General features: G+C 59.4%; 5 protein-coding genes across 7 annotated transcripts; all 5 read left to right on the top strand.

Annotated features, from left to right (window-relative positions):
- Window positions 1–8,306: 8,306 nt before the first annotated feature.
- On the top strand, window positions 8,307–19,275 carry GTF3C5 (general transcription factor IIIC subunit 5). 2 transcript variants are annotated; one of them, XM_084898657.1, is made up of 11 exons: window positions 8,307–8,746; window positions 9,625–9,844; window positions 11,024–11,222; window positions 13,929–14,124; window positions 15,127–15,231; window positions 16,300–16,414; window positions 16,794–16,874; window positions 17,034–17,134; window positions 17,391–17,473; window positions 18,059–18,201; window positions 18,770–19,275. In XM_084898657.1, the coding sequence occupies exons 1-11, from the start codon at window positions 8,594–8,596 to the stop codon at window positions 18,931–18,933; spliced, it is 1,560 nt and encodes a 519-aa protein (XP_084754783.1). In that variant the 5' UTR covers window positions 8,307–8,593; the 3' UTR covers window positions 18,934–19,275. The 2 variants fall into 2 exon arrangements, with proteins under 2 accessions (XP_084754783.1, XP_084754784.1); XM_084898658.1 differs by having other exon boundaries at window positions 8,308–8,746; window positions 17,037–17,134.
- A 3,963-nt stretch (window positions 19,276–23,238) lies between these two features.
- On the top strand, window positions 23,239–31,428 carry LOC311629935 (bile salt-activated lipase-like). 2 transcript variants are annotated; one of them, XM_084898528.1, is made up of 12 exons: window positions 23,239–23,385; window positions 25,716–25,875; window positions 26,654–26,776; window positions 26,951–27,148; window positions 27,655–27,785; window positions 28,087–28,194; window positions 28,316–28,433; window positions 28,952–29,138; window positions 29,316–29,519; window positions 30,240–30,437; window positions 30,955–31,270; window positions 31,304–31,428. In XM_084898528.1, exons 1-12 carry the CDS (start codon window positions 23,320–23,322, stop codon window positions 31,334–31,336), a joined length of 1,842 nt encoding a protein of 613 aa, XP_084754654.1. In that variant the 5' UTR covers window positions 23,239–23,319; the 3' UTR covers window positions 31,337–31,428. The 2 variants fall into 2 exon arrangements, with proteins under 2 accessions (XP_084754654.1, XP_084754653.1); XM_084898527.1 differs by having other exon boundaries at window positions 30,955–31,428.
- Window positions 31,429–36,678: 5,250 nt separating this feature from the next.
- Window positions 36,679–43,334, top strand: LOC311629936 (bile salt-activated lipase-like). Its single transcript, XM_084898529.1, has 11 exons — window positions 36,679–36,878; window positions 37,639–37,798; window positions 37,890–38,012; window positions 38,198–38,395; window positions 38,882–39,012; window positions 40,054–40,161; window positions 40,270–40,387; window positions 40,908–41,094; window positions 41,260–41,463; window positions 42,496–42,693; window positions 42,943–43,334. Exons 1-11 carry the CDS (start codon window positions 36,813–36,815, stop codon window positions 43,202–43,204), a joined length of 1,755 nt encoding a protein of 584 aa, XP_084754655.1. The 5' UTR covers window positions 36,679–36,812; the 3' UTR covers window positions 43,205–43,334.
- A 4,864-nt stretch (window positions 43,335–48,198) lies between these two features.
- LOC311629938 (bile salt-activated lipase-like) lies at window positions 48,199–54,392 on the top strand. The gene is made up of 11 exons (XM_084898531.1): window positions 48,199–48,297; window positions 49,026–49,185; window positions 49,277–49,399; window positions 49,575–49,772; window positions 50,282–50,412; window positions 50,769–50,876; window positions 50,998–51,115; window positions 51,633–51,819; window positions 51,985–52,188; window positions 53,560–53,757; window positions 54,007–54,392. The coding sequence occupies exons 1-11, from the start codon at window positions 48,232–48,234 to the stop codon at window positions 54,233–54,235; spliced, it is 1,722 nt and encodes a 573-aa protein (XP_084754657.1). The 5' UTR covers window positions 48,199–48,231; the 3' UTR covers window positions 54,236–54,392.
- Window positions 54,393–60,320: 5,928 nt separating this feature from the next.
- Window positions 60,321–66,189, top strand: LOC311630257 (bile salt-activated lipase-like; the record flags this gene model as incomplete). The annotated part of the gene is made up of 11 exons (XM_084899126.1): window positions 60,321–60,386; window positions 61,136–61,295; window positions 61,387–61,509; window positions 61,693–61,890; window positions 62,397–62,527; window positions 62,772–62,879; window positions 63,003–63,120; window positions 63,666–63,852; window positions 64,018–64,221; window positions 65,514–65,711; window positions 65,961–66,189. 11 exons carry the CDS (start codon window positions 60,321–60,323, stop codon window positions 66,187–66,189), a joined length of 1,722 nt encoding a protein of 573 aa, XP_084755252.1.
- Window positions 66,190–67,178: the final 989 nt, after the last annotated feature.

Genomic DNA, 67,178 nt, shown 5'->3' with positions numbered 1-67,178 from the left:
AGTGAACTCCCTGGTTATTCCCATTTTCCTGATGAGAAAACTGAGGCCAGACAGGTTAAAGCACTTGGTAGGGCCACAGGTGGCTCCCTGTTGCCAGCGCCTGTCCACACCTCTTGACTCTGACCCCTGCTCTGTGTTCACGTCACACACAAACACATGCAGCTGTTGTTCTCTTCATTGCCAATGGCTCTGACCTCGTGCATGGGCCCGAGCTGGGCCCCCTGGGCCAGCGTCCTCCGTGCCGTCACGGGGTGAGCAGAGCTGGGCCACACGCGGGGGCCGCGCCCGCTGACAGCGGGAGCCACAGGCGCCAGGCGGAGGCTCGGAGCTATTTCTGCAAAGCGTGACTGGGACTTCCTCCCGGATCTCTCAAAAATAACAGGGTTATCGGGGCGCTCAGGCTCCTTCCTCCGCACAAGGGACCCTGACATGATTTCTGGGGAAGGCCGGAGCCCCCGGCCGCGCTCGCCCGGCGAGCACTTATCTCTGAGCTCAGCTGGGCAGGAAGGCCGCGAAGCGACCACCGTGGGCAGCTCTTCCTGCCCAGAGCCCCTTTTGGGAGCAGCAGGGGATGTGGCCACTGACTCAGGGGTGTCAATCACCCCTGGCCCCAGGGCTGTGGTTGCCCATCGCACTCTGAGGGGAATCAGAAATCAGGGGGCAGAACCTCTGCAGGGGCGGCCTGAGTATGCTCCCGTCCCCCCCCCTTGCCCCCCCCCCCCCCCCCCCGCACTCAGCGTGACCCTGTCTCTGTGCATGGCCCACAGAGGGGGCTGCAGAGGGGCGCCCTGGGCAGCCGCCCACCTGCTCTGGGGATGTCTCCCTCCTTCAGGCCCCAGAGACGTTCAGGCCGGACGCAGGTGCCTCCCCTCAGGGTTGTGAGGACCTCAGCACCCTGTTCAATAAGCATTTGCTGGGTGTCCCCCGGGGCCGGGCCACCCAGGGAACACTGGGAAGCTGGGGGTCACCAGCCCAGCCCAGGCTCAGGGAAGTTGACTGGAGGAAGCAGACTCTGGAAGGTGAAACGAGCCGGGCCTGTCAGAAGTGGGGAGAGCCGCCCCACACCAAAGAAGCCAGCAGGTGCAAAGGCCCTGGGCAAGCTGAGGCCCCAGCTGCTGCTCTGCTCCATCCGCTGGGGGAGCCTGGGGGCTGCAGCAGGCCACTGTGGAAGGCAGGGGGACCCACAGGGGTCCATATTCACCCCAGTCACTGCTGCCTCTGTCCACCCCTGCTGCTAGTCCCTGGTGGCTGAGAACACACCACCTGCGGCCCAACCGAACTCCACTGGGGCAGGCGGAGGCCCCGAGCCGAGCCCTCGGCAGCTCAGCAGAACAATCTTAGCTGGAAACCATCAAGGCAGGTTTCCTCCCGGCGCCCCTCGGGCCTCAGACTTATCTCCGCCCCCAGCTGCCTAGCCCCCGGCCCCTCCAACCACCTCCCCCGGGTGATTCAGCAAATCTTCCCTCCCTGGGGGGAAGCGAGGGGAAAAATCACAATGTCAGATTACAGAGCCAACTGTAGGGCAGGCCCCGGGCTGGAGATAAGGGGCCGCTCCCCCAGCCCCTCTGGTGGTAAACCTGGAGGTGGGCGGCTGCAGGTGCGGGCGCCAGGCCTGGCCTCCAGGAAGTCCAGCGGCAGGCGGGCCGTTAGGTGGCCCGGCCACCAGGCCACCGTGCAGCAAGCCGGGCAAAGAGGAAGCACCCCTGGCGGGCACTGGTGTGGCCATCCCACCCCCGCCCGAGAGAGAAAGAGAAGGGTGGGGGCTTCTCAGAAACTCTCCACCCCGCCCTCCGCAGCTGGGCCTGCAAAGCCTGGCAGGGGCGAGGGCTGAGGGTGCCATCCTCTAGGAAGAGGGGGTAGGAATGCGGGGGCAGGGAGGGGGGATCCTGGCCTCCAGGCTAGAGTCCGGCCAGGCCTGCAGGCCTCTCCTCAGTCAGCTGGGCATGGAGGCAGGAGGACAGAATGATGGGTTTGAAGTTAGCCTTGTGCAGAGCTCAGAGCTCATCCTAGACAGTTGTTTCTCTACTCTGCACCCCCCTTTGTCTGTATATGAGTGACACACACACACACACACACACACACACACACACCCCCAGGGCTGCCCTGCGGGGTAAGGCGCCCAGTCTCTGGTCTCCGGCTCCAGGGCTGGGGTCAGGGTCAGGGTCAGGTTGGAATGGGGTGGCTTGGGGCTGTGCTTGGCCCTGGGGCTAGTGGGGAGCCTCTCCTGCTTTATGGGAAGTCTCAGAGGCCCTGAGGGCGTGGGGCAGGGATGGGAGCGTGTCCGTGGCTGGGAGCCCCTTCTTCCACGGGGCCTCAGATGCAAAAGGAAGGTGGCTCCTCCGACAGGTCCGCAGTCCTGGACCCTGCAGCTCGGCCAAGCACCGCCTGCCTGTTGGCCGCGCGCCTGGTGCTGAGCCGGAGACAAGGAAAACCAGCCGCATCCCTCTCGCAGCCGATGGGAAAGCAACTCCAGTGCCCACCCTCGACAGAAGGCCACCGCCCAACGGAACCCCATTCCCCTCGGAAAGGAAGGAGCTTCCGACGATGCGGCTGAACGCGATGCTCAGGGACAGGACTGATGCTGCCAGTCCTCCCCGTGATGCCCCAGAGCAGCACGTTTACTGACAGAAATCGGAAGGGCGGCTGCGGGAGGGGCAAGGAGAGTTACTGTTTAACCGGGAGGTTTCAGCTCGGAGATGGAGAGCTGGGTGAGTGGATGGGGGTGGCTGCACCGCGGTGTGCGTGTACTTTTAATGCCGCTGCATCGGAGCTTAGGAATGGTGAAAGCGGCCTGGCCGGGCTCAGGGGAGAGAGGGTCAGCCTCCATGCCTGGTCCGTGCATCTGGGTTGCAATTCCATCCCCTGCCCCAGGTGGGGCGCATTCGGGAGGCAACCAATCAATGTGTCTCACATCTATGTTTTTTTTCTCCCTCCCTCCCTTTCACTCTCTCTTTAAAAATAAAATAAAACAAAACTGGAAAAATATCCTCTGGTGAGAATTAACAACAAAAGGTTAAAGTAGCCGTTTTTATATTTAACGCCATAAAAAAAAAACCACCCAAAAAACAAAAAACAAAGACAGCTGGTGGCTCCGTGTGACCTGGACGTTCCCTGAACGAAGGCCTGAGAGCCAGAGCCCAGCGCAGCCCAGCCCCGCCCAGCCAGCCCCTGGCCCGGGAGAGGGCGGGAAATGCCCCCCACCGAGGCCCACATGCAGAGCGCATGAGGGGCTGGCGCAGGAGGGAGCCCCAGGGCTGCGTGGGCACCCAGGACTGAGCACCCACAGGCAGCCCACCGGGCCCCCGCCCCCTCCTTTCCTCCCAGACGGGCCCTGCCTGCCCCGCCTCCTGATGCTGCTCCCTCCCAGCACCGGGCCCTCGCTCTTCCTCCTCTTCCAGCCCACAGGCCCGCCAGGAGGCTCCCCGTGCTGCAGACCCTGCAGCCACAGGATCGCGATGGGGACCATAATTGTCCTTGGCAGCTGCTGCACTGTCACACTGCCTTCCCCGGCACCCAGCAAACACACTGCGCAGTGGGTGGGGGATGGAGTGATGGATGGATGGACAGATGGACAGCAGACCAATGGATGGGCCTGCCCGCTGCCCACCCCAAGGGGCAGGTGCCTGGGGAGGGCAGGTGCCTGGGGAGGGCAGTGCCTGGGGAGGGCCGGGCCTGGCCGGGCCTTCCTAACCCTCCGGCCAGGATGTGCATGGAAGCAGTTTGAGAACTACTTCCCCAGGGAGCCCACTCACAGCTGCGCCTGCGGGGCAGCGCCGGCTCCCGGAGGCCCGGCTGCAGCCGCCCTGAGCAGCGGGGAGGCCCGGCCCACGCAGCCCCTCCACCCGCCCCCTTCCCCATTGACAGCCGGACGCGCCTGGGCCGGGCCGGACTGCGCTTTGGGGAGCCTCCCCCCGCTGGTGAATCCACAGGTGAGCCCGCCCCGGGGCTCAAGCCGAGCAGCCTGCGAGAGGCGCGGGCCGTGTCCAGGATGGCAGCCCCCTTCTGTCCCTATTCCCCGCCCCTCGCTCTTTACCTGCCCCAATGCCCCTCCCGCCTCCTCCCCGCCTTCCTTCCTCCTCCTCCTCCCCGCCTTCCTTCCTCCTGGTCACCCACCCCACGTGCCGCGGAGACCCCGCAGGGGCCCAGGGCCGCTCGGCCGGAGGCGGACAGCGCCCCCTGGTGGCTGGCAGCAGGAGGCTGCGGGGGGCGGGCTAGGTTCACTCGTTAGCCATCACCCATCAGGCTCTGCCTGTGAAAAGTGCCTAAAACGGGCCAAAGAGACCCCGCCACCACCAGCAATCGGGGGGGGGGGGTCCCGGAGAGGGGCCTCTTCACAGGGGGACAGAGTGCGACACCCTTTCTCAGAGGGGATCCCGAGAGGAAGAGGATGGGGACAAAGGCATTGAGGCGGGAGGGGGGCTGCGGAACCCCAAGGTCAGGAATTTGGAATTAGGGGGGTAGGGAACAGGACCCCCAGAATCTGTTAAAGGGTTTGGGGTTACCCTCCTGCAATGGGGAGCCACCGAGAGTCTGAGGGGAGGGATCCGCTTTGCATTTGAGGGAGAGAAGCGCCCTCTGGCTTCTGGGGAGGGGGAGGCATCACGGGCCCTGCACCAGGTGGTGAAGCTCCATCCCCGGGACAGGGGAGGGTGTGGGGGGCTGCCCAGCGGGTTGGGAAGAAACAGCTCCGGGTTTTGGGCTAGAGCCGCAGGACGCGGCCCGGCCTCCGGGCACACATTATAAATGGGGGAACAGTTAGTGTCAGTCACACAAGATCAGACACACCTGCCCCAACAGTGCCTTCCGGATACTGGACCGGCTGGGAAAGGGGCTGGGAAAGGGCACGCCACAGGGCTCATCGCCGCCCTGTCCGCAGAAGGCTGGAGACAGCCCGAGTGCCCCTCGCAGAGGCTGGCCAGCAAGGCCCCGCCCGGCCAGCAGTGGGACAGGGAGCGTCTGTCCCAAAGAATGAGGAAGCCACGTGTGAATGGTCGCGGAGCAATCACCATGATAGATGGCCGAGGGAAAAGGGAAGGCACAGAGGGGAGTGTCTCTCAGCTACCACCTGCGGACTCCTAGTATAATCCAGAGGGAACCAGTGAGAGGAACATAAAGCAATAAAATGTAATTGGTACAAAAGAGGAAGAGGAAGGGGAGAAAAGGGAAATAGGAGAGATGGGACGAACAGAAGATGAAGAGTCACACGAAAGGTATAGACTTAAGTCCAGGGGCAAAAGTAGGTTCATAGTTGTGAGTCCATGAAACAGTTTTATTCTTGTCTTGTTGTCATTATTATTATTGTATTATTTTCCATAGGATCAACTGTAAGCCTACTTTTGCCCCACCCTGAACATCGGCCTTACACTAAATGTTAAACCATTAAATGCTCCAGTTCAAAGGCAGAGGATATTAGACAGGAGGTTAGAAAACACACAACTACATCCTGCTTACAAGAGACAGGCTTCAAATACAAGCACCCAGAAAGACTGAAAGGGAAAAGGTGGAAAAAGACGTATGTGGTGAAAGGATTAACCAAAACAAATCTCTTGTGGCAATATGAAAAATCACACAGGTTTAGACTTTGCTCGAAATAAAGAGGAACCCTTCTGTGAGGTTTAAAGGGCCATTTCCCAGGAATATGTAGCATTTCTAAGTTGGTATGTACGGAACACGGACCTCAATTACAAGCAAAGCAAAACTGACAAAACTAAGAGAAATAGGCAAGTTGCAACACATTTCCCATAGAGGGAGCCAGACACACACACACACACACACACACACACACACACAAACACCTGTACACCCGGGAAAGGATAAAGGGCATTGCACCTGACACCTGCGGAATCCACAATTTCCTGATGTATTTGGAACCCTTAACAAGAAAGCTTTAAGGCAGGGGTCCTCAAACTTTTTAAAGTGGGGGCCAGATCACGGTCCCTCAGAGAGCTGGAGGGCCGGACTATATGAACTACTAATTCCTACTGTAACACCTCGGCTGCGCTCACTGCCCAAAAAACCTGGCGGGCCGGATCAGACTCCTCTGCGGGCCGCATGTGGCCCGCGGGCCATAGTTTGAAGACCCCTGCTTTAAGGGAAGGACTGAATCCTTCCCGTAAAGAATCTGTTCTCTGACTGTGGGTGGAATTAAGCTAGAAGTCCACAACAGGAAGATAATTTTAAAATCCCCCGTTTGGACATTAACCAAGAGATTTCTAAATAAGACAAAATAAATTGAAAAAGTAATCACAATGGCTGTTGGAAACATTTTCACCTGAGGGGGATGGAGAGGGAGGAAGGGAGGGGAAATGAGAGAGGCCCCGTTCTGGGTGGTACAGACATGAGAGAGAGAGACTCTTTCAGCTAGGACTGAGGAACACGTGTAAAACTGATCCCACCATAACAATGAAAAGACAGGACGAACTGAAACGATGAAGCTCCTAGGAGAACAGATGTTCATGAACTTGAGCTAGACTTCTTCCACCCTGTAAAAGGAGCAGGCTTCTGGGTACCGGCAACGCAGGTCCCATGGCTTCATCTGGGCTGCAGGTGCACAGGTCCGCGACTCATCTCCCCCCATTCTGCTCCCTATAGTTTTTTTCTGACACTTGCTCATTGTAAGCAAGTTTTACAAAAATATATATTTTGTATTGACTTCAGAGAGGGATAGATAGAAACATCAATGATGAGAATCATTGACCGGCTGCCTCCTGCATGCCCCCCACTGGGGATTGAGCCCACAATCTGGGCATGTGCCCTGACCCTTCCCCACTGAAGATGGAGTTCACAACCTGGGCAAGTGCTCTGACCAGGAATCTAACTGTGACCTCCTGGTTCACAGGTCGATGCTTAACCACTGAGCCACGCCAGCTGGGCTGTAAGAGTTTTTATAAAATTTGAGCCAAACTGACAATTGCTAGGAAACAAGATCTCAAATGCTCTGGAGGGTAACAGTTTTGCAGTTTCTTTTCCCCCTCGCTTCCCATCACCAATATGCAGTTCCTTTTATGCATTTGGAATTAAGGGATGAAGGTGGGACAAAGTAAGTGGGATTGAATTCCAGGATAAGTAACAAGGCAATGTGCTGTATGAAGGTGCTTACATCCGTTTTTCAAAGGTGTTATTAACCTAGATGCCCCAAAACCACGGAAAGGACTTAAGGCGAAGATAAACCTCTTACTAAAGAAGTTATACGCTTGGGGAGTGAATACCACCATGACCTGCCCATTTAGACCTTTATGATCAGATCAACCCATGTGGTTCCTTTCCATTGAACCCCTTTCTCACCCACAACATCTTTGAATGGTCTTAGGGCCCCCCAACACAGCTTACTGCTTCCGTTAGGGTCTGATCAGTACCCCAATACATAGGCGCTTAAGAACTAAGAGAGGAAGGACTGACGGCGGCATCCGCCAAACAAGCAAAGTGCAACTCCCTCTAAAAAAAAAAAAAAAGAAGAAAAAAAAAAAGTGGTGGGGGGGAACCAAACCAAAAAAAGTAAACAAACAAAAAGGCTGCCTCTCAGACATGGCTGGAAACTTTTGCGGGAACTTGAGGGTCTGCTGAATCAAGTGATGAAGGCTTAGATCTGGATATGTTGAGTTAGTATAGCGCTGGGGTGTTGATCTGTGAGTGCCTTGTACAGGGCCTGGATGAAGTTGGTTGACCTATTTGGAAATGTCTTTTGTGTGAAGTGTATCTTTGGGCATGTGGAGGTACTGTATTATTGATATGAGAAAATGCTAAGTAACTGATTTACTATCTGAAAAGGGATTTACTATCGGGAAAGGGAGGGAGGAAGAGACTGAACATAAACTGTGCACCTATGCATGAGGACAATGGGGGGGGAGAGGAGGGGGCGGAGGGTGGGGTGGGAACCTGGTGGAGGGGGGAAGAAATGAGGAACCTTTGTAATAATATGAACAATAAAGATTGATTTAAAAAAAAAAACAACAAAAAAACAAAACAAAGCCCAGTCCCCCCCCCCCCCCCCCCCGCTCGCCATTTCCAGGCCGACCCCACATCCCACCCACTTCCCGGGCTCCTCGCTCAGCTGGAAGCCAGTCGGGGAACTGCGGGGGCAGGAGCCGGATCCCAGGCCCCAGAACACCGCTCCGCCGGAAGAAGGTATCGGCTGGCGGCTGGCCCCGAGCTGTCATAGGGTGGCGCCGAGGAAGGGGCGGGACTTGGCCTAGTCCTGCTTCCTTAGTGGCTAAAACGAGGGAACTGGCTGCTCATTGGCTAAGAGCGCGGCTCGGTCTCTGGGTTCTGATTGGCTAACGTCGAGAGCGAGCTGGGCGGTGACCTATCAGCCCGTGGGTCCGCCGTGGGTGAGTGGAAGAGACAGGCCCTTGCCCCGCCCCTCGGGCAAACCCCTTACTTTTTAAAAACACAATGGCTGGGACCGAGGGGTAGTTGGCCGCGAAACCGCGGGGCCTTCCCTCGGAGCTTTGTCTCCGAGGCCCTGGAGCCCAGGGACTGAGAGAGACGCGAGCGGCGAGGGGGGCCGGAACGAATCCTTCGCGGAACCATCGAGGCAGGGCCTCTGGGCGCACGTGGAGGCACGGACCGCGCGGGCCGGGCCCGACCCGCCGGGATGGCAGCCGGGGAGACCGACGCGGGGCCGGGGGTCGCCATCCCCGTGGAGCTGCGGCGCGAGCAGCGCATGGTGTGCGTGGAGTACCCTGGCGTGGTGCGCGACGTGTCCAAGATGCTGTCCACCCTGGGCGGCGAGGAAGGCGTTTCTCGGGTGCGGAAGCGGGAGGCCCTGGGACCGCGCGGGAGGGACGGAGCTGTGGGAGCGCGGCCGGAGGGGCGGGGTCCCGGGGGAACCTGTGCGGTTTCCTTGGCAACGGAGCTTTAGGCGGGCGCTGGTGCCGGCGCTGGTGCGGGCGCTGGGCGGGCTTTGCTAGGGAGGCCGCCAGGAGCAGCCCGTTGTTCCCTGGAAGCAGAGGGAAAGGACTGTCGGGAGACCCAGAGAGGGAAGGGGGTGTCCTTTGCACCCCCTATTCGGATGAGCCGCAGCCTCGGCGCCCCGGCCCGGAACGCAGCTCGCCCGCCGCCCCGCAGGGTGTGCTGGGCCCTGCCGCGTCCTCGTTGCACAGGAGTGGGAAACGGAGGCTCCGGACATTAAGAGCCGCTGATCTCCCTGGGGGCGCGGGTGGGGGGAGAGTGTTGAGCTGTAGGAGTTAAAGTAGTAACAGTTCACACCGTCTTAGGAGCTTGACGTGCATCCTGTCCACATTGGAACCCTGGGGGGGCGGGAACTGTCACTGTCCGCATTTTACAAGGAGAGCCAGGTAGTTCAAGGCCACCAGGGGAGCCGGGATGAGTGCTTCCTTGTGCCAGGCTCTGTGCAAGTGTTTTACACGCACCAGACCCTGGACTGCCTCTCGCCTTCCCGAACCCCAGCTCAGCTGGCAGTCATTCTCTGCAGCTTCCCAGCCGCTGAGCAGCAAGAGGCGCCCTCGTTTCCTCTGCGGTGCTTGGGTCTGACAAATGAGCCTTTGGGGGACTAAGCGCTCTGAATGCAACGCGAGCTCCCGGCCCTTCTCCCGCCACCGGGGTCACCCCTGCCGGCCGCTTAGCTGGCCACGGCCTCATCTGTCTCCCTTGGCCTCTGCACAGATCTATGGAGACCCCACCAAGAGGCTGGAGCTCTACTTCCGGCCCAAGGACCCCTACTGCCACCCTGTGTGTGCCAACCGCTTCAGTACCAGCAGCCTGCTGCTCCGGGTCAGGAGGAAGACGAAGCGGCAGGAGGGGCTGCCGGGGCCCGAGGCCCGCCCCCAGGTCACGTTTGACGTGGAGATCCTTGGCACCGTCCCCACCATTTACAGATTCCAAGGTAACTACCGGTGCATTCTTACCGAACTCGGTGACCTCAGGGCCTGTGTCCCCACTGCCTGCAGGAGCCTGGTAGGTCAGCCACACAGGGACATGAGCCAGGACTGCACAGGCCTGCGGAGCTGGAGGTGAGGGCTTCTTCCCTCCAGCCAGCAGCTCCCTGCAGGCCTTGCCAGGCTCTTAGAGAATCTGGAGGTCCATGAGGGGTGCCCTAACTCAGTTATTGTGGGGGCCACATAGACAGGCCCACAGGCCTCCAGTTCTCAACCTCCCCCTCTCCCCCCAGTGTTGTGGAACCTGCGCCGTCCACACTGCTGCTGCCCCCGCCGCCTCCCCTCGGAAGCCTTCCAGATCACCTCAGCCCCTTAGAACCTCATGTTTCTTGTATTCTTAGCCAACTGGTGGGGAGGCAGGAAGGCGGGCGTGGGGGGTGAGAATGGACTAGGATTTGGGCATTGTGCCTTCCTGAGCTCTGCGGGGGTTTTCATACAGGCCGCTGGGCTTCCCTCGGCCAAGGCCTCGGTCTCCTTGTCTGGACCATGGGGCCCTGAGTCCCTGAGGCCCTTGTGAAGATCCGGGGAGATGGTGCCTGTTAACCGCCTGGGGGCACTGTGGAGCCTCTAGTGCAGCTGCGGGTCTCAGACTCTGAAGACAGGAATGATTGAGGAAGTTGGAGGGGGAGAAAGAAAAAGAGGAAGGAAACGGAAGCAGGAGCTGGACCTGGGACCCCAGGGGTTGGCATTGTGACTGTGAGCCGCTCTGGTGCGTTGTCTGGTCACCGAGGGCTGTCCTTGCGAGGACTAGGCGTCCAGTGACTTCATTCCCATCTCACTGAGCCAGCACCTCGCCAGCCACTGCGCCCTGCCTCACCGGGAGCTCGTTAGCAACGCGCCGCCTCAGATTCCGCATTTCGCCAGCTCCCAGGCGAGTCAGGGCACCTTGCTTCGTGGGAAGCGCTGACCCAGACCTCATTCTCACCCACGTACACCCCACCCCAAACGCCGTTTATCCAAGCAACAGGGGTGGCGGAGCCGAGTGCATGGAGGCAGCGTGGCAGCGTGCGGCTTCCGCTCCTGCCACCCAGGCCCGGCAGCCTCCACCACTCGCTGGCTTGGCATCTCCCCAAGAGTGCGGGGCCCCCTGGCTGCGGTGCCGGCTACCTGCCTGCCTCTCTCTCCAGGAATGTCCGACTTCCAGTACTTGGCTGTGCACACGGACGCGGGTGGCGCGCACAAGTCCATGTACGACAAGGTGCTCATGGTCAGGCCCGAGAGGGAGGACTTCTTCCACCAGGAGCTGCCACTCTACATCCCCCCGCCCATCTTCTCCCGGCTGGACACCCCGGCGGACTACTTCTACCGCCCGGAGACACAGCACCGGTGAGCCCGCCCCGGCGGCAGGGGCCGAGCGGAGGCGGGGAGCGTCCGCACAGGGCAGGGCAGAGAGGGCCCTGGGTGAGCAGCAGCCGGTGCTGTGAGCTGGAGGCCCTGACAGGACAGAGACCTGGCTCCGGCTTGGTTCCAGCCGAGAAGTGGCCGTTGGGTTTAGCTCCCGAGCACAGGGACGGCATCTCTGCCTCAGGTGGCTCTTCAGGTGCCAGACGTTAGAAACACCAGGTGACGCGCATCCTAGGCCATTACAGGCCCCGGCCCGCCGTGCGTGCCCCCGAGGCCCGTGAGAGTGCTGCTCCGTGTAAAGTAGGGGTGTCGAACTCAATCAGAGAAGGGGCCAAAATCTAAAATCCAGCCTAAATCGCGGGCCGAATGGTTTACTGAACAGTCATAAACTGACAATGTCATAAACTGACAGCGGAGTGCAGTGATGACAGCGCGGTGTGGGCCACATTGCAAGGCCTGGCGGGCTGGATTTGGCCCGCGGGCCTTGTGTTTGACATATGTGGTGTAAAGGAAACAAACGCTTCCAATGACAACCGGCAAGAAGGAGAGACCCCAGGGCTGTGGCAAGGCAGGTCTGGGGGTGCCATGGCTCTATTGAGACCAGCAGCCCCAGTGACGGGAAGGAGTGGGGTTCCTTCGTGTAGCAGCCAAGGCAGAATGGCATTAGGGAGAAAGGAAACCCATGGGTTTGCAAACGCCCAATTGGAGAAGAATGGCGTGGCCGCCGCAAGCCACTGCTGCAGCCTCTCTCAGAAGCCTGTGCATGTTTCTGCCAACGGGCTGGTCCAGGCCACATGGCAGCCCCGGGCCCCACTCTGACCCCCAGGCCTTGCTCATTGCACACTGTGTGTTTGTATGCTTTCCTTTTTCTAATCACACACAGAAGGGCACAGTTTTTTAAGAGGCTCGATTTCGGTGTGAGCTCCACGGAGGTAGCGATTTGGCCTCCTAGTAACCCCAGTGGTTAGGGCAGCCTGGGAAAAACAAACAAATGGAGAAGGACGGCTGGAAACATGGCCCCAGGTGGAGATGCTCGTTAAAGGGCTGTCCATAGCATGTTAGCTTCCCAAGTTGGAGGACTTTAGTGCCTGCTGACTTGGTAGCCGAGGGTCACCTTCCCTGCTGGCCGCGCTGTCAGCTGTGCTCAAGCCCATGGACCAGTGCCTCCAGGCAGAACAGCTGTGCTGGGCCCTGTCAAAGAGCCAGCCCTGGCCCTGCCGCCCCCCCCCCCCCCCCCGGAGGAGGTGCTCAGAGCTGCCCCCACACCACGGAGAGTGAACTGGGATGTCACCTTTGAGTTGGAAACCCATCCCCAGAAGTGTGCACCTTCAGATGCAAAAATACACACCCCCCTCCTAAGGGGTCACTCCAAAATGAGGTTAGCATTTTGGTGAGCAGCAGGTCAAATCCGTTTTGATTCCAGATGTTCTTTTCCTGTTTACCAAGCAGTCCCACCCGCAGGATTTCCCCGGTGCCTCTCCCCTAAGAGCTCAAAAGACGCGGCTATGAGAGCATTTCCAGGTTAACTGTTGGCCACAGCCGGCCCAGCCAGTCCTCTGAGGCCGGTGTCCTCACAGCGTCCCCGGGAGGAGGGCAGCTGCCCTTGGACCCACAGGCTCTCCGCCCTCGCCACAGGGTCATGGGTTTCCGGCACCTGGAAAGCACCTGCCTTTCCTCCCAGCGCCGCCCCCGATTGTTCGCTGCCGGGAACACGATGGGGGCTGGCCTGGCGGGTCCCTCCTCCCGCGGGCTGAGTGAGTGCGGGAGCCCCGTCCCTGCAGCGGGCCACTTCCTCGTGGGGGGCCGTGGTCTCGGGGGCCTTTGAGTGTGCGGGAGGAAGGACACTTGCTCTGGCAGGAAGGTTTTACTGGAGTCACGGTCTTTGAAAAAGGCCCAGACTTGATCCTGTGGTCAGTTTTGTTTCCCAGAGTGAGGTCAGTGTTCATACATGAGCAGTGGCAGGTGCTCACAGAGCGCCAAGGTGAAAAGGAAGCCGGTGGGAAAGGCAATAGTCACGGGATGAAGTGTGCCGGCCGGCCAGGCGCACTCGGACGTGATCCAGTGCGATGGGGTGGTGCCTGGGAAAGGAAGCCCCGGGTGACGGTGGCTGTTGGAGCTGGGTGGGCTCGTGGGCGCCCCTCACACTGTCCCTGCTTTAGTGCAGGTCACACGCTCAGCACAGGTGCGGCCTCTGGGCGGCTCCTCACCGGCTCCGTTACTTCACGGAAAGGGCTGGCCTCCCCGCAGGCTGTCAGGGGCTGAGTGAGTGAACTGGAAAAGCCAGTGAGCAGCGCTGAGGCCTGACAGCAGGCCCCGGGGGGCTGCGTGGCAACTGTCACCATCCCCGCCTGAGGGGCCTTTGGGTGGTTCCTAGTCTAGCCTGGCGGGTGGGTGCTGGCCTGAGTCTGAAGCCCCCACCTGGGGACAGGAGCCTCCCGCACACTCAGCCTTGCCCAGCTCGGAGCTGCGGGCCCAGCCTCTCTGAGCGGCCGCTGGTCGCTGCCCTCTCCCCGGTGCTCAGCCTGAGGACAGACGGGTCTCGGGCGCTAAGAACCTCTCCCTGGCCCGGACGGACCCCAGGGAAAAGCGCACAGACACAGGCCGCCGGCGTCACGGGCCTGGCGGGCCGGCTCCCCGCCCGGGCGGGCCGCGCCTGTGCCTGGTTCTCATGGGCGCCTCTGCCCCCAGGGAAGGCTACAGCAACCCCCCCATCTCGGGCGAGAACCTGATCGGCCTGAGCAGGGCCCGGCGCCTCCACAACGCCGTCTTTGTCAGCTTCGAGGGGGACGACGTGCCTGAGCAGCCGATGGAGGCGGCCGCGCAGACCTGGAGGAGGATCTGCACCAACCCCGTGGACCGCAAGGTGGAGGAGGAGCTGAGGAAGGTGAGCCCGCTCCGCCCCTGCGCGGCCGCCGGAGACCCAGCCGGGCTCGCCGCACTCTGGGCAGCTGGCGGTGCCCACCTCTTTAACTGGTTCGTTAGCACACGGCACGTTCTCATCTCTCGACGTCAGTCTGAAAGCCTTGCCAAGTGTCAGCCTGACTGGCACGGTGGAAGCATTTAGGATTCTCTGATGGGTCCCTTTGGACGGCGAACAGTCGTGCATTGTTCAGATAGACTTCTGTGGAGGTCCGGTTCCTGGAAATTCTCCTCCTTTCGTGTGTTTGCAGCGTGCCAGGTGGCACAGCCTACCTGTGCCAGTTGGTGGCCGGGCCTCCCTGGGCGGAAGCCTTCGCCTTGCTCTCTGGCTGCGGTGCTGAGAGGACTCGGGCTGGGGTCTGCCCCTGGTGTCCTGCAGGCGCGGAGAGCAGGGCCTCGGGGAAGCCACCTCCCTGCCGGTGGGGGCGCGCCCCCGGTGGCAGTTCACTGTCCTCGGGGGACGGAGTGCTTCTTAAAGGGACTGGACACCTTGCTGAGCTGCTAGCAATTACGGGGGGAGCGGTGGAGGTTGGGAGGGAGGGGTACTGTCCCAGGTTCCCATTCTCCTCTGGACACGGCCCAGTCCTAACTGGCTCAGGGCCCTTCCTGCTTGGGCCGCCACACTGAGCCACACTGGCCTTTAGTCCTCCTGGCCCAGGCCATCTCTTCGGCCTTCATGCTGTGCCAACTCGGAGTCCAGAGCTCCGGCTCCTTTGGCCATCTGCTGCCCGGTGAGCTGCACAAGGACAGGCTGTGTCCCTCGTCCTTTCAGGACGTGTGCAGCCCTGCTTCTGAGCGGAGGGATGAGCGAGGTGTGCCCCGGCCCTGGAGCCTGGTCCTCGTGGCTCAGCCCGCCCTCCGCCGGCTCCCTTCGGGAAGGGTCCTCCAGGCCCAGCCCCCCTTGAGTCGGCCGGCGGGCGGGTGGACAGCCGTGCTCACCTCAGCCTCTGCCTTGCCCCTTCCCCAGCTGTTTGACATCCGTCCCATCTGGTCACGCAACGCCGTCAGAGCCAAGATCAGCGTTCACCCTGACAAGCTCAAGGTCCTGCTGCCCTTCATGGCCTATTACATGGTGAGTGCCCAGCCATCTTGGTTCCCAGCAGGGCCGTGCTGGTCCCAGAGGTGACCTCTCAGAGCCTGAGCAGGCCGCCCTGACCCGCCCCCTCCCCCAAGAGCACACTCGACCACTTGGGGTGATTTCAGGATTAAAGAGTCATTTCATAACTTTACGCAAAGGGATTCTACACCTTTAAGTGATCTGGTCGAGTGCTGTGTGGGCACCTCAGCCTTCCCCGGGTGGCAGCTCCCGCTGAGGAGGAGCCTGGTGCAGGTGTCGCGGTTTCACAGCAGCCAGTGGCAGAGCCACCAGGCCCGGCCTGTCTGTCTGCAGAGCCCGGCTCCTGACCCAGCGCCTCTGGCCCCGCTCCTCCCTGGGTTGAGTGGGGTTCAGTGTGTTCCTAGCAGTCGCGGGGGGAGTGGGGGGGGGGAGGGATGGGCACTGTCCCAGGCTCCTCATTCTCCTCTGGACACGCCCAGTCCTAACTGGCTCAGGCCCTTCCTGCCCGGTACTCTCCCCCTTGGACTCAGTCCAGGCGGATGGAGATGGGATGTCATTACTGCGGCTCCCAGAGGTGCTGGGGGAAGGGACCCTGCGTGCTGAGGGCCCCACGCAGGGTGGTGACAGGGGTGGGTACCTGGGCTCGGACCCAGATTTAGAGTCGCCGTCTGTCTTCCGCATGGGCTTTTTGGACACGCGGCCTCAGGAGGACAGTGATGCGTTCACCAAGCACTTCCTGTGGCCGGCACCGTGGCCCAGGCCCCAGGCCTCATCTCGTTTATCCTCACAGCATCTCTGGGGGCTCATGTCATCCCACCTGACAGGAAGGCTGAGGCTTGGGGAGACCAAGTGACCTGTCCGAGGGGACAGCACGTGGCAGAGCTGGGGGGCTGCAGAGAATGTCTGCCTCGCCTCCACTGCCCACGTGTGGGCTCTTGATGTGGCTCCCAGTCCTTCACATCTTGAGGTGTTGCACTGCCCCCCTCAGAGCCCCCGCTCCGCCCCAGGCAGGCACCTGGCCTGTGCATCTGCGGAGCCGGGCTTGGCCTTGGCCCCTCCCACTCCCCCCTTCTCTGCCTCCAGATAACGGGTCCCTGGAGAAGCCTGTGGATCCGATTCGGCTACGACCCCCGAAAGCACCCGGAAGCCAAGATCTACCAAGTCCTTGATTTCCGGATCCGCTGTGGAATGAAGTCTGGTAAGAATGACCACAGCTCCCTCTCCTGGGGTCTTCCTGTTCCTGTGCGCGCTGGTTCCACGTGCGGGGAGCAGGCCGCCCCGGGGAGGGCTGAACGAGGTGGACGTGAGGGTGCGAGTTCGGGCTTGGCTCCACGCTGACCCTCGTTACTGAGCCACAGCCACTCCGCGTGGGCTTTCTGTGGCTCCGGGCGGAGGGGGAGAGCAGGCCGGGCGTCCAGTGGTGTCTGCAGCGAGCCCCGCGCCCAGAGCCCCAGCTCCGGCCCTCACTGGAACATCTCGGGAGCTGCCCCAGTGAGCCCTGTGGGCCGTCGCGCCAGGCCAGCGCCGTGTGCCAGAGGGGCTCTGCCCACCCGCACCTGACAGCCCCTCGCCTGCAGGGTACGCCTCCAACGAGATGCCCGTGAAGGCCAAGCGCAGCACCTACAACTACAGCCTCCCCATCACCGTCAAGAAGTCGTGTGAGTGCTTCGCGCGCTCTGCACGTTGGGGCGGTGGCCTCACACCGGTGCTGAGGACGGGGCCTCTGGACGGCGGGGGGCAGGAGGGTGCTTCCAGCAATCCCTGGGGAGGGGGCAGGGTAGCACCCCTACATTCCAAAGCACCGCTGTTGTCCCTAGCAGCCAACCAGCCTGTCACCATGCAAGACCTGAAGCAGGGCCTGGACCCATCCGGGGCAGTTGGCATGCAGAAATTGGCCTCCAACAAGTACAAGCTCAAGGTGGGTGCCCAGAGCCCGGGGTGGGCAGACTGCAGCCAGCCTCGGGCCCGCCGGCCTGGCAGGAGGCTCTCAGCTCTGGTCCGAACCTCCCAGGACCTCCCAGGGTTCGGAGCGGCTTTTCTGCACACCTGCTCTGGCTCAGGCCTGTCGCCCCACTGGGTGCAGGGACCAGTGACTCCTGTGGCCCAGGGGTGTCTCCAACACTGCCCGCCCAGGGGCAGGCTCCCCTGACGTGCCCGTCTCCCCTCTTGTGCAGGACTCGGTTTACATCTTCCGGGAGGGCGCCTTGCCGCCGTACCGACAGATGTTCTACCAGCTGTGCGACCTCAATGTGGAAGAGTACGTAGCTGAGGGCGCGAAGCCCGCGGGAGGCGGAGGGCAGGGTCGGGGCTGCGAGGCTGGCAGCAGAGCTCCCTGCGAGGTCCACTCCCCTCAGCCTCCCTCCCGGGCTCAGGTGCTGCCCGGAGAGCCCTGTGTCTGGGTCGCCAGGGGCCACCCCTCGGGTCCAGGCAGGGGGTGGGGCTGGCCGCGGACGTGGTGCCTGTGGTGTCTGCCTCACCTCCACTGCCCACGTGTGGGCTCGTGATGGGGCCCCCAGCCCTTCAGAACCGACCAGAACCCGAGACCTTCAATCCGGTTGTTCCTAGAACTGCCTTGAAACCAGGGAGGGGCTCCGGGGGCAGCTGCGGCCCATTAGACCCAGCGGGAAGGCGTGTGGAAGCTAACTCACCACGCCCGTGGGGGGCACCCCGCTCCGTGCCTCAGGGTCGGGGAGCACAGCCCAGGGCCCAGCGGTCCTGCAAGCTCATCCCGCTTCGCCCTCGGCACTCAGCGCTGCTTTCCAAGCACAGCCCCTCGCCTGGCCGCTCACTGGCCCGTTAGCGGGAGCCGCCCTGGAACTCCGTGCCCACCCCCCCCCCCCAGGTTGCAGAAGATCATTCACCGCAACGACGGGGCCGAGGAGAGCTGCACCGAGCGGGACGGGTGGTGCCTGCCCAAGACCAGCGACGACCTGCGCAACGCCATGTCCCTCATGATCCGGCAGATCATCCGCGCCCGGAGGCCTGGTGAGCCCGGGGGAGGGGCGGGGTCCCTCTGCCGGTCTCCTCTCCGCGGTGGCACCAGCCCAGGGGCCAGCACCCACACTGCCCGCGGCCGTCACATTACCGCTTCACCTGCCTCCCCCTCACACCTTCCCGCCGTGTCCGCCCTGGGAGACGGGCAGTGGGCCAGGTCCTGTCACCCTGTGGAGCCTGCCGGGGCGGACGGTGGGGAGGGGGCAGGTAGCCCTGGCAGCTGGGCCCCTGAGGAGGGGCGTGAGCACCTGCTGAGTTGGGCTGACGGAGCAGAGGTGCTTAGCCTTGTGTGGGACCCAGCCCCTCGGCAGCCTGTTCCTGGGCCCTCTCCCCATAAACACTCCCCATAAACACAAAGTGTGCCACTTGGCGTCACGGGCACCTCGGGAAGTGGTGTGCAAAGCATGCAGCTCCACGGTCCGACATGCCAGAGTGCCAGGTCCCGGCACCCACGCTCCGCAGCAGCTCCTGCTGGAGCCCAGGAGCCGGTTCTGGGGGCCAGGGGTCCAGCCTGGGGCCGGGGCAGGAGCCTGCTTCAGGACATGCTGTCTCCTGCCAGCCCTCTTCTCCAGCCCGGCCAAGACTGACGGCGAGGGAAGGAAGGAGCAGCTGACGGGCGAGTCTGGGGAGGAGGAGGAGGAGGAGGAGGAAGAGGAGGAGGATTTCAAGCCGTCGGACGGGAGTGAGAACGAGATGGAGACCGAGATCCTGGACTATGTGTGACACAGGGTCACGTGTAACCTCAGGGGCAAGCCAGGGCTCCACAGCGGCCACGGTTGCCAGAGCAGCCCTGCAGGCGCCCGAGGAGCTGCGTGAGCTGCCGGGGCCGCGCGGGACAGTCCACCAGTTGGCACCAGCGAGAGCCGGAGGTGGAGATGGTGCCGCCAGGGTGGGGGTCAGCTTGGCTTGGGTCTCATGACTGATGGCAGGGACGGGGCCAGGAGGCTGGTGTGTGGTCACAGCTGGCGGGAGCCTGTCCTTGCGTTGGATCCTCCTCATTGGGGTTAGCCTGGCGAAGGCAGGCCCAGCTGGCATTGCCGGCATTAAACACCTTTCCCCAGGAGACTGGGCATTAGAGAGGCTCAGAGCCCCTGCTGGCGGGGGGTGTGGAGGACGAGGCTGCTGGACCATCGCTGTTCCTTGGTGGTCTTGGGGGTGGTGCTGGGACAGCTGAGCACAGCCTGATGCCCTCGCCAGGTGGGCCCACAGCCCAGAGGGCCCCACAGCCGGCGTTCACTCACCCCTCATTGCTCCAGGGCCTCTAGAAACAGGCCCTGGTCCCACGGCTGCCGGAGCGAAAGGGCAGGGTCCCGGGGAGCCTCCAGGACAGGCCAGGGGCCCAGGGCTCCGTCCCGGGACCTGCCTTTTAGAGAAGCTGGCCACCCGCCCGCCAACGGCCCCACCCCCTGCTGCCAGGGATGGCACAGCCAGCACTTCTGGGGCAGCTCCCCCAGAGGCAGGCTGGGCCCAGGCCCGCGCTCCCCACCCCACCCCATCCCGTCCCACGTGCTACCCTCAGGGCCTCTGCTCTCCACTGCAATCTCCGTGGGGTTCCCACTTCTGAGCTGGGCTACGAACCCCCTGATCCTCAGGGAGAGGGTCCAGGCTCTGGTCCCCACCTCCGGGAGTGGCTGGTCCCTATGCCAGCCTGAGGAAGGCAGCCGGGCAGGGGACCTCCCCAGAGTCACTGGCACCGGCCTCACCGACGGGCCCCCAGGTCCTGCGACACTTAGAAGTATCTGGTGACTCCTCACTCAGAACCTGACACATCCCACTTTGGAAAAGCTTTTTTGTTGTGGAAAATACCAAGTACCCACCGAAATAGACAACTGAGTGGAGTTCATGCTCCAAACTGCTCCCCTGGCAGCACGCCGTCCTGCTGGAGGCACCCACTGTGCGGCCCTCGGGTGAGGGAGCCTGACCCGCGGCTCGGCTGGGCTCCCTCGGCCGCCTCTCGGCCTTCTGCCGCGTGCTGGACAGCCACGTGGTTCCTGGGGGCAAGGCTTCCTGGGGGCTGCCAGCCCGTGGGCCCGGCGTGCCACTGCCCCGTGTCCGCTGGGCACGGACTCCCTCAGACACCGGGACGGGTGCCCCCCACTGTGGGGCTTAGGACGTGGCACCCCAGCAGTGGCCAGTGGGGACCAGGGGTGCAACAAACACCTGTCTCCTGGTGCCCAGAGTGGGGTCGCAGCATTGCCACCCCAAGGAAGGTGCAGCCTGTGTGGCCAGAAGGCAGGGAGGGCCAGAGGGCATGTCACAGGACACGGGGTGACCTGAGGCCACTCTGGGAGGCACGCAGACACCTTTGGTGAAGACACCTCTGGCCACACGCTGTCGGTGGCAGCGCCGGTGTGGCCCAGTGTCTGTCTGAGTGGCAGTGCCTACCTGCTGTGGGGCCAGCACAGGTGGGTCTGCCCGCACAGACTGCTCCTTCGGGGAAGTTTTCTAAGGATTTGCCTCAGTTCTGTGTGCCATGAAGTCAGTGGGTGAGTTTTACTCGGTCAGCTCTGTCAGTTCAGAACCCGATACCTCCAGCCCAGTTACCCAGGTTAGCATAGACTTCTGGGAACCCATAGACCCTCCACGCACCCAACAATAGTCATGCAATCTTCACACAGAAAAACATGCAAACCCGCCCATCCGTGCATACTCAGCAGGGGTTCGAGAAGGGTTTTCCACCAATGAGATGCTCCCATGTTAACACCTTTACACTAAAAAGCAGAGAACACCGGGGCCCACATGTGAACTAGCCTCTGCAGAGAGAAGCTTAAGACTCCAACCCAGCTTCTTCCATGGAAACCTGGGCCCTATCCCAGCCTCTGTTGTCCTGGGCCCTAAGCCAGCCTCTTGACCTGGGCCCTATCCCAGCCTCTGTTGAAAAGTGGCATTAGAAGGAGTTTAAGTTTAAAAAATTTGGCTCTTGAAAGAAATTTTAATCATTGTACTGTTGATATTTGGCTCTGTTGACTAATGAGTTTGCCGGCCACTGCCCTAGCCAGTTGGCTCAGTGGATAGAGCATAGGCCTGCAGACTGAAGGCTCCTGGGTTTGATTCTGGTCAAGGGCACACGCCCGGGTTATGGGCTCAATCCCCAGTGGGGAGTTTTTGGGGGCAGCCAATCAATGATTCTCATCATTGATGTTTCCCTCTTCTTCTCTGAAACCAATAAAAATACATTAAAAGAACAAACTGGTCAGCAATGTGTTAGGAACTGAGGTTGGTCCTTACCATGCTTCAGAGGACTGTCACCCAGAGCAGTGGCTCGGGAGTTGGCTCACCAATGGATCCCCGATGAGATGGGAGTGAGGACAGAGTCTTCAGGGGTGTACGCTGGGCTGTGGTGTGAGAGGTCCGAGAGTCCAGCCATGAATCCAACCTTAGCTGAGTCACGGCACCATCACTGTCCAAGCAAAATCAGAGCGGACAGAAGTTAAAGTGGCAAAACCAGACTTTATTCAGGACTATTGCAACAGGGAGGACCTGAGCTCCATCTTTGTGGCAGAGTGGTAGTCAATTTGCATATTCCCTCTTTATTAGATAGGATGTTTTCATTGACTTCAGACGGAGGAAGGGAGAGAGAGAAAAACATTGGTTGGCTGCCTTCTGCAAGCCCTCTACTGGGATCCAGCCCACATTCCCAGCATGATTGGGAGTCAAACCCGCAACCTATCAATGTGTGCAACCACCACACTCAGCTACTGAGCCACGCCAGCTGAACGATTTTATTTGTTTTTAACATATTTTTATTGATTTCAGAGAGAAAGAGTGGGAGACAGAAACATCAATGATAAGAGAGAGTCATGGATCAGCTGCCTCCTGTACACCCCCAAATGGGGATCAAGCCTGCAACCCGGCCATGTGCCCTGACAGGGAATTGAATTGTGACCTCCTGCTTCACAGATGGACACTCAACCTCTGAGCCATACCAGCCGAGTATATTTTTCTTCATTTTATCATTGAGAGTATTACAGATGTCCATTTCCCCCTTTCCCCTCTCCACCCAGCTCCCCCCCTGCCCGCCCCAGGCCTTCCCCTGTCTATTGCCTGTGTCCAAGGGCCCTGCATCGATGCACAGAAATTCTGGATTCATCTCTTCCCGACCTCCCTCCACCTTCACTCCCAGATCTGTCCTGCAAATCTTTAGTAATCCACGGTGCAAATGTACCACAGCTTTTATCCACTCATCTACCGATGGGCACTCGGGCTGTTTCCAGATCGTAGCTCTTGTACATAATCTGTTAGGAACACAGGGAGCACACACTCACTCTGATTGGTGCCTAAGGATTCTTAGGAGAGGCCCAGGAGGGGGATCACTGGTCAAATGGCAGTTCCTTTTTGGATTTTTGAGGCAGCTCAGTACCGTTCCCCCCATTGGCTGCACCAGCCCCCATCCCACCGGCAGGGCACGAGGGTTCCCTCTTCTCCTCACCCGCCAGCCCCTGTGGCCTGTGGTTTGCTGACCCTCCAGGCGGTGGAGCTGATTGACTCTGTGGGTGAAATTTGCTGATTGGTGGCCTCCATTGGCCATCAGTACACCCTCATGATTCTTCCTACAGAACAGGCTCCAGAACGGGACTAGCTGCCAGAGGCCTGTTAGCAAATGCACCCCTCAAACTCTTTGCTCCCCAGTCCTCAGCCACCCAGCCCAGCCTGCTCAGTCCTGCTGCCCACTGTCCTGCCGTCTCCCCTCCTCCATTCCAGGAGAGCTGGGCTCTGGATCAGCGGACAGACACTCTGGCCTGCGTCCATGTGGTGCTGGGACAGGGCCTGCCTTGTGCCATCTGTCTCTATTCCCAGTAACGGTCGCAGGAGCACTGAGGGCACCAGCTCCCCATGGCGGCTCCTGGGAAAGGCGGACCATCTCTGCACCGGTGCACGTGTGTGCGCACACGTGTGTGTGCACACGCGTGCACCTGCCTGACCTTGGCCCAGCCCGTGCCAGGCTGGAAATGACAGCTGTGCTGGTCCCACGCACACCACCTGCAAGTGTGGCCACCCTGCAGGGAGGGGCAGAGGTCAGAGGAGGGAAAGGGGACTCTCCATAGGCTGGCTCCTGCCCCATAAATACCCACGGGCTGGAGGCAGGGCCCCCCATCAGACACACGCACCATGGGGCACCCGGAGCTGGTTGTCTTAGGCCTTGCCTGCTGCTTGGCAGTAGTGAGCTCAGCAAAGGTAAGCGACAGCCCAGTGGACGTGGCAGGAGACTTTCCACACCCCTAACCCGGCCTGGGACCTGGGATGGCACTGTGGAGGGGGCAGGCAGGTGGGGCGCTGGCACAGAGAGCCCCCAGAGCCCACCCAGCCCAGCTTCCCCGGCCCTTCCTTTGCCTCCTGCCTTCCCGCGCACACGATGGCCCCGCAGCTGACAGCCAGGACGCCATGACCTCCAATGTCAGAGACCACGAGGAAGGGCTGGGCCAGGCACTCTCCAGGGCACTCAGGGCACTTCCGCCAACACAAGGGTCCCCCAGCCCCAGGTCCCTGTACCCTCAGGGCTGATCTGGGCATCTGCCTGGGCCTCCAGGGCCCTGGCTCTCCCTCTGCCCGGGGATGGCCCTGGCCCGGCTCAGAAGGCGCTGGGCCCTGAGCAGCCCCCAGTTTGCCCAGCACAGCCCCTGCATCAGACCAGGAGTGTGGACCTCGGTCTATTTCAACCCGGAGCCCCAAGCCCGGCTCCGAGAGGGGTGACACCTTCTGCTTGCCAGTGGCCGGGCCCCTCCAGGGGGAGTGGGGAGCCTGGGGCACCTACAGGACCCCTTCCCTCAGGCCCTGCCAGGGGTGAGGAGCGGGGCTTCCACAGGAACCCACAGCTGCAGGCAGGCCTGACTAGGGGCCCCACTCCCCACCATGCTGCTGTTCCTCCACCCTCTTCCTGCGCCCTCACCCTGCTCTCCGCACCCCTGCTGCCCCTGGGACCTGCCCTTGTCCCCGGAAGTTCAGAGACTGGCCCTGGCCCTGAAAGAACCGGGTTATTTCTTCTTTTTTTTTTTCTTTCCTTTTTTTCTCTTTTAAAAATATATTTTATTATGTAAAATTTATTTATTTTTAAAATATATTTTATTGATTTTTTACAGAGAGGAAGGGAGAGAGATAGAGAGTTAGAAACATTGATGAGAGAGTCATCCACCAGCTGCCTCCTGCACACCCTCTACTGGGGATGTGCTCACAATCAAGGTACATGCCCTTGACCGGAATCGAATCCGGACCCTTGAGTCCGTAGGCCGATGCTCTATCCACTGAGCCAAACCAGTTTTGGCAGGAACCGGGTTATTTCCATGCGGCTCCAGCAGCTCCACTACCTCGCTCCCCACTCCCACACACAGTCACATACACACACACACACACACACACACACACACACACTCACACACACACTGCCCATACACTGCCCACAGGGTCCCTACGCCCTTGCCCTTCCTGCTGGGGCCCTCAGGCTGACCTCAGTCACACAGAGACCCGTATGTGAGGTGACCCAGTTCCCCAGCAGACCTGGCCCTCTGCTCCTTCCCAGCAGCCTCAGAGGCTGGCCAGGAAACATGCCTGGAGGCCTGGCACTGGGGGCTCTTCCTGAGCCGAGAGAGGAGAGGGAGGAGGGAGAAAGAGAGAGAGAGGATGCGCCCAGGCCTACACCTGGTCAGAGCCCCTGCCCAAAGCACCTGGTTCCTCCTCTCCAATTTCAGCAACCTCCTCCCACCCGCCGGGCCTGGCCTGGGTGCGGGGCTGCCTGCCCTTGGGCACCTGGAACCCAGCACAGGGGAGAGCTGGGAAGCTGCCACCTGCCATGGCCTCCCGGGGCGGGCAAGGGCCGCATGGAGGGCAGGAGCCTGGCTCTGATCACACGGTCCCCCACAGGGCGACTTCCAGCAGGAAAGCTGCTCCCTCCCAGGACGGGGTAGCTGAGCGCCGGGCCCACCTGGGCGGATGGGGACTGTGGGCCCAGCTCAGGGAGGGGGCTGGACACGCAGCAGAGGCTCTGATGGCCGGGGAGGGCAGTGGGGGCCTTTTCCAGCAGGAGGCACACTCACAGGATGGGTGCGGGCAAGGGGAGGAGACAGGCCCCACTCCGGGAGCTCACAGCCGGGCATGAAGCATTCAGGGCCCACGAACGGCTACCACTGCCGACCGCTGGACAAGCTAACGGGCCCAGCAGGACACACGGAGGCCACCCACCTTACAGAGAGGGAAACTGAGGCTCAAGGTCACAGCTAGACCAGAATCCAAACCTCCCCCGGCCTCGCAGCCTTGTGGGAAGGCTTAGCTAAGCAGAAACATGCCCACCTGTTACAGCAGCCTCCTCTGAGATTCAGGGGCAGGGCATTCTGGGGGCGGGGGCGGGGGCAGGCAGCAAGCTGCTCCTCAGTAACATGGGCAGGCGGTGGTCCCGGTCTCGGATGCAGGTCAGCCCCCTCACTTGAAGCTGTGTCTGGGCCCCTAGAGCCTGCTGGGGTCACTGTACCCCGCTGGCCCGCCCCGCCTGCACCCTGAGCCCACCCTCTCCCCAGCTGGGCGCCGTGTACACGGAAGGGGGCTTCGTGGAGGGCGTCAACAAGAAGCTCGGCCTCTTGGGCGCTGGCGGCCGCTCTGTGGACATCTTCAAGGGCATCCCCTTCGCTGCCCCGCCCAAGGCCCTGGAGAACCCGCAGCGGCACCCTGGCTGGCAAGGTGGGAGTGGGGGTTGGGTGCTGGGCTGGCCCTGTGCCTGGGGTGGTGGGTGGGGCATTCAGAGAGGACTCACTGCTCCATCCTGGCGACTACGCCAAGTGTGGGAGCTCCCGCTCTGTACTGCTCACACTTCTGAGTCCTCAGCACAGCACCAAGGGTCAGAGCCAGGTCCTCCTTGAACCCAGCTCGCTGTACTAACTGTTGGGACCCCAGTTCCCCCTTTAACCTCTGCTCCACTCGGCCAACTGTCAGTCCAAGCCCCTCTGCCAGTGGCTGGGTCTTATTGGACCTCGGGCGGTAGACGGAGAAGCCATGAGAAGTTGTGGGTGTAGAAGAGAATCTTTACTGTAAAGCTAATGGCCACGTGGCCACTGCTAACAAGGAGCCATTAGCCAAAACAGTGCTTCAAAGCGAAGGCCCACACAGCAGGGAGTCGCACACCGATTGGGTAACAACACACCTTTCCCTCAGAGTAGAAGTCTCCTGCATGGGAGCTGGTTACACAGGATCTATCCTTAGAACTATAGCCTCACCGAGCAGCCATGCCTGCTGGTTACAACCTTATGCTACTCACACAAAATAGGCTTTTTCCCAGTCTTTTGGGTTATAGAAGAGCATGCGTGCGCATGGCAAACACAGTGACCTTGTACTTGCATATAGTCCTTTGGATAGCCCGATTAAGATTCCCACACTGAGAGTGGCCTGGAATATCCGGTGTACTCAGAATAGGGTCCCCAGAGGCTACCATCCTCATGCCAGGCCCCCTGGTCACTCACAGGGACCCTGAAGGCCAAGGACTTCAAGAAGCGATGCCTGCAAGCCACAATCACCCAGGACAACACCTATGGCTCTGAGGACTGCCTCTACCTCAACATCTGGGTCCCCCAGGGCAAGAAGGAAGGTGCGCCACCCTTGTGCCCTCCAGTTCCCTAAACCTGTGTGCCCAGGCGCCAGAGGCCCAGCCCTGCCCAGCCCCTGGGGTGTGTGATCTCCAGAGCTGAAAGTCCCTGAAACATGCACCCAGAGGGGATCAGGAGGTGACAGCTGGGGTCACCGGGCCTGCTTCCTGCCTCAGTTTCCCGGAATCTGCCTGTCATGATCTGGATCTACGGAGGAGCCTTCCTCATGGGTTCTGGCCAAGGGGCTAACGTCCTCAAAAACTACCTGTACGACGGGGAGGAGATCGCCACGCGGGGCAACGTCATCGTGGTCACCTTCAACTACCGTGTCGGGCCCCTGGGCTTCCTCAGCACTGGGGACGCCAACCTGCCAGGTGTGCGGGGCCCTGGGGCTGGGGGTGAGGGAGCTGGTGGAGGCCCTTCAGCACCCCTCGATCCCAATCAAGTCCTCACAGAACCTGGAAAGTCCCAGGATTCTATTCCCAGAGCCAGGAACCTAGAGGTAGACAGTGAGACACAGGAGCCCATCGGCAGGTGTAGTGAGAGAAGAGGCTACCCACCAGCCAGGCAGGGACCAGGGACAGGGACCCAGGGAGACGGGACAGGGACCCAGGGAGAGACAGAAGATAAGACACTGAGGAGGTGACTCGGCAGACTCAGAGCCGTAGGACAGACGGACAGCAGAGGGTCGGTGTCAGGGAGAGAGATGAGCAGCCTGGCCCTCCTGCTCCTGGTGCCCTGCCTGAGCCCACACCCCCTCCAGCACCGCATTCCACAGCCTCCTGGGACCTGCCATGCACCATCCTGGGCTTGACAGGGGTCCCCACATGGAGGAAGCTCTCCCCCACCCCAGTCCCTCATGGGCCTCCACCCGCCCCAGGTAACTTCGGCCTCCGGGACCAGCACATGGCCATCGCGTGGGTGAAGAGGAACATTGCGGCCTTCGGGGGGGACCCCAACAACATCACCATCTTTGGGGAATCAGCCGGAGGTGCCAGCGTCTCTCTGCAGGTCTGGGGACCCGGGAGGGCGGCCTTCTTCCCAGGGTGTTGGGGGAGAACTATGGGGAGCTGATGGGGGCTGGGGGAGCTGAGGGAGGCTGGGGGAGCTGATGGGAACTAGGAGGACCTGACGGGAATTGGGGGGAGCTGATGGGAGCTGGGGGAGCTGATGGGAACTGGGGAAGCTGATGGAGCTGTGAGAGCTGATAAACTGTGGGAACAGCATGAAGCTGACAGTCTAGCTGTCCCTGCTGGAGCCTGGGTGGGCAGGAGAGGTGAGTCCCTGGTGACAGGACCTTTGTTTGTCGCAGACCCTCTCTCCCTACAACAAGGGCCTCATCCGGCGAGCCATCAGCCAGAGCGGCGTGGCGCTGTCCCCCTGGGCCATCCAGAAGGACCCTCTCTCCTGGGCCAAGAGGGTAAAGGGGAGCTGCGGTGGGAGAGGGGCTCGAGTTATCTCCTTTCCATGCCCTGTCCTGGATCCAATCCCTCTCTGCCCCACTCTGGCCTCACCCACCTGTCTTCCCTCCAAATCCCCAGATTGCCAAGAAGGTGGGCTGCCCGCTGGATGATACCGCCAGGATGGCCAAGTGTCTGAAGGTCACCGACCCCCGGGCGCTGACGTTGGCCTATAAGATGCCCCTGAAGGGCATGGAGTGTGAGTGGGGCTCCCCATGGGGGGGATGGCCATGCTCCCAAAGAAGTGAGCAAGTGCCGGGTCTGAGGGCTGGCCCTGTGTGGAGGGCGCCATCCATCCCTCTGATCCTCCTTTGGCAAACTGATGTGTATTCGGGCCACCACCAACCATGCCACTTACAGTCATTTGCAGCCAATTTCAAGGAACAGACCGAGTGCCTGTGGACTAGACCCGTGGCTGGCAAACCTCGGCTTACGAGCCACATGAGGCTCTTGGCCCCTTGAGTGTTCTAACGCTACTTCTTCAAAATAGACTCGCCCAGCGGAAAACTGACTTCTGCGCACGGGCCACGAAGTGTCAATCGCACTGTATGTGGGCGCCCACACGTGGTATCTTGTGGGAGAACCACACTCAAGGGGCCAAAGAACCGCATGGCTCGCGAACCGCGGTTTGCTGACCACTGGACTAGGAGACTGATCACTCTCCTCTATTCACTAATGCACTCACCGCCCCCTGCACTCCTGCTGCTCTCCATGCAGACCCCATGGTGCACTACCTGGGCTTCATTCCCGTCGTGGACGGAGACTTCATCCCTGACCACCCCATCAACCTTTACGCCAACGCGGCCGACATCGACTACATCGCTGGCACCAACAACATGGACGGCCACATCTTTGCCACCATTGACATGCCCGCCATTGACAAGGACAAGCAGACCGTCACGGGGTGAGGAGGGCGCAGGGCCCAGGGCGTGCCTGGGGGCCTCGTGGGGAGGCATCAGCTGAGGGAGGAGGCCTACAGATGTAGAGGGCCACCTGCAGGTCCTGGAGTGGGGGAAGGGGTGGAATTGGAGCCCCTCCCGCTGGCTCAGGTTGAGGGTCCAGTGCCGGCTTGTCCCTGCAGGGAGGACTTCTTCAATCTGGTCAGAGGGCTCACCTTCGCCAAGGGGCCCAGAGGTGCCAACGCCACCTTTGACCTCTACACGGAGTCCTGGGCCCAGGACTCCTCCCAGGAGACCAAGAAGAAGACGGTGGTGGACTTTGAGACCGACATCCTCTTCCTGATGCCCACGAAGATGGCCGTGGCCCAGCACAAAGCCAACGCCAAGTGAGGGCCGGGGCAGGGGAGGCCCAAGTGGGTCACTCACCTGCCCAGTGAGCCTCCCTGGGGAAGGGCTCAGGGGGTCAGGGAGGCCCGGGAAAGCCATGATGGGGTCCCAGTGGTGCCTGCGCCATCTGCCTTGCCCAGGCCTGACTGGCCTTCAGAAGGACCTCCTCACCTCCCAGCTCAGGGGCCTCTACAGAGCCCTCTCAGCCTCAGGCCTCCCCTGGCAGCTCCTGCTGCCTCCCTGCAGCCCCCAGGCTGAAGGGGACAGATGGGGAAGATGGCCTCTGCTGCGAGTTTGGAGTTGGCCAATATTCAAACTGCGGCCACCTGGTCAACCTCCAGCGAAAACAAAACCTAAGCCGGGGATGCTTCCTCGGAAGGCAGAGAAAATGATGCCTAGGCAGAAAGCTCTGCAACAACAAGGCAGTACCCTGGTCTCTCATTGCTGTGTTAGTGCCTCTGAGGTACATGCCGGTCTCATCCGATGACGGACACACATTCATTTGCAGAAGAAAAGGAAGGAAGACACCTCAATCTGTAGAACCCACAACCCCACGGCTCTCCCTTCCAGGTGCAGGGACCCAGGGCCCTCCTGAGTCTGAGTCAGGGGATTTCCCGGTTCCGCCCTGCTCTCCCCATGGCCTCCCTCCAGGGCCGGCTTGGGGTGGGCAGCCCAGCTGAGCTCCCTGCCAACCTGGGCCGTGTCCTTCTCCTCCTCAGGAGTGCCCGGACCTACACCTACCTTTTCTCTCACCCCACTCGCATGCCAGTCTACCCCAACTGGGTGGGCGCTGACCACGCCGATGACCTCCAGTACGTATTTGGGAAGCCCTTCGCCACCCCCCTGGGCTACCGGGCCCAAGACAGGACTGTCTCCGGGACCATGATCGCCTACTGGACCAACTTTGCCAGGACTGGGTAAGGCGGGGGGAGGCTGGGCCAGGCCTCCTGCCAGCTGGGCCCCACATGCCTGTCCCCGGTCCTACACTTGACCTCCCTGAGCCTCAGTACCCCCCTCTGTGTGAGGACAGGAAGTAATGGCTGGGCCCTGGCAGGTTTGGCTCAGTGGAAAGAGCCTGGGCCAGTGTACTGAAGGGTCCCAGGTTTGATTCCTGTCAAGTGCACGTACCTCATTGCAGGCTCAATCCCTGGCCCTGGTTGGGCCTGTAGGGATGTCTCTCTCACATCAATGTTACTCTCTCTCTCTCTCTGTCTCTCCCCTCCTTTTCACTCTCCATTGAAATAAATGGAATGATATCTCCGGTGCAGGTTAAAAAAAAGGAGAGAGGGGAGGAGAGGGGAGTACTGGCTGGGCCTTAGGACACGCACATGCCCAGCCAGTGCCCAGGACACAGTGAGGTGCCCTGGTGGTTCGGGTCAGCATGGAGGCTTCCCGTGAGCCCTCAGACCCACACAGCCTTCCTCTCCTGTGCAGGGACCCCAACAAGGGCCCCTCGGCTGTGCCCACCCAGTGGGAGCCCTACACCCAGGAAAATGGCAACTACCTGGAGATTAACAAGAAGATGGACGGCCAGTCCCTGAAGCAGCACCTGAGGAGCAGCTACCTGCAGTACTGGACCCAGACCTACCAGGCCCTGCCCACTGTGACTGGAGACGGGGCCACCCCTGTGCCCCCCTCGGATGACTCTGAGGTCGCCCCCGTGCCTCCCTCGGATGACTCTGAGGCTGCCCCTTTGCCCCCCTCGGACGACTCTGAGACTGTCCCTGAGCCCCCAACTGGTGACTCTGAGGCCGCCCCTGAGCCCCCAACTGCTGACTCTGAGGGGGCTCAGATGCCTGCAGCCATTGGCTTCTAATGTCCTTGGCTCCCAGTGGCCACAGGTGGGACCCAGGGAGCCCACCGCCCGCCCCAGCTCTTCCTGATTAAAGCTGCATCTCTCTCTGGCAACCCGCTTTGCCCTCATGTTTGCAAGCGCCTGTCCAGTCTCTGCCCATGTCCGGCTCAGGAAGTGGTGTGCCCCCTCATTCAGAGGAGGAGAGAGGGTCAAAGGAGGATCAGCCACTGAGTGGGGAGCGGCCCCCGTGGGCAGTTTCCTCTGGACCAGTAGGCCCAGCCTTTGGCCACATCCTCAGAGAGCGGGCTCTGTGTAACATGGTCTGGAAATGGCCTGGGAGAGACACTGATTCCCCTCCAACTGGATCCCAGGCAGAGACTGTAACGCATCCCCCTGGGCTCAGAGCAGAGGGTATCTGGGCTGGGTCTTTGCTGCCCTCGGCTCGGCCAGGGTGCTGCCCGCTGCTCTGGCAGAGTCCGCAGGGGAGCGAGAGGCAGAGGTGACACGCAGGGCCATGGCCACCCCAGCAAGGTCTGGGACTGGGCACCGCCTGCACCGAGGCTCCCCCATCCTGACCTCACATGGCCTGGGCGGTGGGCACTGTGGACATCCCGTTGTAGACAGTTCCTAGGCCCCAGGAGAGGACACGTGCCCCAGGCCCTCACAGGAAGAACTCAAACCCCAGGTCTGAGACCACAGCTCTCCGTGTCAGGTTGCTGGCAGTGGAGGGGAGGACTTCCTTCCAGATTCCCATTCTTTAGTTCCTCCGAGGCGGTGAGGGCTCAGAGGAGAGAAGGTTCCTGACAGCCGGCCACCCTGATGCACACGGTCCAGTGTTTCCTGGCCAGGCGGTGGGTACAGCGGGCAGTGTTGGTGCTATTCCTCCCTGCCCGCCCTGCCCCATTCTTCCACCTCCCCCACCAGAGGTTCCCATCACCCACCTCCCATGGCAGAACCACAGCACAGACCTGGACAATGAGGGAGGCCAGCCAGGGCCTGGGGGCTCTCAGGGCTCCAGCCCGTCTACCCTCAGGACAGTGAGTCTAAACTGGTGACTGTGCGAGACGGGACCTCAGACCTCACAGCCCTGGTTCCTCTGGGCCAGAGGGGAGCCAGAGGGCTGGAATCAGCACGTTTATCCTGCAAACCCACACTCACCTGGGACTCCTCAGACCACGTGCCCCCAGAGCAAGGGGGGTAGACTAGGGCTTGGTTTTTGGTGAAATGAAGCCTGTGAAGAGCTGCAGTTCCTGGGTCCCAGGGCCCAGCTGTCACCTGAAATAACCTGCATCACAAATCCTTCCCTGTGGCTGGCTCAGCCCGGCCCGGGGAGAATGTGATGGGGGCAGGGAAGGATTAGAGAAGACAGACAAGAGAATAAAGCTGGGGCCAGGTCGGATGCTGTTCTCTGATGGAGAGACAGTGCCACAGCCTGCAAGCAAAGTCTTTATTTTATACTCAGATTCCACCAGGCAAAGTGCTCAAGATGTTTACATTGTTCTCTCAGATTTCAAATCTACTCAATTACATGCACCTGAACTCTATGCAGCTTTGTTTTGGCAGCACTTGCTGTACCGCCACAGCCTACATCACTTAGCCACGCGGACCACAGGTTCAAACCATATGGTTAAACTTATAACCGTAACCTTTGGCTATAATTGTGCTGGGACTTACACGTGGCTTTGAGAGAACCGTGCCCTTGCATTAGTCTGAGCTTGAACCTATCCAAACACCGTAGCCGCTCTCCATACCTCCCCAGACACAATGTCGCCAGAGAGGCCTTCCCAGGACAGGGCTCCCTGAGGCTTCCAATCAGTAAAGGAAGGCCCGGCCCCTGGAGGACAGAATGGGAAGTCATCGTCCCCCCCCCCCCCCCGCCGAGGCCACTGGCCAGTATACCCGCCTCACCTTCCCAGTGGCAGGCTCTGATCTGTTGACAATCTCCCACTTAGTGCTGGTGGGTTCCTGTCTGAACTTGAAATTCAGGAATTCCTCCTCCTGGGCAGCAGAAACCACACACCCAGCCACACTCCCCTCTTCCTCCAAAGGCAGGTAGCCCCGTCCTGGTCAGGAGTTGGTCCTTGGATGATTATTTTTTAAAAACCTAGGTAATCCCTAGCCAGTTTGGCTCAGCTGATTTAGCATTGGCATGAGGACTGAAGTGTTCTGGGTTTGATTCCAGTCAAGGGCACATTCCTAGGTTGTGGGCATGGTTCCTGGTAGGGAGCTTGAAAGAGGCAACTGATCAATGATTCTCTCTCATCATTGATGTTTCTATTTCTCACTCCCTCTCCCTTCTTCTCTGAAATAAATAAAAAATATATTAAAAAAACAAACATTGGGGTAAAATATACACAACAGAAAAGGTTAACAATTTATAAGACTTGAATTAAATGATATTAATTGCAATCAGATTAATGTGCAACCATCACCCCTATGTAGTTCCAAAAGTTTGCATCGCTCCAAAGATAAACTTTGTTCCCATTCCACATTAATTTCTGTCCCCACAGTCCTGTTAATATATTCTACTTCCTGTCTCAATCTATTTGCCTATTCTAATCATTTCTGTCACTTTTTAAAATTGATTTTGTTTTTAGAGATGGAAGAAGAGAGAGAAACATGGATCTGATAAACACCCTAGAGGTCCGTGCACAAAACTCATGCACTGCTGGGGCCCTAGGCCTGGCAGGTGACCAGGAATGATCAGAGCCTCCCCTACCCCCATACCTTCACCCTCTGCTGTCTGATGATGATGGCCTTTCTTCATTCCGCACCACTCCTGGTGGTCAGTGTGTGTCACAGAGAACCGTAAAATTCCTAGCTGGGCAACCTCCAGTAGGAACAATTTCCACGTTAGCCTTTTATTGAAGAGGATGAATATGCTCCCTCCTGCACGCCCCCTATTGGGGATGGAGGCCTGCGTGTGCACTGACTGGGAATCCAAAGGGCGACCTGTTGGTGCATGGGAAGACGCTCAACCCAGTGAACCACACTGGCCGGACTATTTGGTTTATTTTACTTTGAAAATGTATATATTTTTTATTTCAGAGAGGAAGGGAGCAGGAGAGAGAGCCAGAAACATCCATGATGAGAGAGAACCACTGATTGGCTGCCTTCTACACACACTCTACTGAGAATCAGGCCTACAACCTGGGCAAGGGCCCCTGACTGGAATCGAACCTGGGACCCTTCTGTCCACAGATGGAACCACTGAGCCAAACTGGCTAGGGCCTATTTTTTTTTTTTTTATTATTGATTTTTTTACAGAGAGGAAGAGAGAGGAATAGAGAGTTAGAAACATCGATGAGAGAGAACCATTGATCAGCTGCCTCCTGCACACCCCCTCCTGGGGATGTGCCCACAACCAAGGTACATGCCCTTGACCGGAATCAAACCTGGGACCTTTCAGTCCACAGGCCGACGCTCTATCCACTGAGCCAAACTGGTTTTGACTATTTTATTTATTTTTAAATTTAACTTTATTGTTGATGTCTGCCATTTTTCCACTTCCCCCCTCTTCACCCAGCTCCCGCCCTGCCCCAGGCCTTCCCCTGTCTATTGCCTGTGTAGAGGGGCCCTGCATCAATGCACAGAAATTCTGGATTCAGCCGAAGCCGGTTTGGCTCAGTGGTAGAGCGTCAGTCTGCGGACTGAAAGGTCCCGGGTTCGATTCCGATCTGGGGCATGTACATTGGTTGCGGGCACATCCTCAGTGGGGGTGTGCAGGAGGCAGCTGGTCGATGTTTCTCTCTCATCGACGTTTCTAGCTCTCTATCTCTCTCCCTTCCTCTCTGTAAAAAATCAATAAAATACATTTAAAAAAAAAAAAGAAAGAAATTCTGGATTCATCTCTTCCCGCCCTCCCTCCACCTTCACTCGCAGATCTGTCCTGCTGTTCCATGTGTCCATGCCTATGGATCTGTTTATTCGTCAGTTTATTCGGTTCATTAGATTCCACGTGACTGAGATCATGTGATACTTGTGTTTCTCCCACTGGCTGTTTCACTCAGCATGGTACTCTCCAGGTCCCGCCGGCTGTCTCAACGGCTCAGAGTTCCTTCGTTTTTACAGCTGCATAGTATCCCACGGTGTAAATGTACCACAGCTTTTATCCACTCGTCCACTGATAGGCACTTGGGCTGTTGGCAAACGCACCCCTCAAGCCCTTTGCTCCCCTATCCTCAGCCTCCCTGCCCATTGTCCTGCTGCCCATTGTCCTGCCACCTCCCCACTCCATCCCCAAAGAACTGGGCTCTGGATCAGCAGGCAGCCAGCGTGGCCGGTGTAGGTGGGTCCATGTGACGTCACGTGGTGTGACATCAGCTGGGCTTTGGCCTATGTACAAGCACCGGCTCCTGGCAGTGAAGGGTCCCTTTCCAGAAAGGGCTCTGCCTTCCCCGGGCCCTGAACGCACCCCAGCCCTGTTGAAGGCAGCACTGCCAATGCCACAAAGGCAGGAACCCTGGGCTTTGTGCCTGGAGCTGCCTCTGGTTCCCGAGGGAGACACGCTCCCCGAGCCACAAACACCCTTCTGCTCTCACTCACTCTGCTCAGCTCTCTCTCCCTCTGTCTCTCCCTCTGTCTGTTCCCTCTCTGTCTCTCTGCTGTGCCCAGGTTGCGGTGCATTTCTGAAGCCAGGTGCTTCCTCTTCCTCAGGGAAGCCACCAGGCTGGACGGGAGTGCCCCCCCACCCCCACCTGTGCCCACCTGAATCCCCAGTTCTGCCTCCCCGAGCTGCTGGTGCTGAGTGGGAGGTGTGTCCTCCCTGAGGGGAGGTCGCCTGCCCTGTGCTGCTCTGGCTCCCCACACCCAGCTTGGACTGTTCCCCAGTGGGCCCTCGGACCCAGGCTCACCACGTGGCTGCCCAGGCAAACACAGCCCTCTCTGTCCCGGAAGCCACACGCCCATGGCCTATGACCTCCCTTTGCTGAGGTCCGGAGCTCAGCTGGGGGCCAGGCAGGGCCTGGAGGGAAGCAGGCCCACTTCTCTGGGGGAGCCCAGGCCCTTGTAAAGGAGCCCCCATGCGGGGCCCTGTGCACCCAGCTGGGTCCCTGTCGCCCTGGCTTGGCCACCTGACTATTCCCAGTGACCGGCCCAGGTGCACTGTGGGCACCAGGCACCCGGATCAGGAGGTCCTGGGCAACGTGAACCATTTCAGCACCCGTGCACGTGTGTGTGTGTGTGTGTGTGTGTGTGTGTGTGTGTGTGTATACGCATCTCCCTGACCTTGGCCCTGCCTGAGCCCACCAGGAAAAGGTAGCTATTGTGTGTGTGTGTGTGTGTCTGCTCACACATGCATGACCTTGGCCCTAAGATTGGCTGGGATCGGTATCTATCTGGCCCCGGGTATACTGCCTGATATAGAAGGGGCCCAAGGAAGAGGAGGAAGGAAAACAGCCACAGCCAGCAGCCAGCCCCGGCTCCCGGATTTCTCCCGGATGGCTCCCACCCCATAAATAACGCACAGAGGCAGCGTCCCGAATCAGGCACACGCACCATGGGGCGCCTGGAGCTGGCTGTCTTAGGCCTGGCCTGCTGCTTGGCAGGAGTGAGGGCAGCAAAGGTAAGTGAGAGCCCAGCAGACATGGCAGGGGTTCCTTGGCTCCCCTAACCCGGCCTGGGACCTGGGAAGGCACCGAGGAGGGGGCAGGCAGTTGGGGCGCTGGCACAGTGAACCCCCCAAGCCCACCCCAGCCCAGCTTCCCCGGCCCTTCCTCTGCCTCCTGCCTTCCCGCGCACACGATGGCACCGCAGCTGACAGCCAGGACGCCATGACCTTCAATGTCAGAGACCACGAGGAAGGGCTGGGCCAGGCGCTCTCCAGGGCACTCAGGGCACTTCTGCCAACACAAGGGTCCCCCAGCCCTAGGTCCCTGTGCCCTCAGGGCTGACCTGGGCATCTGCCTGGGCCTCCAGGGCCCTGGCTCTCCCTCTGCCAGGGAATGGCTCTGGCCCTGCTCAAAAAGGCACTGGGCCCTGAGCAGCCGCCAGTTTGTCCATCACAGCCAAAGCGTTAGACCAGGAGTGTGAATCTCGGTCTAGTTCAACCCGGAGCCCCGAGCCCGGACCCCCAGAGGGGGTGACACCTCCTGCTTGCCAGTGGCTGGGCCCCTCCAGGGGGAGTGGGGAGCCTGGGGCACCTACAGGACCCCTTCCCTCAGGCCCTGCCAGGGGTGAGGGGCGGGGCTTCCACAGGAACCCACAGCTGCAGGCAGGCCTGACTAGGGGCCCCACCTGGAGGCTGTCTGAACCCCTAGAGCCTGCTGGGGTAACCCCCCCCCCGCTCCCCCCTTGCCTGTGCCCTGAGCCCGCCCTCTCCGCAGCTGGGCGTGGTGCACACAGAAGGGGGCTTTGTGGAGGGCGTCAACAAGAAGCTCGGCCTCTTTGGCATCGGCGGCCGCTCTGTGGACATCTTCAAGGGCATCCCTTTTGCCGCCCCGCCCAAGGCCCTGGAGAACCCCCAGCGGCACCCTGGCTGGCAAGGTGGGAGTGGGGGGTGGGTGCTGGGCTGACCCTGTGCCTGGGGTGGCGGTGGGTCCACCATCTTTATGCCAGCCCCTCTGGTCACCCATAGGGATCCTGAAGGCCAAGTACTTCAAGCAGAGATGCATGCAAATCACTCTAACCCAGCTGCATACCTGGGGCTCCGAGGACTGCCTCTACCTCAACATCTGGGTCCCCCAGGGCCAGAAGGAAGGTGCTTCCCTCACCCCATGCCCTCCAGGTCCCCGATCCTGCAGAAAGCTCCCAAGCAGCCAGAGGCCCAGCCCTTCCCCTTTGGTGTGTGTGGACCCCAGAGCTGAAATCCCTGAAACAAGCACCCAGAGTGGATGGGGGGAAAGGGGTGTTAGCTGGCATCACCAGGCCTGTCTCCTGCCTCAGTTTCCCAGAACCTGCCTGTCATGATCTGGATCTATGGAGGAGCCTTCATCTTAGGTTCTGGCCAAGGGTTAAACTTCTTCAGAGACTACCTGTATGATGGGGAAAAGATCGCCACGCGGGGCAATGTCATCGTGGTCACCTTCAACTACCGCCTCGGGCCGCTGGGCTTCCTCAGCACTGGGGACGCCTACCTGCCAGGTGTGCCGGGGCCTGGGCCGGGGGTGAGGGAGCTGGTGGGGGCTCTTCAGCATCGCTTTCTTCCAACAACTCCTGAGAGTCTTCCAGAAAGACCCAGAATTCTCCTGGCAGCACAGGAAGCTGGGGGTGGACAGTGAGATACAGGAGCCCATCGGCAGGTGTAGCGAGAGAACAGGCTGCCCGCCAGGGACCCAGGGAGGGACCCAGGGAGACCAGGAAGTGGGGACAGGGACCCAGGGAGAGACAGAAGATGAGACACTGAAGTGGTGACTCGGTAGACAGACAGCAGAGGGCCGGTGTCAGGGAGAAAGATGAGCAGCCTGGACCTCCTGCTCCCGGTGTCCTGCCTGAGCCCACACCCCCTCCAGCACCGCATTCCTCAGTCTTCTGGGACCAACCATGCTCCATCCTGGGTTTGACAGGGGTCCCCACATGGAGGAAGCTCTCCCCCATCCTAGTCCCTCATGGGCTCCCCACCCACCCCAGGTAACTACGGCCTCCGGGACCAGCACATGGCCATCGCGTGGGTGAAGAGGAACATTGCGGCCTTCGGGGGGGACCCCGACAACATCACCATCTTTGGGGAATCAGCCGGAGGTGCCAGCGTCTCTCTGCAGGTCTGGGGTCTTGGTAGGGCTGGCATTTTTCCCAGGGTAATAGCGGGGATCAGGAGGGGGCTGACAGGAGCAGAGAGAGCTGATGGGAGCTGGGGGAGCTGATGGGAGCTGAGGGAACAGGGGGAGCTGATGGGAGCTGGGGGAGCTGATGGGAGCTGGGGGAACAGGGGGAGCTGGGGGAACAGGGGGAGCTGATGGGAGCTGGGGGAGCTCATGGGAGCTGGGGGAACAGGGGGAGCTGATGGGAGCTGGGGGAGCTGATGGGAGCTGGGGGAACAGGGGGAGCTGATGGGAGCTGGGGGAGCTCATGGGAGCTGGGGGAACAGGGGGAGCTGATGGAAGCTGGGGGAGCTCATGGGAGCTGGGGGAACAGGGGGAGCTGATGGGAGCTGGGGGAGCTGTTGGGAGCTGGGGGAACAGGGGGAGCTGATGGGAGCTGGGGGAGCTGTTGGGAGCTGGGGGAACAGGGGGAGCTGATGGGAGCTGGGGGAGCTGTTGGGAGCTGGGGGAACAGGGGGAGCTGATGGGAGCTGGGGGAGCTGTTGGGAGCTGGGGGAACAGGGGGAGCTGATGGGAGCTGGGGGAGCTGATGGGAGCTGGGGGAACAGGGGGAGCTGATGGGAGCTGGGGGAGCTGATGGGAGCTGGGGGAACAGGGGGAGCTGATGGGAGCTGGGGGAGCTGTTGGGAGCTGGGGGAGCTGATAGAGGCTGAAGAAGCTGATGGAAACTAGCAGGAACTGATGGGAACTGGAGGACCTGACAGGAACTGGGGAGCTGATGGGAACTGGGAGGACTTGACAGGAACTGGGGGGAGCTGATATGTACTGGGGAAGCTGATGGGAACTGGGAGGACCTGACGGGAATTGGAGGGAGCTGATGGGAACTGGGAGGAGTTGATGGGAACTGGGAGGAGCTGATGGGAACTGGGGGAGCTAATGGGCTGTGGGGACAGCATGGAACTGACAGTCTAGCTGTCCCTGCTGGAGCCCGGGTGGACCGGAGAGGGGAGGCTATGGTGACAGGACCTCTGTGTGTTGCAGACCCTCTCTCCCTACAACAAGGGCCTCATCCGGCGAGCCATCAGCCAGAGCGGCGTGGCGCTGTCCCCCTGGGCCATCCAGAAGGACCCTCTCTCCTGGGCTAAGCATGTAAAGGGGAGCTGTGGAGGGGCTGGAATGGGAGGGTCATGTCCTTTCCACGACCTGTCCCAGTCCCCAGCTCTGGCCTTACCCACCAATATGCCCCAATACCCCCAGATCGCCAAGAAGGTGGGCTGCCCCCTGGACGATACCGCCAGGATGGCCAAGTGTCTGAAGGTCACCAACCCCCGGGCGCTGACACTGGCCTATAAGATGCCCCTGGTGGGCCTGAAGTGTGAGTGGGGCTCCCCATGGGGGGATGGCTATTTACCCAAAGAAGTGAGGATTGAGGGGCTGCTTCCTGGCCTGTCACCCGCTCATGGCATCCCTGGGAGCCCGCTGCCGCCAGGGCCCTAATTGCCTCGGATGCCATCCCTCCCTCTGATCCTCCCTGGGTCCTGACCCCTTTGGGAAGCTGGTGCACCTTGTCCCCAACAATGGGCAGAAACAGTCATTTGCACCCACTTTCAGGGACCTCAGGCCCAGTGCTGTCAGCGGGCCGGAGTGGCCCAGGGAGCCTGTGGCAGTGTGCACACAGTCTGGGCTGCCACACTGGGCAGAGGTGGCATCGGGCGGATTGGGCCAGGGAAGCTGCTCCACACGGGCAGGGCAGCCCAGGACATAGAATGATCCGGGCCCATGTCAGGGGGACAGGCTGGGGTCCTGGTCTGGATCAGAGGAGAAAGGAGCTGCCCCTGGACCAGGGGCATGGAAAGGGGCTCTGGAAGGTGCGAGGACCCCTGCTCTCCACTCAGACCCCATAATATACTATGCGGGCCTCCTGCCTGTGGTGGACGGAGACTTCATCCCCGACGACCCCATCAACCTTTTCGCCAATGCGGCCGACATCGACTACATCGCTGGCACCAACAACATGGATGGCCAGTTTTGTGCCAGCATTGACCTGCCGGCCATCAACGTGGTCATACTGACCATCACCGGGTGAGTAGCCCGGGCCAGGGCAGTCCTGGAAGGCCTCTTGGGGAGGCATCAGCTGAGGGAGGAGGCCAGGAGGAGTAGCGGGCCATGTGCAGGCCCCTAGCAGGGTGGGTGAGGATGCCTCCTGCTGGCCCGGGTACAGGGTCCAGTGCCGGCTTGTCCCTGCAGGGAGGACTTCTACAAGCTGGTCAGAGGGCTCACCATGGCCAAGGGGCCCAGAGGTGCCAACGCCACCTTTGACTTCTACACGGCGTCCTGGGCCCAGGACTCCTCCCAGGAGGCCAAGAAGAAGACAGTGGTGGACTTAGAGACCGACTTCTTCTTCCTGATGCCCACCAAGATGGCCGTGGCCCAGCACAGAGCCAACGCCAAGTGAGGGCCGGGACAGGGGAGGCCCAAGTGGGTCACTCACCTGGCCAGAGAGGTCGATGGGCAACTCAGGAGTCAGAGGGTCCTGGGAAAGCCAGGATGGGGTCCCAATGGTGCCTGCACAGGGACTTTGTGCAGCCCTGGAGGTCCGCAGACTTCAGATATTGTAGTCATTATTTGATAATATGATGTGGAGGAGATGATGAGGAGGAGGTGATGTGGAGGAGGTGATGTGCAGGAGATGATGTGGAGGAGATGATGTGCAGGAGATGATATTTTGACTCCTGGTGGGTCTGTCTGTCCCTGCTTGTCAGCTCTGATTGCTGGATTCACAGCCGAGTCACCTCCTTCCTTGCTTGCACAGGCCTTCAAAGGAAACTTAAGAAAACTTAACCCCTATTCACCTCAGTATAGGTGTTATAAGACTGACTGATAGGGCTCCTTTTCAGATTAATTCAGGTGCTCTGTCCACCAGGTTGTAAGGCCCCAGTCACTCAGCCCACAGGCCTCCCCTGCAGTGTCTGCAGCCCCCCTCCAGCCCCCAGGCTCAGGGGGACAAAACATGGGGCAATTATCTCTGTTGTGGATTGGAGTTGGCCAACATTCAAAACAACTCTGGCCTGTGGCCGCCTGGTCAACCTCCAGCGAAAACAAAAAGGAAGGTAAGGATGCTTCCTCGGAAGGCAGAGGACACGATGCCTAGGAAGTGCAGGCAGAAAGCTGGTCCCAACTACAGGAAGTTGAGCTCTTCCTGGGGCCGGACAGGTGTGTTCCCGAGGAAGACACCCATTCATGTGCAGAGAGGAGGGAAGACGCCTCCATAGGCTTTGTGGAGGGAAGAGTGAATGCACCTGAAATCCCAGAACCACAACCCCAAGGCTTTCCTTTCCGGGTGCAGGGTCCCTCCTGAGTCTGAGTCAGGGGATTTCCCAGCCCCGCCCTGCTCTCCCCATGTCCTCCCTCCAGGGCCAAGCTTTGTGAGGGCAGCCCAGCTGAGCTCCCTGAAAACATGAGCCATGTCCCTCCCCTCCTCAGGAGTGCCCGGACCTACACCTACCTGTTCTCCCACCCCACTCGCAATCCATTCTACCCCAGCTGGGTTGGCGCCGACCACGCTGATGACATCCAGTATGTGTTTGGGAAGCCCTTCACCAACCCCTTCATTTACTGGCCCCAAGACAGGACTGTCTCCCGAACCATGATCGCCTACTGGACCAACTTTGCCAGGACTGGGTAAGGCGGGGGGAGGCTGGGCCAGGCCTCCTGCCCTCTGGGCCCCACATGCCTGTCCTCGGTCCTACACTTGACCTCCCTGAGCCTCAGTACCCCCCTCTGTGTGTGAGGATAGAGCTACTGGTTGGGCACAGAACACTTACATGCCCAGCCAGTGCCAAGGACACAGTGAGGTGCCCTGGTGGTTCGGGTCAGCATGGAGGCCTCCCGTGAGCCCTCAGACCCACACAGCCTTCCTCTCCTGTGCAGGGACCCCAACAAGGGCCCCTCGGCTGTGCCCACCCAGTGGGAGCCCTACACCCAGGAAAATGGCAACTACCTGGAGATTAACAAGAAGATGGACGGCCAATCCCTGAAGCAGCACTTGAGGAACAGCTACCTGCAGTACTGGAACCAGACCTACCAGGCCCTGCCCACCGTGAGCAGAGACGGGGCTGTCCCCCTGACTCCATTGGATGACCCTAAGGCCACTCCCGTGACTCCCATGGACGACTCTTCGGCCGCACCATGAGCCCCCCACAAGTGTCTCTGAGGGGCTCAGATGTGCAGCCATGGGCTTCTAATGTTCTTGCCCAAGAGGCCACAGGTGGGACCCAGAAGCCCAAGCTCTTCCTGAATAAAGTCCCATCTCTCTCTGGCAACCCGCTTTGCCCTCATGACCCAGGTGCCCTTCTCTGCCCATGTCCGGCTCTGGAAGTGGATGCCCCCTTATTTAGGAGGAGGATAGAGGGTCAGGGAAGGGTCAGCCCTGAGTGGGGAGCAGGCCCCGTGGGCAGTTGCCTCTGAAGCAGTGGGCCCAGACTCAGCCTCGATTTTGGGGTGTGGGGTGCGGGCTCTGTGTAACAGGGTCTGGGAATGGCCTGGGAGAGACACTGATTCGCCTCCAGCTGGATCCCAGGCAGAGACAGTAACGTATCCCGCTGGGCTCAGTGCAGAGGGTACCTGGGCTGGGTCTTGGGTTCCCCCAGCTGGGCCAGGGTGCTGCCCGCTGCTCTGGCAGAGTCCGGAGGGGAGTGGGAGGCAGCCGTGACACACAGAGCCATGGCCACCTCAGCAAGGTCTGGGACGGGGCACCGCCTGCACCGAGGCTCCCCCATCCTGACCTCACATGGCCCGGGTGGTGGGCACTGTGGGCACCCCGTTGTAGACAGTTACTGTGAGAAATGCTCACCTGTCCCAATTCTAATGACACTCAGAGACAGAGTGCGGTGAAAGGAGACCTGAATGTGCTCTCCAGAGCGGGTGTCCGCATGACTGTACAGGCACCCCTGGTGCGGGAACCCCGCCCATTTGTGCAGCTCCTCATTGGCTGAGTACTCTGGGCTCACCTGTTTCCTGGCATGTCCACTAGGTCCTCCCATTGGGCCCTTTAAGAAAATTGGGCTGAGCCTTTTCTAGTTCCCCCTAACCCCTGTCTAGCTGAGTCCAGGACAGTGAGTCTAAACTGGTGACTGCCCGAGATGGGACCTCAGACCTCACAGCCCTGGTTCCTCTCAGCCAGAAGGGAGCCAGAGGGCAGGAATCAGCACGTTTATCCTACAAACCCACACTCACCTGGGACTCCTCGGACCACATGCCCCCAGAGGAAGGTCCTGCGAGAAACGAACCCTGTGAAGATCTGCAGCTCCTGGGTCCCAGGGCCCAGCTGTGGCCTTAAAGAAGCTGCATCACAAATCTTTCCCTGTGGATGGCTCAGCCCGGCCCGGGGTGAACCTGAGGGAGGGGCATTGAAGGATAAAGAAGACAGATAAAAAAATAAAGCTGGGGCTAGGTGGGACACTGCTCTCTGATGGAGAGACAGTGCCACAGCCTGCAAGCTAAGTCTCCATTTTATCAGCAGATTCCACCAAACAAAGTGCTGAAGGTATTTACAATGGTCTCTGGGATTTCAAATCTACTCAATTACATGCACCTGAACTCTATCAAGCTCTGTTTTTGCAGCCTACCTCATTTAGCCATGGGGGACTACAGTTTGGACCATAAGGTCAGGCTTACAACCATAACCTTTATCTATAATTGTGTTGGAAGGGCTTTGCCCTCCAGGCTGGGACTTGCACGTGGCTTTGCCATGAGAGGACCTGCCCTCTCATTAGTCCGAGGCTTGAACCTATCCAAACACCATAGCCGCTCTCCACACTTCCCCAGACACAACGCTGCCAGAGAGGCCTTCCCAGGACAGGGTTCCCTGAGGGTTCCAATCGGTAAAGGAAGGGGCAGACCCTGGAGGACAGGATGGGAAGTCCCCCCACAGTGTCCACTGACCAGTACACCCGCCTGGCCTTCCCTGTGGCAGGCTCTGATCTGTCCACAATCTCCCCACTTAGTGCTGGTGGGTTCCCATCTGAACTTGAAATCCAGGAATTCCTCCTCCTAGGCAGCAGAAACCACACGCCCAGCCACACTCCCCTCTTCCTCCAAAGACAGGCAGACCCGTCCAGGTCAGGAGTTGGTCCTTGGATGATTATTTTTTAAAAACATGGGTAAACCTAGCCAGTTTGGCTCAGCAGATGGAGCATTGGCCTAAGGACTGAAGGGTCCTGGGGCGATTCTAATCAAGGGCATATGCCTGGGCTGTGGGCTCGGTCCCTGTTATGGGGCTTGCAGGAGGCAGCCGATCAAAGATTCTCTCTCATCATTGATGTTTCTATTTCTTACTCCCTCTCCCTTCTTCTCTGAAATCAATAAAAATATAATATAAAAAAACCATTGGGGTAAAATACACATAACAGGAAATACTCTAGTTTAACAATTTATAATTCAGTGATATTAATTGCAATCATCAATTGCATTTAATTGTGTAACCATCACCCCTATATAGTTCCAAAATTTTGCATCGCTCCAAAGAGAAACATTGTTCCCATTCTGCATTAATTACTGTCCCCACAATCCTGTTAATATATTCTACTTTCTGTTTCAATCTATTTTTCCATTCTATATTTCCTGTCTCTTTTTTTAAATTGTTTTTGTTTTTAGAGATGGAAGGAGAGAGAGAAATATGGATCTGATAGATACCCTAGAGGCCCTGTGCAGGAAATACGTACAGTAATGGGTCCTGAGCCTGGCCAGTGACTAGGACCAATTGGGACCTTGCCCCCACCCCCCTGCCATATCCTCACCCTTTGCTGGCTGCCAAGCCTGGACTTCATTCTGTACTGCTACCCGGTGGTCAGTGCACACCACAGGGAGCCATTGAGCTCCTAGTTGGTCAAACTCCAGTGGGAACAATTTCCACGTTAGCCTTTTATTGTAGCGGATGGACCGGCTCCCTCCTGCACGCCCCCTACTGGGTATTAAGGCCTGCGTGTGCACTGACTGGGAATGCAAAGGGCGACCTGTTGGTGCATGGGAAGACGCTCAACCCAGTGAACCACACTGGCCGGACTATTTGGTTTATTTTACTTTGAAAATGTATATATTTTTTATTTCAGAGAGGAAGGGAGCAGGAGAGAGAGCCAGAAACATCCATGATGAGAGAGAACCACTGATTGGCTGCCTTCTACACACACTCTACTGAGAATCAGGCCCACAACCTGGGCAAGGGCCCCTGACTGGAATCGAACCTGGGACCCTTCTGTCCACAGATGGAACCACTGAGCCAAACTGGCTAGGGCCTATTTTATTTATTTTTAAATTTGACTTCATTGTTGATGTCTGCCATTTCCCCACTTTCCCCCTCTTCAGCCAGCTCCCACCCAACCCCGCCCCAGGCCTTCCCCTGTCTATTGCCTGTGTAGAGGGGCCCTGCATCAATGCATAGAAATTCTGGATTCATCTCTTCCCGCCCTCCCTCCACCTTCACTCCCAGATCTGTCCTGCTGTTCCATGTGTCCATGCCTATGGATCTGTTTATTCGTCAGTTTATTTGGTTCTTTAGATTCCACGTGAGTGAGATCATGTGATACTTGTGTTTCTCCCACTGGCTGTTTCACTCAGCATGGTACTCTCCAGGTCCTGCCGGCTGTCTCAACGGCTCAGAGTTCCTTCATTTTTACAACTGCATAGTATCCCACGGTGTAAATGTACCACAGCTTTTATCCACTCGTCCACTGATGGGCACTGGGCTGTTGGCAAACGCACCCCTCAAGCCCTTTGCTCCCCAATCCTCAGCCTCCCAGCTCATTGTCCTGCTGCCCATTGTCCTGCCACCTCCCCACTCCATCCCCGGAGAGCTGGGCTCTGGATCAGCGGGCAGCCAGCGTGGCCGGTGTCTGTGGGTCCATGTGGGGCTGGGGCAGCCCCAGGCATGACGTCAGCCGGGCTGTGGCCTACGTATAAGCACCGGCTCCTGTTAGCGAAGGGTCCCTTTCCAGAAAGGGCTCTGCCTTTCCCAGGCCCTGAACATACCCCAGCCCTGGAGAAGGCAGCGCTGCCAACGCCAAAAAGGCAGGAACCCTGGGCTTTGTCCCTGGAGCTGCCTCTGGTTCCCGAGGGAGACACGCTCCCCGAGCCACAAGCACCCTTCTGCTCTCACCCTGCTCAGCTCTCTCTCCCTCTGTCACTCCCTCTGTCTCTCCCTCTGCCTCTCTACATCTCCATTATCTCTGTCTCTCCCTCTGTCCCCCTCTCTGTCTATCTCTCCTATGTCTCTCCCTCTGTCCCCCTCTCTCTCTGTCTCTCCCTCTGTCTGTCCCCTTTCTGTCTCTCTGCTGTGCCCAGGTCGCGGTGCATTTCTGAAGCCAGGTGCTTCCTCTTCCTCAGGGAAGCCCCTTCCCTCCCCACCTGAGCCCACCTGAGCCCCCAGTCCTGCCTCCCAGGGCTGCTGGTGCTGAGTGGGAGGTGTGTCCTCCCTGAGGGGAGGTTGCCCGCCCTATGCTGCTTGGGGTCCCCACTCCCAGCTCGGACTGTTCCCCAGTGGGCCCTCGGACCCAGGCTCACCACGTGGCTGCCCAGGAGCACACAGCCCTCTCTGTCCCGGAAGCCACACGCCCATGGCCTATGACCTCCCTTTGCTGAGGTCCGGAGCTCAGCTGGGGGCCAGGCAGGGCCTGGAGGGAAGCAGGCCCACTTCTCTGGGGGAGCCCAGGCCCTTGTAAAGGAGCCCCCACGCGGGGCCCTGTGCACCCAGCTGGGTCCCTGTCGCCCTGGCCTGGCCACCTGACTATTCCCGGTGACCGGCCCAGGTGTCCTGTGGGCACCAGGTACCCGATCAGGACGTCCTGTGCAAAGCGAACCATCCCAGCATCCATGAGAATGTGTGTGCGTGTGAGTTTATTTGTGTACATGCATCTCCATGACCTTGGCCCAGCCTTAGCCCGCCTAGAAAAGGCAGCTATTGTGTGTGTGTGTGTGTGTGTGTGTGTGTGTGTGTGTGTGTGTGTGTCTGCCCACACCTGCATAACCTTGGCCCTGAGCCTGGCTGGGATCGGTATCTATCCTGGCCCCGGGTATACTGTCTGATAGAAGGGGCCCAAGGAGGAGGAGGAAGGAAAACAGCCACAGGCAGCTGCCAACCCCGGCTCCCGGATGTCTCCCGGATGGCTCCGCCACATAAATATCCACACACAGAGGCAGGGTCGCACCGAAGCACGCACACGCACCATGGGGCGCCCGGAGCTGGCTGTCTTAGGCCTGGCCTGCTGCTTGGCAGGAGTGAGGGCAGCAAAGGTAAGTGAGAGCCCAGCGAATACGGCAGGGGACTACCTGGGAAGGCACCGTGGAGGGAGCAGGCAGGTGGGGCGCTGGTACAGAGAACCCCCAAGCCCACCCCAGCCCAGCTTCCCTGGCCCTTCCTCTGCCTCCTGCCTTCCCGCGCACACGATGGCCCCGCAGCTGACAGCTAGGAAGCCATGACCTCCAATGTCAGAGACCATTAGGAAGGGCTGGGCCAGGAGCTCTCCAAGGCACACAAGCAAGGCGCCCTGTCCTCCAGCCCCAGGTCCCTGTGACCTAAAGGCTGATCTGGGCATCTGCCTGGGCCTCCAGGGCCCTGGCTCTCCCTCTGCCCGGGAATGGCCCTGGCCTGGCTCAGAAGGCGCTGGGCCCTGAGCAGCCCCCAGTTTGCCAAGCACAGCCCCAGCGTCAGACCAGGAGTGTGGACCTCCTTCTAGTTCAATCCGAAGCCCAGAGCAGGGCCTCTGAGAGGGGGTGACACCTCCTGCTTGCCAGTGGCCGGGCCCCTCCAGGGGGAGTGGGGAGCCTGGGGCACCTACAGGACCCATTCCCTCAGGCCCTGCCAGGGGTGAGGGGCGGGGCTTCCACAGGAACCCACAGCTGCAGGCAGGCCTGACTAGGGGCCCCACCTGGAGGCTGTCTGAACCCCTAGAGCCTGCTGGGGTAACACCTCCCACCCCCGCTCCCCTCTTGCCTGTGCCCTGAGCCCGCCCTCTCCGCAGCTGGGCGTGGTGCACACAGAAGGGGGCTTTGTGGAGGGCGTCAACAAGAAGCTCGGCCTCTTTGGCATCGGCGGCCGCTCTGTGGACATCTTCAAGGGCATCCCTTTTGCCGCCCCGCCCAAGGCCCTGGAGAACCCCCAGCGGCACCCCGGCTGGCAAGGTGGGAGTAGAGGGTGGGTGCTGGGCTGCCTCTGAGACTGGGATCCTGGTGCGGCCACCATCCTCATGCCAGTCCCTCTGATCACCCACAGGGACCCTGAAGGCCAAGGACTTCAAGCCGCGATGCCTACAAGTCACTCTCACCCAGCTGAACACCAGGGGCTCCGAGGACTGCCTCTACCTCAACATCTGGGTCCCCCAGGACCAGAAGGAAGGTGCATCCCCACCCCATGCCCTCCCAGTTCCTGATCCTGCAGAAAGCACCCAGACAGCCAGAGGCCCAGTCCTTCCCCTTGGGTGTGCGATCTCCAGAGATGAAATCTCTGAAACAAGCACCCAGAGGAGATGGGGGTGGTTAACTGGTATCACCAGGCCTGTCTCCTGCCTCAGTTTCACAGAACCTGCCTGTCATGATCTGGATCTATGGAGGAGCCTTCATCTTTGGATCTGGCCAAGGGCTTAACTTCTTCAGTGACTACCTGTACGACGGGGAGGAGATCGCCACGCGGGGCAATGTCATCGTGGTCACCTTCAACTACCGCCTTGGGCCGCTGGGCTTCCTCAGCACTGGGGACGCCCACCTGCCAGGTGTGCCGGGGCCTGGGCTGGGGTTGAGGGAGCTGGTGGGGGCTCTTCAGCATCGCTTTCTCCCAACAACTCCTGAGAGTCTCCCAGAAAGACCCAGAATTCTCCTGGCAGCACAGGAAGCTGGGGGTGAACAGTGAGATACAGGATCCCATCGGCAGGTGTAGCGAGAGAACAGGCTGCCCGCCAGGGACCCAGGGAGGGACCCAGGGAGACCAGGGAGTGGGGACAGGGACCCAGGGAGAGACAGAAGATGACACAGTGAGGAGGTGACTCAGCAGACTCAGAACCGTAGGACAGACAGACATACAGCAGAGGGACGGTGTTAGGGAGAGAGATGAGCAGCCTGGCCCTCCTGCTCCTGGTGCCCTGCCTGAGCCCACGTCCCCTCCATCACCACATTCCTCAGCCTCTTGGGACCCGCCATGCTCCATCCTGGACTTGACAGGGGTCTCCACATGGAGGAAGCTCTCCCCCACCCCAGTTCCTCATGGGCTCCCCACTGGCCCCAGGTAACTACGGCCTCTGGGACCAGCACATGGCCATCGCGTGGGTGAAGAGGAACATTGCGGCCTTCGGGGGGGACCCTGACAACATCAGCATCTTTGGGGAATCAGCCGGAGGTGCCAGCGTCTCTCTGCAGGTCTTGGGACCCTGGAAGGCGGGCCTTCTTCCCAGGGTGATAGTGGCAATCAAGAGGGTGCTGACAGGAGCTGAGAGAGCTGATGGGAACTGGGGGAGCTGATGGAGCTGATGGGAGCTGATGGGAGCTGGGGAAACTGATGGGAGCTGGGGGAGCTGGGGGAGCTGAGAGAGCTGATGGGAACTGGGGGAGCTGATAGGAACTGGGGGAGCAGATGGGAGCTGGGGGAGCTGATGGGAGCTGGGGGAGCTGATGGGCTGTGGGGACAGCATGAAGCTGACAGTCTAATTGTTCTTGGTGGACCCAGGTGCGCAGGAGAGGGGATGCCATGGTGACAGGACCTCTTTGTGTTGCAGACCCTCTCTCCCTACAACAAGGGCCTCATCCGGCGAGCCATCAGCCAGAGCGGCGTGGCGCTGTCCCCCTGGGCCATCCAGAAGGACCCTCTCTCCTGGGCTAAGCATGTAAAGGGGAGCTGTGGAGGGGGTGATGGAAGGGTCATGTCTTTCCCAGGTCCTGTCCCGGTCCTCGTGGACATTGGCCCTGCCCTGGCCTCACCAAAACTGTCTCCCCCAAAACTCCCAGATCGCCAAGAAGGTGGGCTGCCCCCTGGACGATACCGCCAGAATGGCCAAGTGTCTGAAGGCCACCAACCCCCGGGCGCTGACGCTGGCCTATAAGATACCCCTGGTGGGCAAGGAGTGTGAGTGGGACTCCGCATAGGGGGCTGGCCACTCACCAAAGAAGTGAGGATTGAGGGGCTGCCGTCTGGCCCGTCACCCGCTCATGGCGTCCCTGGGAGCCCACTGCCGCCAGGGCCCTAAATGCCTCCGTGGCCTCGACTGGCTGTGCCTCAGACGCCATCCCTCCCTCTGATCCTCCCTGGGTCCTGACCCCTTTGGGAAGCTGGTGCACCTTGTCCCCAACAATGGGCAGAAACAGTCATTTGCACCCACTTTCAGGGACCTCAGGCCCAGTGCTGTCAGTGGGCCAGAGTGGCCCAGGGAGCCTGTGGCACTGGGGAGAGGTGGCATTGGGTGGACGGGGCCAGGGAAGCTGCTCCACATGCGCAGAGCAGCCCAGGTCATAGAATATACAGGCCCATGTCAGTGGGACAGGCTGGGGACCCAGGTCTGGTACAGAGGAGGCAGGGGCTGCCCCTGGAACTGGGGCCTGGAAACGGGCTCTGGAAGGTGTGAGGACTCCTGCTCTCCACTCAGACCCTGGCCTGCTCTACGTGGGCCTCCAGCCGGTCATTGATGGAGACTTCATCCCCGACGACCCCATCAACCTTTTTGCCAACGCGGCCGACATCGACTACATCGCTGGCACCAACGACATGGACGGCCACGTTTTTGCCAGCATTGACCTGCCGGCCATCAATGTGGTCATACTGACCGTCACCGGGTGAGTAACCCGGGCCAGGGCAGTCCTGGAAGGCCTCTTGGGGAGGCATCAGCTGAGGGAGGAGGCCAGGAGGAGTAGCGGGCCATGTGCAGACCCCTAGCAGAGGGGGTGAGGATGCCTCCTGCTGGCCTGGGTACAGGGTCCAGTGCTGCCTTGTCCCTACAGGGAGGACTTCTACAAGCTGGTCAGAGGGCTCACCATGGCCAAGGGGCCTAGAGGTGCCAATGCCACCTTTGACTTCTACACGGCGTCCTGGGCCCAGGACTCCTCCCAGGAGGCCAAGAAGAAGACTGTGGTGGACTTAGAGACCGACATTATTTTTCTGATGCCCACGAAGATGGCTGTGGCCCAGCACAGAGCCAACGCCAAGTGAGGGCCTGGGCAGGGGAGGCCCACCTGTGTCACCCACCCACCTGCCCAAGGAGGCCTCCCAACAGTGGCACAGGGCGTTAGGGAGGCTGGGAAAGCCAGAATGGGGTCTCAGTGGTGCCTGCACCATTAGCCTGGCCCATGCCTGAGGAGACTTGAAAAGGTCCCATCTCATCTCCCAGCTCAGGGGCCTTTACATAGCCCTCTTCATGTTACTGGGAAACCCCCTGTTGGGCTAGGGCTGCCTGTCCCCATGTCCAATAAGGAAAGCGGGGTGGAATCATATGAGGCATTTATTGAGGTCAGCCAACCAAGAAGACGGGGTGTTTACAAACATTCAAATCCTGTCTTCCAGCAGGTGCAGGGACAGGACTATAAAGCGGAGGGGACTGGGGTGCTACAAGCAGCCCTAAAGGTCCGCAGACTTCAGCTACTGTAGTCATCACATGAGATGATGTGGATGAGATTATGTGGGAGAGATGGTGTGGGTGAGATGATGTGGGTGAGATGATGTGGGTGAGATGATGTGGAGGAGATGATGTTGGGGAGATGATGTGGCGGAGATGATGTGGGTGAGATGATGTGGGGGAGATGATGTGGGGGAGATGATGTTTTGACTCCTGGTGGGTCTGTCTGTCCCTGCTTGTCAGTTCTGATTGCTGGATTCACAGCCAAGTCACCTCTTTCCTTGCTCGCACAGGCCTTCAAAGGAAACTTAAGTACTTAACCCCTATTCACCTCAGTATACATGTTATAAGACTGAAACTGATAGGGTTACTTTCCAGGTTAATTCAGGTGCTCTGTCCACCAGGTTGTAAGGCCCCAGTCACTCAGCCCACAGGCCTCCCCTACAGTGTCTGCAGCCTCCCAGTAGCCCCCAGGCTCTTGGGGACAGAACATGGGATGATGCTCTCAGTTATGGGTAGGAATTGGCCAACACTCAAAACAACTCTGGTTTGCGACCGCCTGGTCAACCTCCAGGGAAAACAAAAAGGAAGGTAAGGATGCTTCCTCGGAAAGTAGAGGACACGATGCCTAGGAAGTGCAGGCAGAAAGCTGGTCCCAACTATAGGAAGTCGAGCTCTTCCTGGGGCGGGAAAGGTGTGTTCCCGAGGAAGACACCCATTCATGTGCAGAGAGGAGGGAAGACGCCTCCATAGGCTTTGTGGAGGGAAGAGTGAATGCACCTGAAATCCCAGAACCACAACCCCAAGGCTTTCCTTTCCGGGTGCAGGGTCCCTCCTGAGTCTGAGTCAGGGGATTTCCCAGCCCTGCCCTGCTCTCCCCATGGCCTCCCTCCAGGGCCAAGCTTTGTGAGGGCAGCCCAGCTGAGCTCCCTGAAAACATGAGCCATGTCCCTCCCCTCCTCAGGAGTGCCCGGACCTACACCTACCTGTTCTCCCACCCCACTCGCAATCCATTCTACCCCAGCTGGGTTGGCGCCGACCACGCTGATGACATCCAGTATGTGTTTGGGAAGCCCTTCACCAACCCCTTCATTTACTGGCCCCAAGACAGGACTGTCTCCCGAACCATGATCGCCTACTGGACCAACTTTGCCAGGACTGGGTAAGGCGGGGGGAGGCTGGGCCAGGCCTCCTGCCCTCTGGGCCCCACATGCCTGTCCTCGGTCCTACACTTGACCTCCCTGAGCCTCAGTACCCCCCTCTGTGTGTGAGGATAGAGCTACTGGTTGGGCACAGAACACTTACATGCCCAGCCAGTGCCAAGGACACAGTGAGGTGCCCTGGTGGTTCGGGTCAGCATGGAGGCCTCCCGTGAGCCCTCAGACCCACACAGCCTTCCTCTCCTGTGCAGGGACCCCAACAAGGGCCCCTCGGCTGTGCCCACCCAGTGGGAGCCCTACACCCAGGAAAATGGCAACTACCTGGAGATTAACAAGAAGATGGACGGCCAGTCCCTGAAGCAGCACCTGAGGAGCAACTACCTGCAGTACTGGACCCAGACCTACCAGGCCCTGCCCACCGTGAGCAGAAACAGGACCGGACCCCCGCTGCCTTTCGATGACTCTACGGCCTTTCCTTGAGCTCCCCACTGCTGACTCTGAGGGGGCTCAGATGTGCAGCCATGGGCTTCTAATGTCCTTGCCCAAGAGGCCAAGGGTAGGACCCAGGGAGCCCACCTCCCGCCCCAGCTCTTCCTGAATAAAGCCGCTTCTTTCTCTGGCAACCCGCTTTGCCATCATGACCTCAGCCACCACACAATCTCTGCCCATGTTCGGCTCCGGAATTGGATGCCCCCCCCCCCCATTTAGGAGGAGAAGAGAGGGTCAGAGAAGGGTCAGCCCTGAGTGGGGAGCAGGCCCCGTGGGCAGTTGCCTCTAGACCAGTGAACCCAGCCTCAGCCTCAATTTCGGGGTGCAGAGAGCAGGCTCTGTGTAACGGGGTTTGGGAATGGCCTGGGAGAGACACTGATTTGTCTCCAGCTGGATCTCAGGCAGAGACAGTAACGCATCCCGCTGGGCTCAGAGCAGAGGGTACCTGGGCTGGGCCTGGATGCCCCGGCTCAGCCAGGGTGCTGACCACTGCTCTGGCAGAGTCCGGAGGGGAGCGGGAGGCAGAGGTGACACACAGGGCCATGGCCACCCCAGCAAGGTCTGGGACGGAGCACCGCCTGCACCGAGGCTCCCCCATCCTGACCTCACATGGCCCGGGCGGTGGGCACTGTGGGCACCCTGATGTAGACAGTTACTGTGAGAAATGCTCACCTGTCCCAATTCTAATGACACTCGGAGCCAGAGTTCGGTGAAAGGAGAGCTTGAATGTGCTCTCCAGAGCAGGTGTCTGCCAGGCTGTACAGGCACCCCCAGGGCAGGAAAACCGCCCATTTGTGCGGCCCCTCCTCCGGCTCCTCATTGGCTGAGTACTCTGGGCTCACCTGTTTCCTGGCATGTCCACTAGGTCCTCCCATTGGGTCCTTTAAGAAAATTGGGCTGAGCCTTTTCTTGTTGTCCCCCTCCCCCTGTCTAGCTGAGGCCTGTGCCTCCAGGGTGCCCACAATGATGCTGGCCCACGCCCACGGGTCCTTGGTCTCACATCCTGGTCCCTCCCCCTGCCTTCTCTGTGCCTGGGGAGATTCAGCCACCGCTCCCATCAGAAGCTGACTGTGCTGGCCATTTCCTACAGTGCCAAGGCTCCAAGAAGGCCACGTGTCCAGGCCCTCACAGCACGGACTCAAGCCCAGGTCTGAGACTCCAAAGTTCACTGTGTCAGCTCAGAGCAGGCGTGAGGGCTCAGAGGAGAGAAGGTTCCTAATGGGGGTAGTGGGGCGGGTGTATGGCAGGGACAGCTCCAGGGATCAGCAGACCACCCTGATGCACACGGTCCAGTGTTTCCTGGCCAGGCGGTGGGACAGCGGGCAGTGTTGGTGCTGTTCCTCCCTGCCCGCCCTGCCCCATCCTTCCACCTCCCCCACCAGAGGTTCCCATCGCCCACCTCCCATTGCAGAACCACAGCACAGACTTGGACAACGAGGGCAGCCAGCCAGGGCCTGGGGGCTCTCAGGACTCCAGCTTGTCTACCCTCAGGACAGTGAGTCTAAACTGGTGACTGCGAGACGGGACCTCAGACCTCACAGCCCTGGTTCCTCTGGGCCAGAGGGGAGCCAGGGGGCAGGAATCAGCATGTTTATCCTGCAAACCCACACTACCTGGGACCCCTCAGACCACGTGCCCCCAGAGCAAGGGGGGCGGTCCAAGGCCTGGTCCTGGTTGAAATGAAGCCTGAGAGGAGCTGCAGCTCCCGGTTGCCAGGGTTCAGTTGTGGCCTTAAGTAAGCTGCATCAGAAATCCTTCCCTGTGGCTGGCTCAGAACCTGAGTGGAGGGGGGCGTAGTGAAGGATGAAAGACTACAATAAGAGAATAAAGCTGGGGCTAGGTGGGACGCTGCTCTCTGATGGAGAGACAGTGCCACAGGCTTGCAAGCCAAGTCTTTATTTAAATATATATATATATATATATATATATATATATATATATATATATATTATTGATTTTTTACAGAGAGGAAGAGAGAGGAATAGAGAGTTAGAAACATCGATGAGAGAGAATCATCGACCAGCTGCCTCCTGCACACCTCCCACTGGGGTTGTGCCTGCAATTAATGTACATGCCCTTGACCGGAATCGAACCCAGGACCCCTCAGTCCGCAGGCCTATGCTCCATCCACTGAGCCAAACCGGTTTTGGCCCAAGTCTTTATTTAAACTCAGATTCCACCAGGCAAAGTGCTCAAGATGTTTACATTGTTCTCTCTGATTTCTAATCTTATCAATTACAGGCACCTGAGCTCTATCAAGCTTTTTTTTTATTTTTATTTTTTGTTGCAGCACTGGCTGCACCTCCACAGCCTACATCACTTAGCCATATGGGACCACAGGTTCCGACCATAAGGTCAAGCTCACAACCATAACTGTTGGCTCTACTTATGTTTTGAGGGCTTTGCCCTCCAAACTGGGACTTGCACATGGCTTTGCCACGAGAGGACCTGCCCTCTCATTGGTGCAAGGCTTGAACCAATCCAAACGCTGTAGTCACTCTCCGTACTTCCCCAGACACACACATCTCCAGAGAGGTCTTCCAAGGACAGGGTTCCCTGAGGCTTCCAACCAGGAAAGGAAGGCCCAGAGCCTGGAGGACATGATGCAAAGTTCCCCCACAGTGGCCACTGGCCAGTACACCCGCCTGGCCTTCCCTGTGGCAGGCTCTGATCTGTCCACAATCCCCCACTTAGTGCTGGTGGGTTTCTGTCTGAACTTGAAATCCAGGAATTCCTCCTCCTGGGCAGCAGAAACCCCTAACCCAGCCACACTCCCGTCTTCCTCCAAAGGCAGGCAGCCCAGTCCTTGGCAGGAGTTGGTCCTTAAAACCGTTTGTAAAATCAGGGTAAAATTTGAATTACATGCCGAAGCTGGTTTGGCTCAGTGGTAGAGTGTCTGTCTGCGGACTGAAAGGTCCCAGGTTCGATTCCGGTCAAGGGCATGTACATTGGTTGCGGACACATCCCCGGTAGGGGGTGTGCAAGAGGCAGCTGGTCGATGTTTCTCTCTCATTGACGTTTCTAGCTCTCTATCCCTCTCCCTTCCTCTCTGTAAAAAATCAATAAAAATAAAAATAAATATTTTTAAAAAAGAATCACATAAAACACGATAGTTTAACGATGCATGAGCTCAATTCAGTGATATTGATTACAGCCACACTGTTGTGCAACCATCACCACACTCTGGTTCCCAATCCTTGCACCCTCCACACAGAAGCTGTGTATGCGCTCCTCAGGATCTCCCCTCCCCCAACTGCTGCTGTGCTATTCAAACTCCTGCCTTAGGCATTTGCCTACTGTAAACATTCTTTCTTTATTATTGATTTTCATTTTAGAGAGGGAGGGAGAGAGTGGAACATGGATCTGATAATTGCACGAATCGGCTGCCTCCTGCACGCCTCTGACGGGGGACAGAGGCTCCATGTGCAGGATTGGGAATGGAAATGTAACCTACTGAGCCACCCGGGCCGGGCTGTTTTCTTTACTTTGAACTTGTATTGTTGAGAGTATTGCAGACTTCTGCCATTTCCCTTCTCTGTCCTTTCCACCCACCTCCCTTCCCAGCCCTGTCTCTCCCCTCTCTATAGCCTATGAATATATACCTGTAAGTTCTGGATTCATCTCTTCCCGCCCTCCCTCCACCCTCACTCCCAGATCTGTCCTGCTGTTCCCTGCGTCCATGCCTATGGATCTGTTTATTCGTCAGTTTATTCCAGAGGTTCCCAAACTTGTTTGTGCCGTAAACCCCTTGCCATGTTTTTCGGTTTTGGGTAGACCCCCTACTTACCTGATATTGATTTTTTTGTAAATTTCTAACTGTAGTGAAGTTTAGTGTTAAAATTTAATAAAAAATAATGTACCTACTTTTCTCTGGCATTCTCAAACAAAATAACACTGATTCACTATAATTTGTATGATAAACTACCAGTTTATATTTTTTTAAATATTTTCTCAGCACTTTCCTATTCAAGATTCAGGAAACGAATGAACGTATTTTTCTCACATTCATATTTATAGAGTGACAAATTGAACAAGTCGGTGCAAGTTCGCGAAGCTTTGAGACAAAAATTGGCAAGAATGTTTACTGTGCGTATGCTTGTAACAAGATGATACTGGTATATCATTATGTGCAGGTTTTTATCCTACAACTTACACAATTTTATAAACATATATAATAAATTTTTTACTTCATAGGTACTTTTATAAATAATTTATGTTTTTATATTATAAGATAATATGATGTAAGTAAATAGGTACAATACTATCAGTGTATGTTGAGATCCACTAACATGGACCCACATTTTCATTTCATGGACCCCCAAAATTTTTTTTTCGCTGACGTAGATCCCTTGCAGGTTGTCATAGACCCCTGGGGGTTGATATCGACCACTTTGGGAATCACTGGTTTATTCGGTTCATTAGATTCCAAGTGACTGAGATCATGTGATATTTGTCTTTCTCCCACTGGCTTATTTGGCTATGCATGGTACTCTCCAGGTCCCTCCGGCTGTCTCAACGGGGAAGAGTTCCTTGTTTTCTTCTGCTATTGAGTGATCCATGTGCAAATGTACCACAGCTTTTAACCACTTATCCACTGACGGGCACTTGGGCTTTAATAAACGCACCCCTCAAGCCCTTTGCTCCCCAATCCTCAGCCTCTGAGCCCCGCATGCCCGGCTCCTGCTGCCCTCTGTCCTGCCGCCTCCCCACTGCATCTCCAGAAAGCTGGGCTCTGGATCAGCAGGCAGCCAGCATGGCCGGTGTCTGTGGGTCCATGTGGGGCTGGGGCAGCCCCAGGCGTGACTACAGCCGGGCTGTGGCCTGCGTACAAGCACCGGCTCCTGATAGCGAAGGGTCCCTTTCCAGAAAGGGCTCTGGCTTCCCCGGGTCCTGAACGCACCCCAGGCCTGGAGAAGGTTCCCGCCACAAAGGCAGGACCCCTGGGCATTGTGCCTGGAGCTGCCTCTGGTTCCCGAGGGAGACACGCTCCCCGAGCCACACACCCTTCTGCTCTCACTCACTCTGCTCAGCTCTCTCTCCCTCTGTCTCTCCCTCTGTCTGTCCCCTCTCTGTCTCCCTGCTGTGCCCAGGTCGAGGTGCATTTCTGAAGCCAGGTGCTTCCTCTTCCTCAGGGAAGCCACCAGGCTGGACGGGAGTGCCCCCCCACCCCCACCTGTGCCCACCTGAATCCCCAGTTCTGCCTCCCAGGCTGCTGGTGCTGAGTGGGAGGTGTGTCCTCCCTGAGGGGAGGTTGCCCGCCCTGTGCTGCTCTGGCTCCCCACTCCCAGCTCAGACTGTTCCCCAGTGGGCCCTCGGACCCAGGCTCACCACGTGGCTGCGCAAGAGCACACAGCCCTCTCTGTCCCGGAAGCCACACGCCCATGGCCTATGACCTCCCTTTGCTGAGGTCCGGAGCTCAGCTGGGGGCCAGGCAGGGCCAGGAGGGAAACAGGCCCACTTCTCTGGGGGAGCCCAGGCCCTTGTAAAGGAGCCCCCATGCGGGGCCCTGTGCACCCAGCTGGGTCCCTGTAGCCCTGGCCTGGCCACCTGACTTCCCGGTGACTGGCCCAGGTGCCCTGTGGGCACCAGGCACCTGATCAGCAGGTCCTAAGCAAGGCGAACCATCCCTACATCCATGAACATGTGCCGGCATGTGTGATTATGTGTGTACACGCATCTCTCTGACCTTAGCCCAGCCTTAGACCTCCTGGAAAAGGCAGCTATTATGTGTGTGTGTGTGTGTGTGTGTGTGTGTGTGTGTGTGTGTGTGTGTCTGGCCACACCTGCATATCCTTGGCCCAGAGCTTGCGATAAATGGCAGCTATGCATGCATGTCTGTGTGTCTGAGTTTCTGTGTGCCCACACCTGCATAACCTTGGCCCTGAGCCTGTCTGGGATCGGTATCTATCCTGGCCCCGGGTATACTGCCTGATATAGAAGGGGCCCAAGGAGGAGGAGGAAGAAAAACAGCCACAGGCAGCTGCCAGACCCGGCTCCCGGATGTCTCCCGGATGGCTCCCGCCACATAAATATCCACACACAGAAGCAGGGTCACACCGAAGCACGCACACGCACCATGGGGCGCCCGGAGCTGGCTGTCTTAGGCCTGGCCTGCTGCTTGGCAGGAGTGAGTGCAGCAAAGGTAACTGAGAGCCCAGCGAATACGGCAGGGGTCCATCGACTACCCTAACCCGGCCTGGGACCTGGGATGGCACCAAGGAGGGGGCAGGCAGGTGGGGCGCTGGTACAGAGAACCCCCAAGCCCACCCCAGCCCAGCTTCCCTGGCCCTTCCTCTGCCTCCTGCCTTCCCGCTCACACGATGGCCCCGCAGCTGACAGCCAGGAAGCCATGACCTCCAATGTCAGAAACCATGAGGAAGGGCTGGGCCAGGAGCTATCCAAGGCACACAAGCAAGGCGCCCTGTCCTCCAGCCCCAGGTCCCTGTGCCCTCAGGGCTGATCTGGGCATCTGCCTGGGCCTCCAGGGCCCTGGCTCTCCCTCTGCCCGGGGATGGCCCTGGCCCGGCTCAGAAGGCGCTGGGCCCTGAGCAGCCGCCAGTTTGCCCATCACAGCCCCAGCGTCGGACCAGGAGTGTGGACCTCGGTCTATTTCAACCCAGAGCCCCAAGCCCGGCCCCCCAGAGGGGGTGACACCTCCTGCTTGCCAGTGGCCAGGCCCCTCCAGGGGGAGTGGGGAGCCTGGGGCACCTACAGGACCCATTCCCTCAGGCCCTGCCAGGGGTGAGGGGCGGGGCTTCCACAGGAACCCACAGCTGCAGGCAGGCCTGACTAGGGGCCCCACCTGGAGGCTGTCTGAACCCCTAGAGCCTGCTGGGGTATCCCCCCCCCCGCTCTCCCCCTGCCTGTGCCCTGAGCCTGCCCTCTCCCCAGCTGGGCGTGGTGCACACAGAAGGGGGCTTTGTGGAGGGCGTCAACAAGAAGCTCGGCCTCTTTGGCATTGGCGGCCGCTCTGTGGACATCTTCAAGGGCATCCCCTTCGCTGCCCCGCCCAAGGCCCTGGAGAACCCCCAGCGGCACCCCGGCTGGCAAGGTGGGAGTGGGCGGTGGGTGCTGGGCTGCCTCTGTGACTTGGGTCCTTGTGGGGTCACCATCCTCATGCCAGCCCCTCTGGTCACCCACAGGGACCCTGAAGGCCAAGGACTTCAAGCCGCGATGCCTACAAGTCACTCTCACCCAGCTGAACACCAGGGGCTCTGAGGACTGCCTCTACCTCAACATCTGGGTCCCCCAGGGCCAGAAGGAAGGTGCATTCCCACCCCATGTCCTCCAGGTCCTTGAATCTTCAGAAAGTGCCCAGGCAATCCAGAGGTCCAGCCCTTCCTCTTGGGTGTGTGGAGCCTCAAGAACTGAAATCCCTGAAACAAGGACCCAGGGGGATTGAGGAGGGTGCGGTTAGCTGGCATCACTAGGCCTGTCTCCTGCCTCAGTTTCACAGAACCTGCCTGTCATGATGTGGTTCTTCGGAGGAGCCTTCTTCTTTGGGTCCGGCCAAGGGATAAACTTCTTCAGTGACTACCAGTATGAAGGGGAGGAGATCGCCACACGGGGCAATGTCATTGTGGTCACCTTCAACTACCGCATCGGGCCGCTGGGCTTCCTCAGCACTGGGGACGCCCACCTGCCAGGTTTGCCGGGGCCTGAGGCCAGGGTGAGGGAGCTGGTGGGTGCCCTTCACCACTGCTTTCTCCCACCAACTCCTGACATTCTCCCAGAAAGACCCAGAATTCTCCTGGCAGCACAGGAAGCTGGGGGTGGACAGTGAGATACAGGAGCCCATCGGCAGGTGTAGCGAGATAAGAGGCTGCCCGCCAGCCAGGCAGGGAACCAGGGAGAACAGAGAGACCAGGGAGTGCAGACAGGGACCCAGGGAGAGACAGAAGATGACACACTGAGGAGGTGAATTGAGGGACTCAGAGCCGTAGGACAGACGGACAGCAGAATGACGGTGTCAGGGAGAGAGATGAGCAGCCTGGCCCTCCTGCTCCTGGTGCCCTGAGCCACTCACCCCCTCCAGCACCGCATTCCACAGCCTCCTGGGACCCGCAGTACACCATCCTGGGCTTGACAGAGCTCCCCACATGGAGGAAGCTCTCCCCCACCCCAGTCCCTCATGGGCCCCCACCCACCCCAGGTAACTACGGCCTCCGGGACCAGCACATGGCCATCGCATGGGTGAAGAGGAACATTGCGGCCTTTGGGGGGGACCCCGACAACATCACCATCTTTGGGCAATCAGCCGGAGGTGCCAGCGTTTCTCTGCAGGTCTGAGCACATGGGAGGGTGGGCCTTCTTCCCAGGGTGATAGTGGGGATCAGGAGGGGGCTGACAGGAGCTGAGAGAGCTGACGGGAGCTGAGAGAGCTGATGGGAGCTGGGGGAGCTGATGGGGGCTGTGGGAGCTGATGGGCTGTGGGAACAGCATGAAGCTGACAGTCTAGCTGTCCTTGCTAGAACCCGGGTGGACAGGAGAGGGGAGGCCATGCTGACAGGACCTCTGTGTGTCGCAGACCCTCTCTCCCTACAACAAGGGCCTCATCCGGCGAGCCATCAGCGAGAGCGGCGTGGCGCTGTCCCCCTGGGCCATGCAGAAGGACCCTCTGTCCTGGGCTAAGAGGGTAAAGGAGAGCTGTGGAGGGGGTGGAATGGGAGGGTCATGTCCTTTCCACGTTCTGTCCCTGTCCCCGTGGACTTTGGCCACGCACTGGCCTCGCCAAAACTGTCTCTCCCAAAACTCCCAGGTTGCCAAGAAGGTGGGCTGCCCCCTGGACGATACCGCCAGGATGGCCAAGTGTCTGAAGGCCACCAACCCCCGGGCACTGACGCTGGCCTATAAGTTGCCCTTGTTGGGCCTGAAGTGTGAGTGGGGTTCCCAATGGGGGGATGGCCATGCTCCCAAAGAAGTGAGGATTGAAGGGCTGCTTCCTGGCCCGTCACTAGCTCATGGCGTCCTTGGGAGCCTGCTGCCGCCAGAGCCCTAATTGCCTCCGAGGCCTCGACTGGCTGTGTCTCCGGCGCCATCCCTCCCTGTGATCCTCCCTGGGTCCTGACCCCTTTGGGAAGCTGGTGCACCTTGTCCCCAACAATGGGCAGAAACAGTCATTTGCACCCACTTTCAGGGACCTCAGGCCCAGTGCTGTCAGCGGGCCGGAGTGGCCCAGGGAGCCTGTGGCAGTGTGCACACAGTCTGGGCTGCCACACTGGGCAGAGGTGGCATCGGACGGACGGGACCAGGAAAGCTGCTCCACATGCGCAGGGCAGCCCAGGACGTAGAATGATCCGGGCCCATGTCAGGGGGACAGGCTGGGGACCCGGGTCTGGATCTGAGGAGGCAGGGCCTGCGCTCAGGCCGAGGTCCTGGCAGGGAGCTCTGGAAGGTGCGAGGACCCCTGCTCTCCTCTCAGACCCCTTAGTGGACTACCTGGGCTTCCTGCCTGTTGTGGACGGAGACTTCATCCCCGACGACCCCATCAACCTTTTTGCCAATGCGGCCGACATCGACTACATCGCTGGCACCAACAACATGGACGGCCACCTTTTTGCCAGCATTGACCTTCCAGCCATCAATGTGGTCATACTGACCGTCACCGGGTGAGTAACCCGGGCCAGGGCAGTCCTAGAAGGCCTCTTGGGGAGGCATCAGCTGAGGGAGGAGGCCAGGAGGAGTAGCGGGCCATGTGCAGGCCCCTAGCAGAGGGGGTGAGGATGCCTCCTGCTGGCCCGGGTACAGGGTCCAGTGCCGGCTTGTCCCTGCAGGGAGGACTTCTACAAGCTCATCAGCCAATTCACCTTCGCCAAGGGGCACAGAGGTGCCAATGCCACCTTTGACTTCTACACGGCGTCCTGGGCCCAGGACTCCTCTCAGGAGGCCAAGAAGAAGACAGTGGTGGACTTTGAGACCGACATCCTCTTCCTGATGCCCACGAAGATGGCCGTGGCCCAGCACAGAGCCAACGCCAAGTGAGGGCCGGGGCAGGGGGGGCCCACCTGTGTCACCCACCCACCTGCCCAAGGAGGCCTCCCAACAGTGGCACAGGGCGTTAGGGAGGCTGGGAAAGCCAGAATGGGGTCCCAGTGATGCCTGCACCATCTGCCTTGCCTAGGCTTGAGGAGACTTGAGAAGGCCCCTCCTCACCTCCCAGCTAAGCAGCCTTTACAGCACTCTCCTCCTGTTACTGGGAAACCCCAGGATGGGCTGGGGCTGCCTGTCCCTGTGTCCAATAAGGAGGGCTAGATGGAATCCTTGAGGCATTTATTGACAAGGCCATCCAACCAAGAAGACAGGGCGCTTACCAGCATTCAAATCGTATCTCAAAGGTGAGGGACAGGACTATAAACGGAGGGGACTAGGGTGCTAAAAGCAGCTGTAGAGTTCCCCAAACTTCAGCTATTGTAGTCATCACATGAGATGATTTGGATAAGATGATGTGGAGGAGATGATGTGGATGAGATGATGTGGGTGAGATGATGTGGGTGAGATGATGTTTTGACTCCTGGTGGGTCTGTCTGTCCCTGCTTGTCAATTTTGCTTGCTGGATTCACAGCTGAGTCACCTCCTTCAGTGCTTGAACAGGCCTTCAAAGGAAATTTAAGAAAACTTAACCCCTATTCACCTCAGTATAGGTGTTATAAAACTGAAACTGATAGGGCTCCTTTTCAGATTAATTCAGGTGCTCTGTCCACCAGGTTGTAAGGCCCCAGTCACTCAGCCCACAGGCCTCCCCTGCAATGTCTGCAGCCCCCCTCCAGCCCCCTGGCTCAGGGGACAGAACATGGGACAATGATCTCTGATGTGGGTTGGAGTTGGCCAACATTCAAAACAACTTTGGCCTGTGGCCGCCTGGTCAACCTCCAGGGAAAACAAAAAGGAAGGTAGGCATGCTTCCTCAGAAGGCAGAGGACACGATGCCTAGGAAGTGCAGGCAGAAAGCTGGTCCCAACTACAGGAAGTCGAGCTCTTCCTTGGGCGGGACAGGTGTGTTCCCGACGAAGACACCCATTCATGTGCAGAGAGGAGGGAAGACGCCTCCATAGGCTTTGTGGAGGGAAGAGTGAATGCACCTGAAATCCCAGAACCACAACCCCAAGGCTTTCCCTTCCCGGCATGGGGTCTCAGGGCCCTCCTAAGTCTAAGTCGGGGTATTTGCTGGCCCTGCCCTGCTCTCCCCATGGCCTCCCTCCAGGGCCCAGCCCTGGGTGGGCAGGCCAGCTGAGCTCCCTGCCAACCTGGGCCTTGTCCCTTCCCTCCTCAGGAGTGCCCGGACCTACACCTACCTGTTCTCCCACCCGATACACATTCCGTTGTTACCCAACTGGGTAGGAGCCGACCATGGCAATGACCTCCCTTTTGTATTTGGGAAGCCCTTCAACATCCCCCTGATTTACCGGCCCCAAGATAGGACTGTCTCCCGAACCATGATCGCCTACTGGACCAACTTTGCCAGGACTGGGTAAGGCGGGGGGAGGCTGGGCCAAGCCTCTTGCCACCTGGGCCCCACATGCCTGTCCTCCATCCTATACTTGACCTCTCTGAGCCTCAGTACCCTCCTCTGTGTGTGAGGATAGAGCTACTGGTTGGGCACAGAACACTTACATGCCCAGCCAGTGCCCAGGACACAGTGAGGTGCCCTGGTGATTCGGGTCAGCATGGAGGCTTCCCATGAGCCCTCAGACCCACACAGCCTTCCTCTCCTGTGCAGGGACCCCAACAAGGGCCCCTCGGCTGTGCCCACCCAGTGGGAGCCCTACACCCAGGAAAATGGCAACTACCTGGAGATTAACAAGAAGATGGACGGCCAGTCCCTGAAGCAGCACCTGAGGAGCAGCTACCTGCAGTACTGGAACCAGACCTACCAGGCCCTGCCCACCGTGAGCAGAAACAGGACCGGACCCCCGCCGCCTTTCGATGACTCTACGGCCTTTCCTTGAGCTCTCCACTGCTGACTCTGAGGGGGCTCAGATGTGCAGCCATGGGCTTCTAATGTCCTTGCCCAAGAGGCCAAGGGTAGGACCCAGGGAGCCCACCTCCCGCCCCAGTTCTTTCCGAATAAAGCCGCTTCTTTCTGGCAACCTGTTTTGCCCTCATGACCTCAGCCACCACACAATCTCTGCCCATGTCCGGCTCCGGAAGTGGGGTCCCCCTCATAAGAGGAGGAGAGAGGGTCGGAGAAGAGAAAGCCCTGAGTGGGGAGCAAGCCACGTGGGCAGTTGCCTGTGGATCAGTGGGCCCAGCCTCGGCCTCGATTTCGGGGTGCAGGGAGTGGGCTCTGTGTAACGGGGTCTGGGAATGGCCTGGGAAAAACACTGATTCATCTCCAGCTGGATCCCAGGCAGAGACAGTAACGCATCCCGCTGGGCTCAGAGCAGAGAGTACCTGGGCTGGGCCAGGGTGCTGCCCGCTGCTCTGGCAGAGTCCGGAGGGGAGTGGGAGGCAGCCGTGACATGCAGGGCCATGGCCACCTCAGCAAGGTCTGGGACGGAGCACCGCCTGCACCGAGGCTCCCCCATCCTGACCTCACATGGCTCAGGCGGTGGGCACTTTGGGCACCCCCATGTAGACAGTTACTGTGAGAAATGCTCACCTGTCCCAATTCTAATGACACTCGGAGACAGAGTGGGTGAAAGGAGACCTGAATGTGCTCTCCAGAGCAGGTGTCTGCCCAGCTGTACAGGCACCCCCAGGCCCCTCCTCTGGCTCCTCATTGGCTGAGTACTCTGGGCTCACCTGTTTCCTGGCAAGTCCACTAGGTCCTCCCATTGGGCCCTTTAAGAAAATTGGGCTGAGCCTTTTATAGTTCTCCCTAACCCCTGTCTAGCTGAGTCCAGTACAGTGAGTGTAAACTGGTGACTGCCTGAGATGGGACCTCAGACCTTCAGCCCTGGTTCCTCTGGGCCAGAGGGGAGCCAGAGGGCTGGAA

The sequence above is a fragment of the Pipistrellus hanaki genome (genome assembly GCF_964339955.1).
Source record: "Pipistrellus hanaki genome assembly, chromosome: 11".
NCBI lineage: Eukaryota > Metazoa > Chordata > Mammalia > Chiroptera > Vespertilionidae > Pipistrellus > Pipistrellus hanaki.
Note: the sequence above shows the minus strand (reverse complement) of the source record. Positions and strands in the feature narration are given on the sequence as shown.

Excerpts from the sequence above, each read along its gene's own strand:
- LOC311629936 (XM_084898529.1), top strand. The coding sequence starts at position 36,813 with ATGGGGCGCCTGGAGCTGGCTGTCTTAGGCCTGGCCTGCTGCTTGGCA. Across the intron at positions 38,013-38,197 it reads CCCCCAGGGCCAGAAGGAAG|TTTCCCAGAACCTGCCTGTC; the intron begins GTGCTTCCCTCA and ends CTCCTGCCTCAG. Across the intron at positions 38,396-38,881 it reads TGGGGACGCCTACCTGCCAG|GTAACTACGGCCTCCGGGAC; the intron begins GTGTGCCGGGGC and ends CACCCACCCCAG.
- LOC311629935 (XM_084898527.1), top strand. The coding sequence starts at position 23,320 with ATGGGGCACCCGGAGCTGGTTGTCTTAGGCCTTGCCTGCTGCTTGGCA. Across the intron at positions 27,149-27,654 it reads TGGGGACGCCAACCTGCCAG|GTAACTTCGGCCTCCGGGAC; the intron begins GTGTGCGGGGCC and ends CACCCGCCCCAG. Across the intron at positions 28,195-28,315 it reads CTCTCTCCTGGGCCAAGAGG|ATTGCCAAGAAGGTGGGCTG; the intron begins GTAAAGGGGAGC and ends CCAAATCCCCAG.
- LOC311629938 (XM_084898531.1), top strand. The coding sequence starts at position 48,232 with ATGGGGCGCCCGGAGCTGGCTGTCTTAGGCCTGGCCTGCTGCTTGGCA. Across the intron at positions 51,116-51,632 it reads ACCCCTGGTGGGCAAGGAGT|ACCCTGGCCTGCTCTACGTG; the intron begins GTGAGTGGGACT and ends CTCTCCACTCAG. Across the intron at positions 53,758-54,006 it reads ACCAACTTTGCCAGGACTGG|GGACCCCAACAAGGGCCCCT; the intron begins GTAAGGCGGGGG and ends TCTCCTGTGCAG.
- GTF3C5 (XM_084898657.1), top strand. The coding sequence starts at position 8,594 with ATGGCAGCCGGGGAGACCGACGCGGGGCCGGGGGTCGCCATCCCCGTG. Across the intron at positions 15,232-16,299 it reads CCTTCATGGCCTATTACATG|ATAACGGGTCCCTGGAGAAG; the intron begins GTGAGTGCCCAG and ends CTCTGCCTCCAG. Across the intron at positions 17,135-17,390 it reads CCAACAAGTACAAGCTCAAG|GACTCGGTTTACATCTTCCG; the intron begins GTGGGTGCCCAG and ends CCTCTTGTGCAG.